General features: G+C 37.1%; 5 protein-coding genes across 5 annotated transcripts in view; 1 reads left to right on the plus strand and 4 right to left on the minus strand.

Annotated features, from left to right (window-relative positions):
* LOC582547 (deoxyhypusine synthase) overlaps positions 1 to 10,047 on the plus strand; it is a 13,359-nt gene extending 3,312 nt beyond the window's left edge. The window contains exons 3-9 of the mRNA XM_030986509.1: positions 1 to 14; positions 594 to 812; positions 2,289 to 2,375; positions 6,000 to 6,111; positions 6,940 to 7,043; positions 7,369 to 7,500; positions 9,940 to 10,047. The exon at positions 1 to 14 is cut by the window's left edge and continues 154 nt beyond it. Coding sequence (XP_030842369.1) covers positions 1 to 14; positions 594 to 812; positions 2,289 to 2,375; positions 6,000 to 6,111; positions 6,940 to 7,043; positions 7,369 to 7,500; positions 9,940 to 10,011 — 740 coding nt within the window. The 3' untranslated portion in view covers positions 10,012 to 10,047. The remainder of the gene's footprint in view (positions 15 to 593; positions 813 to 2,288; positions 2,376 to 5,999; positions 6,112 to 6,939; positions 7,044 to 7,368; positions 7,501 to 9,939) is intronic.
* A 3,777-nt stretch (positions 10,048 to 13,824) lies between these two features.
* On the minus strand, positions 13,825 to 20,758 carry LOC591689 (deoxyhypusine synthase). The gene is made up of 9 exons (XM_791240.5): positions 20,690 to 20,758; positions 19,018 to 19,378; positions 18,499 to 18,666; positions 17,529 to 17,747; positions 16,004 to 16,090; positions 15,481 to 15,592; positions 15,235 to 15,338; positions 14,665 to 14,796; positions 13,825 to 14,086 (listed from the first exon to the last, which is right to left on the minus strand). The coding sequence occupies exons 2-9, from the start codon at positions 19,354 to 19,356 to the stop codon at positions 14,006 to 14,008; spliced, it is 1,242 nt and encodes a 413-aa protein (XP_796333.4). The 5' UTR covers positions 19,357 to 19,378; positions 20,690 to 20,758; the 3' UTR covers positions 13,825 to 14,005.
* Positions 20,759 to 26,904: 6,146 nt separating this feature from the next.
* LOC577384 (phospholipid scramblase 1) lies at positions 26,905 to 45,413 on the minus strand. The gene is made up of 10 exons (XM_030986510.1): positions 45,203 to 45,413; positions 37,952 to 38,052; positions 37,242 to 37,392; positions 36,403 to 36,480; positions 35,025 to 35,101; positions 32,583 to 32,713; positions 31,740 to 31,860; positions 30,744 to 30,846; positions 29,168 to 29,226; positions 26,905 to 28,319 (listed from the first exon to the last, which is right to left on the minus strand). The coding sequence occupies exons 2-10, from the start codon at positions 37,976 to 37,978 to the stop codon at positions 28,278 to 28,280; spliced, it is 789 nt and encodes a 262-aa protein (XP_030842370.1). The 5' UTR covers positions 37,979 to 38,052; positions 45,203 to 45,413; the 3' UTR covers positions 26,905 to 28,277.
* A 2,700-nt stretch (positions 45,414 to 48,113) lies between these two features.
* On the minus strand, positions 48,114 to 59,271 carry LOC575497 (serine--pyruvate aminotransferase, mitochondrial). The gene is made up of 12 exons (XM_030986512.1): positions 58,975 to 59,271; positions 58,211 to 58,403; positions 55,043 to 55,107; positions 54,492 to 54,592; positions 53,305 to 53,375; positions 52,687 to 52,771; positions 52,036 to 52,131; positions 51,330 to 51,399; positions 50,628 to 50,723; positions 49,905 to 49,987; positions 49,244 to 49,289; positions 48,114 to 48,451 (listed from the first exon to the last, which is right to left on the minus strand). The coding sequence occupies exons 1-12, from the start codon at positions 59,140 to 59,142 to the stop codon at positions 48,341 to 48,343; spliced, it is 1,185 nt and encodes a 394-aa protein (XP_030842372.1). The 5' UTR covers positions 59,143 to 59,271; the 3' UTR covers positions 48,114 to 48,340.
* Positions 59,272 to 67,893: 8,622 nt separating this feature from the next.
* LOC115918110 (D-glucuronyl C5-epimerase B-like) overlaps positions 67,894 to 72,089 on the minus strand; it is a 15,039-nt gene continuing 10,843 nt past the window's right edge. Inside the window, exons 2-3 of the mRNA XM_030987631.1 lie at positions 70,024 to 70,302; positions 67,894 to 68,951 (exon numbers count right to left, since the gene is read on the minus strand). Coding sequence (XP_030843491.1) covers positions 67,912 to 68,951; positions 70,024 to 70,302 — 1,319 coding nt within the window. The 3' untranslated portion in view covers positions 67,894 to 67,911. The remainder of the gene's footprint in view (positions 68,952 to 70,023; positions 70,303 to 72,089) is intronic.

Genomic DNA, 72,089 nt, shown 5'->3' on the forward strand with positions numbered 1-72,089 from the left:
CCAAGAACAACCTGGTAGGTGAACGACTCGACGTCCCACAGCGATCTCCAGCTTTGGGACGGTAGCTGGTAAACTGTATCATGAATGCACCATCTTATCAACATTTGGCACGATTGGATTCAACACGAGTATCGCCAAGGAATCACCAGATTCACTTGCTATAACAGAGTCTGCTGGTGGTTCACTAACTAATCCGAAGACTGTTCATTGGTCAGGTTTCAATGAAGGATTAAACCCTGGGGGTAATGTTCTATCTGGAAGACCAATGTTTTTGCAAGTTAGACCTGTAGTTGGGAAGTAAGGACAAGTCATGAATTTTAAAAATGAAGAACAGTAATATTGATCTGCCACCGAAATAATCAATTTTAGAAATCCTGATTGACCTACAGCTTTACGGTCTCATGGACTGTTGTTTAACTGGAGCCGCTTTCGTGGGCTGTAGCCGATCGATTAACCCTTCAAATATAATCAAAGTACCATTTGAACTCTGTGAATCTTGTGAATTCTTTGGAACTCTTTGTATCTTTTGTGTTTGATGAAATATTGGTGAACTAGAATAAAAGAAAAAAATAATGTCTTATATACCCCCTCAGGTTGACTGTATCGTGACGACTGCAGGAGGCATTGAAGAGGATTTCATGAAGTGTTACGGTGATTTCTACGTGGGTGATTTCCGTGCGGATGGAGCGGATATGTTTAAGATGAGGGTGAACCGTGCAGGGAATATCTTCGTACCAGAGAGTCATTATTACCACTTCACCGATTTCATGCAACCTATTCTAGAGGACATGATGGACGAACAAAACAAGCATGTAAGTTACACACAACAGTGTGTTTATATAAATATAAATATATATATATATAACTGTTTTGATTAGTATTCATATATATATACTGTATATACATGATATGTATATACAGTATATACATTGTTCATGATAGCTGTACTACCCACGTTCATTCCATATACTGATTTTTAATTAGTACTCGTGATGATATCATTTTTGTTTCTAAATCCATATCTACTCGATTCATATTAAGTATATTACACAAAACTTGCTTCTCCATAACTGCAAACTATCGTACTTGTCTATATTTTTCAAACGAGAGGGGCCATTTTATTTGAATGCCTCTACAAATATTGGAAAGCTATGAATGAAGATACGATGGAATAAAAAAAGGGTAACAATTTGGAGTGCAGAGAAGATAAAACGTGGGGGAATTCGATATCACAGAACGCATAAAAATCACTGATAGCAATCAATAAGAAATATTATCAAATAAATCAAATTCATTATGAGTCAATAAGCCTGTCGAGTAAAATAATTCAATCTTGCATTCTAATGGGCAATTATTTGTTAATGCTGTAATCATACTTAATTTATGAATACAAACGCACTTATTTTAGCATGTCATCTGTTGAAATACATACTAATGAGAACAATTTGGTTTTATGTTCGATACTTTGACATGTAATCCAATACTTTCCGAAACAGCGATTTTGAACAGCTGTCGTTACAGAATGATATGGGTTGTATTTGAATAAAGTTTTTTTTGTTTCCAATAATAAATAACAGCAAACAATTGTTCCCATACCACTCTTACTATTTGTTTTCCAATTTGAATTGTCATGCATAGCTTTTGTTGCAATTAATCGTTCCAGTTCTTATGAGCAATTTTCCTGGTCTGTGATTATGCTGTACTTAGCCTGTCTGCACTAGTTTGGCCAGGAGGGATTAGACCTCCCTACATGGTAACTGACAGGATGTTATCTCATCAAATCAGCTCTCACTTAACATAACAAAAAGGGGATCGTGGGGAAACGGGTACCGCTTATGCATTGTTTGATATATATAGAGGTCGCAAGTAGCTTCAAGTAGTGCAGTCCTGCTTAAGTCATATCAAATCAAAGATTATACACTATGTATCAAGCAGGATCGCAAAGACTTTAGTCAACAAATAAACTGAAGGCAATTTCAACTGACTAGTCCATCACATATTGAGATGTGCAAACATTTTTATGAACTATTACGTAATCCAAACACGACTTCTGAGGTACAGTCAAACCTGTCTAAGGGCGACCGCCGAAGGAAAACACAGAAAGTTGTCTTTTTAGACAGGTGGTCAAGAAAGCAGGTTTGACTGTATACAAAACATGGTATTTGAGATTCTCTTGAGTCGATTTCTCGGAAATCTTCAAGATTATGTTTGGATATCTTTTGAGAGTATGTATCTTGATTTCTGCCTGGTAGAAATAATGATTTCAAACGTTCGTGTTCAATACACAGGGTATGAACTGGACGCCATCGAAGATGATAGCGAGAATGGGGCGAGAGATCAACGACGAATCGTCAGTCTATTATTGGGCATATAAGGTATATATTGTTAGCTTGTACCATATAGGCCCATCCTTTACATGCTCCGGCTCCAATTGCCCCTTGGTCAATTTCACGCAATAACGTTATTCCAAATTTCAACCTTGGATCAAACAATGTACCGATCCTATTCATAAACCCCAAAACCAAATTATAATTGCAATCTTAACTCACTATCTTTGACGAAAAAAAGCTTGGAGCAATATTATTGTTACCAGAGCAAATGTCTTATTACCACATTATTCAGGCCATAAAGTAAGGAAATAATTATGTTCGTCATAATTATTCTGATGTATATCTAGTGGTATCTCTGAACGGGGTGCTCGGGATCCCCGCCCCCCCCCCCCCCCACTCAATGTTATTAAGGGTACGCATATGCTAGTTCCCTCTTTTTGAAAGCACCCCCTATCTGAGGACTGCCAATATTTCCGAATCCCCCTTTCGCGGGCTTTTCCTGCCTTGGAGACCCCCCTAAATCAGAAAAAATGCTCAATGTACCCCCCTAAATTCGGAATAATTTCTCAGGAGTCCAAAAAGATGAGAGAAAAAAAGAAAAAACACCCCCTTTTTAAAGAAATCTCCGGGTGAAAAGTCAAATACACCCCTTTTTTTACAATTCTAGGGGCCGGACTTTGTCGCACGAAAAGTTCCCCTTTACCGGACATTTTGGCAACACGCATGCGGTCATTCCGACCTCTGAGTGGGGGGGGGGGGGGGGTCGTGATCGCACGTCCCACCAATGAACACCCTACTGCACCCTAGATGCAGTTCTCCTGGCCATCGGTGAAATCTATGTGACGTGCAGTGAAGCCCCAATCAAGGGTTCTGTACTTCTCTATGATCCATCGCAGCAAGACCCCAGCGGAGGCTATGGTTGGAATCAAGGTGGCTTTGGCGATTCTATGGGAGGAGGAAGAGGAGGAATGGGTATGCGAGGAGGAAGAGGAATGGGGATGCGAGGCGGTAGAGGAATGGGGATGCGAGGAGGTAGAGGAGGTAGAGTTGGGGGAGGGGGACAGCAAGGCGGCAACCCAATCTTCGGCTCTGGAGGTCAAGCGTACGGCGGTGGCGGTGCCTATGGGTCAGGAGGAAACGATGGTGGTTTCGCCGGTGAAGCCACAACGACACAAGTCACCATCCCCAATGACCTTGTGGGTGCAGTCATCGGCAGAGGCGGTGAGCGCATTAGGAACATCCGGTCGCGAAGCCAAGCCGAGATCGAGATCGCCAATCCCCTCCCAGACGCAGAAGACAGAATCATCACCATCAGAGGCACCCAAGAGCAAGTCAACCATGGCCAGTTCCTGCTGCAGAATTGTATCCAGCAGTTTAGCGGACACTCGTCCTAATTTTTTTTCTCGCATGGAACGGACAATCGCAAAAGACTTTCTCTACCTCTACGAAATAACAGGTCTGATGTAAGATCGAAAATTGCGATGTGAAGGTCAAGCTAGTCAAAGGAAGTAATTGAAATTATACATGCGTTTTTGTACTGAGATGGTGTATTAGCTATTATTTTTATTCCGCTAAATATGTAACCAGGCACCAAAAAACCACTAAATAGTTGCATGGTGCGCTTTTCAATTAGAGCTCAATATACATGTAAAAGGTGTATTGATTTGGTCGGGTTGATCAATTTTAGGTTTTAGCATTCCTGAAACATTTATTCTGATTTCAAAATTTTGAAGAACCGAACAATCTAGAAAAAGTTTTTTTGCAGTGTTTTGTAGGCCTTTCTTTTTTTACTGTTTTTTTTTTTTTTTTTTTTTTTTTTTTTTTTTTTTGGGGGGGGGGGGGACCCTTGTAAACTGGTCATAACTTTGAGCAGAGTGATCTTTTGCTTTGATACCTAGACCAAATAAAGATCAGGATGCTGATAATTGATCGCCAACTTTTAGGACAATCTGATAAGCCCTTCCAAGTAAATTGCTCTAGAGGTCTAATCCCCCTTTTAACACCTTGGTGTGTGCTTTTTAGAAAATAACATTCTCTGGGACAGGTCCTTATTTCAATGGGTTAGGAACACGATACATCCTATTGTGATGAAAAGTTGAAGTTAAAAATCTACCCCTTCAGAATTAGGACTAAACTAAAAAGTCATTTCTAGTGACTTTTGGGTGGTTTTGTGTTGCTTGGTCACTTGTTGTACAACTGGAATCAATCCAGCAATTGTAATAAGCCACTTTTGAGATAGCACTTTAATATAAAAATGACCCCAAAATATCCACAGATCCTATAAACATGGAACAGTCCCACTTTGCGCATTTTTAGAATTATCACTGCCAAAGTGATGGGAGATGCTTCATGAAAACCTTTTGTTGTTTGCCCTCTTGAAAAGAATACTATCACCTGTGTCAGAAAATGAGCTGCTGGTGCATACATGTAAGTGAATGCATACATGCCAACTGTTCAGATTAATGAGGAACATTCCTCTTTTTGGGAGAAGATAATTATCATTTTAATGCAGGTGTTCCTCTTCCTGTACAAATTTGTCTGTAGTATTGAATAGGAGAGTTAGGATTGTTCCTCTTTTTTTGAAAATAGCATAATTTGTACAGATTTCTGATTTTCAAATGTTGGCATGTATGTGAATGATGATGACATAACTTTCATAAACACGTGTCCGGCAGTCGTCTCGATGGGTTTTACAGTTTTGTACAAATGACCTTTATCTGTCCATGTTCAGATAGTTCATGTATCTTCGAAGTGGCTTATTGTTGCTGAATAGACCGGTTTACTAACGTTTACATTTATGGATGTTTCTTTCCTGGGGACCTAGTGACAAGTTATTCCATTAACTGAATGAACGGTGGCGTAATGAGCAAAAGCTTTTTGGAAGACGGAGAGAAAGAAAGAAAAAAAATAACAAAAAATGAGGGGGAAAAAATGAGGGGGAAAAACCGACAATCATGTCATTTCGGCAACATTTGTAAATAATCGAATTAGAGATAAACCATGTTTGAATTTTATAAGCCCCCCCCCCCCCTCCCCTCCCAATCAGTATGTCAGTGTATTATGGGAGTGTCGTGGTCGAGTGGTTTAAGGCGCTTGACTTGGAGATGCGAAGGTCGAGGGTTCGAATCCCGACACGGCACTAATATCCTTTGGCAAGATATTAACCTGCACTTGCTTCTCTCCACCCAGGTGTTAAATGGGTACCCGGTAGGATGCGACCGTCATTGTTGGTCAAACAGTTTTTGAGCGTCATGTAACGCCTGGCTGGAATGCTCCCCAGGGAGTGGAGATTGTGCACACATTGTGTGCGGGTAAGCACTGAATCCAATGACCGGGGTAATAATATATTTGTAAAGCGCTTAGAGACATTTGTATTTAGCGCTATATAAATTAAATTTATTATTATTATTATTATTATTTAAATACTTTCAAGAGCGATCTAATGACTCGTTTCGCTCAAATAATTAGTACCGAAAGGTCGGATGTTGAAGGGGAGGGGGACCATGTGACCCAGTGTAAGCCTTAAATCATTCAATGTCTGCATACATGCACATAATTCTTTAGTAGCTTTCAATGACTAGTTTTAATAACCAAAGTGCGAAAAAATTCTAAGACAACTTGATATCAAATTAATTGGGATTTAATTATCCTTTTTTCCCCTTCTTTCAGAACAATATTCCTGTATTCAGCCCCGCCATCACAGACGGAGGAATAGGCGATGAGATTTTATATTTACATCAAAGAAATAAGAACAATAATCTACGAATCGACATAGCAGAAGGTACGGTGTATTTGTAATCAATTCCTGAAATTATAACAATATTTTGTTCAAATAACATAATCAGATAAAATACAAATAAATAACCAAACGAAGAATATTGAATACAGTCAACGAAACATTTAAACGTAACTATGTGCATCTTGTGTAGAGGGTATAAACATTTCGCATATTTTACATTTCAAAGTACCCAAACATTCAATCTAGTCTGTGATTTGAACAGAGTGTCCTGCAATCATTCTGATTCTTCATCAGCTTTTTTTGTGCCAGAAAGTATCTGTGAGAAAGAGAGAGTTGGAGCAGAGAAAGGTGAGGACATCGAGAGTGAAGAAAATAATTTCAATGGTCAATTAGCAATCCCAATTCCAATGTTAGCAATTGTTATGATCCTTTTCTTCATTTTCTTCTCTGTTTCCTCTATTTACCATTAACATAAATGTTCTCCTTTTGTCTATTTTTAAACTTTAAAAATCTATTCATTAATACTTCACCAGGGCAGTTCATTCAACAAAGGCTGTTCTTCCTCGGGGCACTGAAATAACATCACAACAACATATATATATTACAGTAAAAATATAAAATACAATCGAAGTAGAATAGATATAGTAAATAAATATTATACATAATGAACGAATTCATTGAAGATTGAAAGAAAAAAAAACTATGTTGCTTGTTGAGAGACGAAAAGAAAAGAAAGAAGAGGGAATAAGCCGGGAGAGGAAGAGACGTACTGCTGCAGAGTACGGATGAAGGCACCGGTAACAAGGGAGGAAAGAGAGAAAAGGGGAGCAGGAAAAAAATGAGTTCTATTTTTATTTTCTCTCATTGCAGATAGTAATCGTATAATCGAGCTAGCTCAGTCATCCATTAACACTGGTATGATCACTGTCGGGGCTGGTATTGGGAAGCATCACATCTGCCAGGCCAACGCACATGTAAGACACTCTTTAAGTTCACTAGATATAAGACAGGAGACCGACCACAGACCGAACACTACATTACATAACCCAGGACAAGCTATTGTCTGTCGGCTTGGAGGTGTGACTGTGGCAAAGACTTTCGTTAACTCATCTCAAGAGCAATTTCAAAACTGAATTGTGTCTTGTTATCCTAGAGAAGGGAGTTCGGTTCCGTAATACATCTTTGTGATGTTCACAGAATTCCTGAGGTGATGGAAAGGGCCGTTGAAATTGCCTTGATGTGGTTTTTTAAGCCTTTGAGATTGTATTAAGAAAAGTTGTCTTTAATTCCTCGATACAGCGCTCGCCTGAGGGAGCCGACTATGCGGTGTATTTGAATACAGCTCAAGAATTCGATGGTTCCGACTCGGGTGCCATGCCTGAGGAAGCAGTATCGTGGGGAAAGATCAAGGGTACAGCGAAACCCGTTAAGGTAAGAATAAAGATGGTTTCCTTCCTCAAGCTCAGTTCACAAATGAATCAGTCAACCATGCACATAAAAGGAGCTTACGTTAAAATAACAAAGAGAATAAATAACTAGAAATTTAATTCGTCATGGGGACGAATTAGGTGGTCTGTCTTCAAGTCTTATGAGAGATTATTATATTTACTATATTGAGAAAGGGAGAAGTTATGTAGACATGTAAACAATGATGATCATCATGATGATCATGATGATGATCTTGATAGTAATGGTGATGACGATGATGATGATCATGATCATGATCATAATGATGTTGATGATTATCATCAACAGACCACGATGACATCAGACTGAACAAAATTAGAGAATATTTAGATAGGGTATAGTCTCAGCTACAACATACTCAAAAATCAACTAAAACCAAGCCGAAATAACGGCGATATTGCTCGCAAAAGACAAGAATGTAGAATCCAGATTTGAGAAAAAGTCATCTCCCATTAGGATTACACGCCAAAAGTAATGTATCTAGTGATAATAGGGTAATAATAAAGTAAATATGGTTGTTTATTACATTATTTGCGATTGTACGTGTTTAAATATTCAAAGGAGATGATACAGTGAAAGGTCAAAAAGAAAAAAAAGTGAAGAAAAAAAATTGTTGGAGACGCCCGGACTCGAACCAGGGACCTCGAGGTCGGAAGTCAAGTGCGTTACCGATATACCAAAACATTTCCCATAGAGATTACACGTAAACGGAAAATGGAATTATCAAATCCCACTTTGTAAGTGAAATATGAGCATGATCCTGGCATCTGATCGAAAAATAAAGGGCACACTTGTGATAGCTTATTTTCTCAGCTACAACATACTCAAAGCTCAGCGTAAACAGAGATCAAACGACGGAGATATTGCTCGCGAAAGACAAGAATATAGAATCCAGTTTGAGAAAAAGTCATGTCCCATAGAGAATACACGCAAAATGTGAAAAATTGACATGCCTCCTTTAATCGCAAAAATACGCCATGATACCATTGTCAAAATGAAATATCGTTGTGACTGCATTTGTAGTGAATATTCTCAGGTTGAACATATCAAAATTTGAAAGAAAATTGATCAATATTTACAGAGATACAATCAATTTTTCAAAAATCTGCTGACGTCATAATATGCAAATTGAAATTTTGAGTTCGGAGGCCATTATGATGACGTCATGAGTTAATTGAGGATCAAATGAGACATGAATTCATATCTCCAACTCATGCTTTTTCCAACCATGATATAAAAATTGGGGGTCAATGGACTATCTGAAGAGCTATTTTGATTTTTAAAATGGCATGTTTTTGATCAAATTTGCATTATATTGCCCATAGCAGCACGCGCGGATTTTGAACTTTGACGCGCGCTCACGGCCTTATGAAAGGTCAAGAGTGACTGAAATTAATGTAAATTGTCATTTACGGTAAGAGGAATCTAAATCATGTAAAAAAAATTAAATTTGACTTTTTACGCGCGCTGTGAGCGCGCGCAACGCGCGCGGGGACACTTACGGACGGAAAATTTTGAAATGCTTAAAATGACCTGAAACGTGTGCAAACAAAATTTGGGACGAATTGGAGCATTTTAAAAATTTTAAGCGGGCGTACGTTAAGCGGGCGATTTTGTTGACATTTTTAGTTGACCTTTGACCGGAAGTTGATGTATACTAAATATGGTTTATTTTTGATTACTCGTTATTGAGATATGATAATGACCTGATTTTTACAAAATGGCGCCTGGATGACGTCACGATGACCCCATGAACTTGAAAAAGGTTTCGGGAACTTCATATCATAGGGCCTGATGACTAGCAGAAATTTGAAGGAAATTGACCAGGTCGAGTTCGAGTAAACGTATACACAAAAAAAGTGTACGGAATAAATAAAAATAAATAAAGAATAAAGAATAAAGAATAAAGAATAAAGAAAGAAAATTCTAACGAAATCAATAGGTGATCTGTCATCGACAGACCACCTAACAAGTGAGATATGTTGGAAAATAAATTTGCAAATTAAGGCTATTAGAACAATTAGTGCACACGCTGATAATTGAAAGCTATGCTTATATTGCTGAGAGCGCACCAGTCACTGACGCAGCATTGCATCAGCAAGATCAGCTCATTTACTAATGCCAGATGCATGCAATGCGTCATTATGCTGACGCAGGAATGCGTTACTGACTGCCACAGACTTTGAAGCACGATATGAGAGTAATGTCATAAGGAAAGAGAATTAACAGGGCAAACGTTTTTATTTAAATTAATAGCGTATGAAATAGTCCTTTACATGTTTGATTGGTGCAGGTAGTAACGCAACTGAATTGAGGCGTCCTGTGCAATAAGCCTGTTGAAATCTACTGTTATCATTATCATTATCATTAATACCATTATAATTATTGTTCTTGAACATACAGGTTTTCGGAGAAGCGTCCATCATATTCCCGCTCCTCGTAGCAGAGACCTTCGCAAAGATGGTATACCCATGATGCAACTGATCTTCAACAATCCATGATTGGGAGGGGGGTCGAAACGTTCTCCTCCTCCCCCGTTAAAAAAAAATAGAAGGAAATGGTGAAAGCCTTTCTATCTCACTTTTTTTTTTGGGGGGGGGGGGGGGAACAATCCCCATTCCACACCGGTGGATGGCGAGATCATCGAAATCATATTTATAGACAAAAATTATCCGCGAGAACTAGGCTTACATGTATGGACATGTATATTACTTTTCGAAAACAAAAAAACGGGAAAGATATATTGCTACTCCTAATAATGAGATATTCTAGAAAGGGCGGTTTTGATTCTGGAAATCATGTGCCTTGGTAAGTTCTGCCCAGTATCCACTCGTGTAATGGGTTGTAAATGCTTTTAATGAATATTCAGGTTTAATTTGTAAAATGGGGAAGCGGTTTGCCATATTGTGTGTAAGAGGGGAATACAGAGCTATAGGTTTGATTATCTATTCTTTTTATTATTACAGAGTTTGAGTTTATTGAGTTTGAGTTTATTGATTTCACATTTCACATGCAGAAATAATACAGATAACAAAATATACATAAAAGACATATTGTTTCATAATTTAAAAAAAATGATTATATTAATTGACAAGGTAATCATCACATTTATTTGACAACTAATATAATTTAAAGGAAACCCAGATAAAAGTACAAACTATGAAATGTGCAGGAACTTATAGAAAAGCAGAGCTTGTAAAGAATAGGTTCCTGGGCGACTTGAAAGATAACAGAGACAGAAAAAAATTTACTGTAGAGAGAGAGGTACACAATTAACATTAAGACGGCAGTAATTTGACAAATAGTTGTTTGCGAGTTCAATACAATACAATACAGAAAAAAGAAAGAAAAAGAAATACATTAAAACGAAGAGTAGTAACGAGCCAATAAATAGCAGAGTATGCACCTAGTGTGGGGTATTGTTATCTACTAACTGTAATGAATATGTGAAATATAATTCATAGAGTACTATATTCATTAGATAAAAATATTTAATGTTGCATATTGGACATTTAATATTATGTGATATGTTTTAATTGATAGTAGCTGAAAGCTCATTATAAATTCAAATTAAGATTTCTATCATTTAATTGATATTTTTAAACCAAAATATTATTTCTTCATAAATGGTTGGATTTTTTCGGGTTGTATTTGTGTTTTTTAAAGAAAGGAAGTAAAGAATATTGAACAATTATGCTTTTGTAAACGTTACATGCATCTAGTTTGATATAATCAAACTGTTATTATATAGCATAATTCGAAATTGAATAATCGAATAGCCAACTACATGTGTAATTAGATCATACGTAATTGGATGAGACATAAACAAAATATCAGACTGTTTTAAATTTTGGTTTTGGGGGATTTCATCGACTATGTCTTTCATCACTTCGTCTTTCACGGTTTTTGTGTTGAATGTGAGTGAGTGTTTGAACAGACGTTATACAGTGTCAAACCATTCTAACAAGCTGCAGTTTATGCAATGTTGCTATTCTAAAACAGTAGCAATGGGTTGTCACGTGACTTGTCATGTGATCTCAAGAAACTCGTGTTTCATTTTGTTGCGGGAAACAGCAAGTTTAAATACTTGTAGAACGACAGATTGGGACACAAACGTCAACAATAATAAAACACTTAGGCAGACTGTCATAAGTTTTAAAGGCTCTCAAAGCATTCATAGGCAAAGATTAAAGAAACGGAAGTTGATAGAAGGAAAATCCCTTTGAAATACATAGGAACAGGTACACATACACAAAGATGGTAAGAGAGAAACATAGAAGAAAGAAAATGAGGATGAATTAAAGAAGAAGACAAAAACCCAGATAAAAGGAAATGTAGCCCTTGTGGGCTGTGCTCTAGGAAACCTCAAAAAGGTCGGGTGAATGCACACGAGTGTTGTGGACTATTGTCAATTAATACTTTCCTCTCTCTGTATTTATTTTGTTATGTGACCAACCTGTATTTAAGCAATCGACATTTATTAACCCACATGTTTCATTTTTCTGTTTACTGCCATTGAACAATTATTCTTGTCACCTATTATGTTTTAAGTTTATATACGCAAGTTTTATTGGGGTTTTCTCGAATGTGGGAATAAATGGTCTGAATTGAATGAACATTAATGAATGTGGATAATTTCGTTTCGAGTATTCTTTTGTAAGTTTTACAGAAACATTAACATAAATGTATGGTACATGCAAAAATGAAAGGGTAATTATCCACGTACAATAGAATTTTTCTACGTGAAACGTATCATATTCTATTTGAGTCATAAGTGTATATCTTCATACCGGGCCCCGTTCATAAACCTTGTTATCGATCACAACTGCCACAGATCTATGACAAATCTGTTCATAGTGAATCAAATGTAAGGATTTTAGTGGTTATAACAATTAAGGAAAGGGAATAGTGAGACTAAGAAAAGATTAGCGATCGCATGCTAGTTCTCATGAGGAGATATGGAGAGAGAGAGAGAGAGAGGGGGAGGGAGCAAGAGAGAGAGAGAGAGAGAGCAAGAGAGAGAGAGAGAGAGAGAGGGGGAGGGAGAAAGAGAGAGAGGGGAGGGAGAGAGAGAGAGAAAGAGAGAGTAAGAGAGAGAGAGGGGAACTCGAAATATCGCAATCTGTATTGCCGCGCAATACGAATGTATCCCCCGGCAGTGGCAACGATTTTGTGTCATCCTTATGTTCGAAGGAGGAACAAAAATCCCCTTCCCCTCCTTGAAACAAAAGGATGACGTAGAGATCGCCACTAATGGCTCAGACTATTGTCAAGACTAGGAGCAACATCACCAAAAGTGTAGATTAGAGTATAATGCATCTCTGTAGAAAATTTGAAAGAAGTTTGTCAAGAAATGTGGCAGAGAGAGGGGATATATGGAAAAAGAAAGAAAGAGAGAGAGAGAGAGAGAGAGAGAGAGAGAGAGAGAGGGAGGGGAAAAGAAAGAATTTTTTAAGAAAGAGAATTAAAAAGGAGACTTTTACAAACCTCAACAGACCGAAAACAACCCTCCGTCTCCCTTTCCTATCCCTAATTGATTCTTCTTCTTCCTTTTCTTCCTCTTCTTCTTTCTCCTCCTCTTCTAATTTTTTCCTCTTCTTCTATTTCTTCCTTTTCTTCTTTCTCCTCTTCTACTTTTTCCTCTTCTTCTTTCTCTTCATTTTCTTCTTAATCTTACCATCTTATCATCCTCTTTTCTTTTCTTTCTTTACTCTACACCATAATAATGTTCTTCTCTTCTTTTCCTTATCTTCTACATATATAAAATGATTTAGGGAGATCAAATAAGAATTTTAAAGTTAAATATAATTTCATACAATTTACTAATTAATGTTCCGTTCACTAATTTTAATGTTATTTGCTATGAATGTTTTTATGTATTGTATTTTACATTTGTAAAACGTTGCCCAATTCGGCCGTTTAGGCTACGGTGCATTGTTATTATTTCAACAAAACCATTATCAATCCAATTCAATATAATAGAAGGCTTTCTCAAGATATCTAATCATTATCTGAGTAAGCAACATCATTACAATAAAAATCAGATTTATTGATACAGTTCGTACTTGTATGTATTAATTTATCTGACAATGGTTGTTGAATCGCAACATATACGTGGGCAGTCATGCCCCTCTGTCCTCGGCTGAATCAGCTTGTAACTTCCATTGTTAGCTGGATTACAGGCGCACGCCACAACTGAATAATTACCCTTTCGTTTTCTAAATATAAATGAAAGGTACATACAATTATATTTACATTCCTGTAACATTTACAATTAATTATGAAAATGTTATTCTAGATTCAAGATTCAAGATTTTATTGTCCATTCTAACTTTGCTTTAATACACATATCCATAATCTCACCCTCCAAAGGTATGGATTGGGGAATATTCCCCGGAATAAAACACTTTGTTAAAAAGCGTTTCACCATTTAACAATCCTTCCCCTCCCAATCCTGGATTGTAGAAGATCAGTTGCATGATGGATATACCATCTTTGCGAAGGTCTCTGCTACGAGGAGCGGGAATATGATGGATGCTTCTCCGAAAACCTGTATGTTCAAGAACAATAATAATAATATTATTAATAATAATAATAATAACAATAATAATAATTATAATAGTAAATTTAAACTGGCCCTTCGCACAGGACGAGTCAATTCAGTTGTGTTACTACCTACACCAATCAAGCATGTGAAGGACTATTTCATACGCCGTCAATTGAAATAAAAGGTTTGCCGTCTTAATTCTCTTTCTGTATGACATTACACTTATATCGTGCTTCAAAGTGTGTGGTAGTCAGTGACGCAATCCTGCGTCAGGATAATGACGCATAGTATGCATCTGGTATTAGTAAATGAGGTGATCTTGCTGATGCAATGCTGCGTCAGTGACTGGTGCGCTCTTAGCAATATAGGCATAGCTTTCAATTATCGGCGTGTGCACTAATTGCTCTAATAGCCTTAATTTGCAATCTTATTTTCCAACATATCTCACTTGTAGTTTATTTTCTTTGTTATTTTACAGCTAAAACTGATTTGTTTCATGTAAATGTTAACGCAAGCTTCTTTTAGGTGTATGGTTTACTGATTCATTTGTGAACTGAGCTTGAGGAAGGAAACCATCTTACCTTAACGGGTTTCGCTGTACTCTTGATCTTTCCCCACGATACTGCTTCCTCAGGCATGGCACCCGAGTCGGAGCCATCGAATTCTTGAGCTGTATTCAAATACACCGCATAGTCGGCTCCCTCAGGCTTTCGCTGTATTGAGGAAAGACAGCTTTTTAATGACATGTTTGTCGGTATTTCAGGTTGTGCAGGGGGCTTGTGAATAACTTATAAATCAAGGCAATATTGTTATACCTTGTTCAGATAACAATATATTGTACGAAATGTAATTAATACAATCTCATAGGCTTTAACAAAAATCATATTAAGGCCATTTCAATGGCCCTGTCCATCACCTTAGGAATTCTGTGAACATCACGATGATGTATTATGGAACCGAACTCACTTCTTTAGGATAACAAGACACAATTCAGTTTTGAAATTGCTCTTGAGATGAGTTTTCGAAAGTCTTTGCCACAGTCACACCTTCAAACCGACAGACATTTGCCTGTCCTATAGGTTATGTAATGTAGTGTTCGGTCTGTCGTCGGTCTTTTGTCTAATATCTAGTGAACAGAAAGAGTGTCTTACATGTGCGTTGGCCTGGCAGATGTGATGCTTCCCAATGCCAGCCCCGACAGTGACCATACCAGTGTTAATGGATGACTGAGCCAGCTCGATTATACGATTACTATCTACAATGGGAGAAATAAAGATAGAACTGTTATTTCTCCTACTCCCTTTTCCTCTCTATTCTCCCTTGTTATTGGTGCCTTCATCCGTACTCTCCCGCAATATTCATACAAATTTCAGTGATTAAATAGAAATACACTATACCTTCTGCTATGTCGATTCGTAGATTATTGTTCTTATTTCTTTGATGTAAATATAGAATCTCATCGCCTATTCCTCCGTCTGTGATAGCGGGACTGAATACAGGAATATTGTTCTGAAAACAAATAAGAAGAATCAAATCCCAATTAATTTTATATCTAGGCGTCATAGAATGTTTTCGTATTGTGGTGAAGCTAATCATTGACATCCACTTTAGTGATACAACTGAATATACATCATAATATGACGATCATCATTAATTTCTTATTTTATGGCCTGAAAAATGTGGTAATACGACATATGCCCTGGCAACAATTGCTCCGAGCTTTCTTTCGTCAAAGATAATTATACAGGATTGTAATTATAATTTGGTTTTAGGTTTAGGAATGGGTCGGATATAGTGTTTGGTCCTAGGTTATAATTAAGAATTACGTTAGTGCGTTGAATTGACCGAGGACCAATTGTGACCGGAGTATGTAGCCCTATATGGTACAAGCAGGGAGGTGGATCAGCGAACAATATATACCTTATATGCCCAATAATAGACTGACGATTCGTCGTTGATCTCCCGCCCCATTCTCGCTATCATCTTCGATGGCGTCCAGTTCATACCCTGTTTATTGAAGAGGAAAAAAATGTTTTCATTTCATTGTATAATAATAATAATAATAGCTCAAATTTATAATGCGCCTAATACTTTGTTTCTAGGCGCGGAACATAGAAATTAAGATACATTACTGTCAAAAGATAAAGAAACATAATTTTGAAGATTTTCGAGAAATGATGATCCACAGCATTTGTATGGCGCCATTTTTCTATTTCAAACATTCAAAAGCGCCTGCGCCACTAATAGTCATGGACTACACCTTTTACCTGAAAAATGGGTATCGAGGCCTGACTTAAAGCTTTCTAGCTGGTCGGTGTTGCGAGAATAGGAGGGAGTCCAGAGGCGTGGACAACTGGATAAATCAGCACAAAAGCAACTTAAATATCATGTTGTTTATACCTCAGAAATCATGTTTGGATTACGTAATAGGTCATACAAATGTTCGCACATCTCGATATGTGATGGACTAGGCAGTTAAAATTGCCTTTAGTTAATATTTTGACGAAAGTCATAGCGATCCTGCTATATACGTAGTGAATGATCTTTGATTTCATATGACCTACGTTTATATGCATAGTCACACTCACAGACCAGAAAGACTGCTCGTAAGAACTGGAACGAGAATTGCTACAAAAGCTATGCATGACAATTCAAATCGGGAAACAATTGCCACATTTTTATTCCATTGTATCTTCATTCATATCTTTCTAATGTTTGGAGAGTCATTCTAATAATAGAACCCTCGTGTTTAAAGAATATAGACAAGTACAAATAGTTTGCAGTTATGGAGAACCAAGTTTTGTGTAAAATATTATGAATCGAGTGGAATCGATTTAGAGTTTAAAAAAAGGATACCGTCAGGAGTACTAAGTAAAATCATTATATGGAATGAATATGGGTAGTACAACTAACATTATACATATGTATAGTTGACCACTAAATTTGTTATACCCTTACCAAGTTTTGTAAGTTTTTAAGCATTTGAAAAATTGAATTGTGCACATTTATGTTTCTTGATAATGTGACATATTAAAGCTTTACATACAAAAAGTATCCAACAAAGACCCTAATTCAACAGTCCACCTTTCATTCTTAAGTTAGGAAAACACACCAACAAAAATCGAATTGACCCGGTGTATAAATAGTTTAGTTGTTAACTATATATAGATATGAATATACACACACTGGTGACTGTCACTATGAATATTACGGACAAAGAAAGAGGCAAAATATACAGCTCCTCAGGTAGACAAAGGAACATCCCTTCACTGCTATTACGGACAAATGTGTAGAACAGGTGAAAATGCATGTAACACCTGTTCTACAAATTTGTCCATAATAGCAATGAAGGGATGCTGGGATGTTCCTTTATCTACCTGAGGAACTGTATATTTTGTCCTCTTTCTTTGTCCGTCATATTCATAGTGTGTAGTGTGTAACTTACATGTTTGTTTTGTTCGTCCATCATGTCCTCTAGAATAGGTTGCATGAAATCGGTGAAATAGTGATAATGACTCTCTGGTACGAAGATATTCCCTTGACGGTTCACGCTTATCTCAAACATATCCGTTTCATTTGCACGGAAATTACCCACGTAGAAATCTCCGAAACACTTGATGAAATCTTCTTCAATGCCTCCTGCTGTTGTAACGATACAGTCAACCTGAGGAATATAATATTTAAGTTGTCAACACATTCTATTTCTCCTTATTCACCAACATTTAATCAAACACAAAAGATTTACAGAGTTCAAATAAGTTTACAAGATTCACAGAGTTCAAACGATACATTGATTAGATTTAAAGAGTAAATCAATCGGCTAAATCCTATGAGAGCAGCACAAACTAGACCTACAGCCTATGAGACCAAAAAGTCGGAATGGTTAGTCCTTTCGGTGGTGGTTATTTTACCTGACTGCTAAGAAAGCATAAATGCTTGTTAGTACGCAACAAGACGGCCGACGGCTTTAGGTCCTCTCCGAGGGACCTGGTTATGGGGATTTAATAATGTCTTACCAAACAGCACTAGCGCATCGTCTTGATTTCGAACCAGGGTCACTGGATTACGAGACCACTGCTCTACCGACGAAGCTGCCTCCTTTGTGCTGTCGGTCAACCAGGTTGTCTTGAATGATAATTTCGTTGGCAATAATACTGTTTTTCATTTATAAAATTCATGACTTGTCCTTACTTCCAATTACAGGTCTCACTTGATAGAACATTACCCCCGGGGTTAATTCTTCATTAAATCGGAATAGTGAGTGAACTCTGTTATAGCGAGGGGAGTTGGTGATACTGACTTCATGTTGAATCTAATCGTGTCGAATGTAAATAACCGAGTGCATTCATGATACAGTTAACCAGCTACTGTCCCAAAGCTGGAGATCGCTTTGGGACTCCGAGTCGTTCACCCACCAGGTTGTTCTTGGCAAGGAAACACATGGTTTCTCTAAGGCCACTTGTGATGATACTGGACGCATAACCTAGAAAGATGGTGCATTTAGAGGGCGCTCTATCCGTCCAGCTCTTCTCCATTATCGCCCGTCTCTCCTCTTCTGTAAGAGGCTCAAGTTTCTTCGCCAGCTGAAAGACAGATGGATACAAAACGCCTTTACTTATCCGTGAACAACTATGCAGTATTCAGAAGAGTGGCCCATCACCTTACAATTTATTCAAAATTCCTTCAGTGGGGTATATATCCAGAACTGGAGGCCAACAAAATAAAATCGTTACATCTAACGGAAAACCTGGGTATACATCCTGCTTACTGTCTAAATGAAATCCTGCCTCCTCCGTTATCAATTTCTGAACATACAGTTACTTCTTACATGGTCTAACTATGTGTAAAACAAACGAAATAAAACAATGCAAATAATTTGAGTTTGGTCTACAAGTAGGATTATGGTTACCATGGTTATAAAAATCATTGCTTACCATTCTCTTCACCTCGTCGACAGCGGCGCCAAAGTGTGACGCTTGAAACCCGACAGTCCTCATCGACTCCATCATCTTGTTGTAATCGATGGCGTTGCTAAAGTCATAACCTTTGACCGGGATAGGATCATACGATGTCAATGCCGTTATCTTATCTTCGACGCTCTCTGATGACACCTCCACCGGAACATCACGGTAGGTCCACCGGAGTTCATTGGGCTCGGTGGCTGACGAGGGCGGGGAACGGGCCGATTGAGATGTTAGTGGGAAAGTAGCAATACATCGGCAGCAGAGGCGAACAGAAGGTATGCGTATCGCCTGGAACATTGGCCAAGACATTGCAGTTCAAGCGTATCATCAACTATGTATTAAAACAAAAGTACACATTATTTAATTTAGCAATCCATATAAATTTCCCTGTTAGTTCAAATAAAAAGTGAAATACTAACGATATTTATTTGTGAAAAAACATCACTACTCAAACTTTCCAATGATATTGGCGGCTTCGAACCTCGGACATCAAAGATGAAAGCACACCTGTAGATTTTATTGTGCAACCTTAGACAACGGCAGCTGCTTGGAATAATTTTGTTGCCAGTTTGGACTCGAGCTCTTAAAGCTCCTTACCCGCATCCAGAAAAAGCGTCTAATGTTTTTGTGTTTTTTTAAAGCTGTACGACCTCGTCGACGTTTTCCTTAAAAAGGAGTGTTTTTAATTAGCTATATACGCCGTCGTCTTTTTTTGAAAAATTCACTCATTTGCATATTTATGGTAATTTATGCAAATAAGGTCATAAAATTCACCCTTTTACCCATAAATCATAATATGCTTTATATTCAAGCATTCTTTTTCACTAAATGTATTTGCCAGACCATTTGAAACAATAATACGACAACAAACTTGGAAGAGCTAGGTTATTCCTTATGTTATCTCTTGTTTTTGATAATTTCTCATGTATTTCATTGTTTTTTCTTTTACTTTGACTCCCAAAACAAACACCTAATATTTAAACAAGACCCAATAACCAATGTTTTATCTCTTTTTAGGAAGAATGACATTTCCATATGTTTTGTACACAAATTACGAAAATGAGCGATTTCGGGCTTGGTTTTAAAAAGATTGTAAAGTTAATTTTCCCTTTAAAAAAAAAGGAGTTAGTCAACTTAGTAGCGAGCAATGTTATTTAGGAGATCGCAAGCATGTCACTATAGGGCCTACGCCCACCTAGCCTATAATCTAGGCGGAGTGCCGAGCTTTTTTCTTTGCTGCTAGACTAACCCTAAGCAGAACGTCTGATACGGCGAGACTACGAACCGTGAGTCGCGAAGCGGCTCACCGCCTATAATCACTGGTCTAGCTTTTGTCGTTGTTTTTTTTATTATCGACGATGAATCCGTGGCAGTTTTTCGTACGAAAAAACCTCTCAGCTAGACCAGTGATTATGGGCGGTGCGCGGCTCACGGTTCGTAGTCTCGCCGTATCAGACGTTCTGCTTAAGGTTAGTCTAGCAGCAAAGAAAAAAGCTCGGCACTCCGCCTAGATTATAGGCTAACGCCCACCTAGAGTGTGGTATTCCAAGGGGTCTAGTAGGAGAATCTCTAGTTTAAGCGATGATTGGGCGTTGGAGTCTTTACATACAATTATCAAACTTCGTATTTGATATGAACTTACCTCACATCCAACCAGTACAGACGGAATGATGCAAAGATCACGAATGATGCTGTATATTCTTATATGAATTTTTTATTTTTTTATTTTTTTTTATTTATTTATTTCCACATGTGGGGTGGATTGCTTTCTTAGCCTATACCATTTATACGCATCTAACTACGAAGTCTATATAAGGTCATCCTTCTGCAAAGATTAGCTGGATATAATATGCGACGATGTCTGTGTCTCGAAAACCCCTCTATAAGCCATGGAGCTCATGACATAATGTATTGGTATGACTGTAGTCCGGCGAAGTCTCTGCCTTTCTTTTACTCGTATTATTTTGCTGCGCTGATATAGTTTGCTCGTGGAATAAAGTAGTGCATTCAGACGTGGAGGAATCAAGGATAAATTGGGCATTTAAATAATAAAATGAATAATCACAGATGGCGCGTATAAAGCGGGTGGCATACCTGGGAGTCTATTCTCTCTGTGTATAGGGTCATGCATGGGGCGATCATGCGTGAGCTTTGACTGTCATGGCATGCAGAATACACCAAAAAAATACCTCCAACTTAAACTTGGCCATGATCCTCCTTTCTTAGCCTATATAAAAACGTTAGTGAATTAACACGCGTTTCAATGGGATAGTCAAGAAGTTAGACTTATGACGATCTCGTTTTAAATGACATCCTCTTTCACATTACGATACAATTTAAGAGAAATTTTGCGATCAAATTTGTTGGGGCTCCCAACTCTTTAGATGGGCTCTTGACTTACTTATGGGAGATCCTGGTTCGATCCTTGTACAAGCTACTTTGCCCAACATGATTCCCTCTCGACCTAGGTGTATTAAATGTGTACCTGGTACCTGACAATGATGGGGTTCCCATCACTGCATGGCCCGTATGAACAGCAGTATTGATACTGATTGATTGAATCAAATTTATTAAACCATATGCTGCATGTAAAAGCAACAGACAAATACATAAAACATATAAAATACAACGCAAATATATTCATGGCCAGGAACACAAAGAAGCGAATTGCTCATAAATTGGACCCGCACAAACAAAATAAAAAAATAAATTAAATATAATTCAATCACCATACCCACACACCCACTCACACAAACATATACACATTTATACAGACTACTGCATACACACACATACCTACACAAAATATTGTATTGTTACTTAATTATGTTCAAATAGATATTTGCGACAAAGCTTTTTAAAACAGGATAAAGTTGAACCTAATTTTGTATAGAAGTGGGTAATTGGTTCTATTTCTTTACGCCAACAACATCTAATGAATTAAATGCAATACCAGGCAATACCAGGGAGATGTCGGTTAGTTGATGAAAATGGTAGTTTTGACGAGTTGCTTATGAATGGATAATGAATTTTGAATAAATATATTACTATGCTTCACATGAAAAATGTTATGTTTTACAGATTACATACACATTAGAGTATTAAATATAATCAAATCATATAAAGACAAGATTTGCATCTGTTTAAAGAGTGGTATACTTGGACTTTGGATTGGTGACTTTGTTATATTTCTTAAAGACCCTTAAAGACCTACCCCGGGTAAATAATTTAAATTACATGTATCATCCTAATGATCATCCTCATGATAATAAAAATAATATTCAGTTCTTGTATAGCGCATAATACGTAATGAAATAATATCTCTATGCGCTCCCAAAGAGCTTTAGAAATTATCACCCTAGCTTTAGCTACGGCAGCCGTTATTAGCGCACAGTGCATTACAAGGAATAATCTTACCAGGTACCTATTCACCTCACCTGGGTGGAGTGTAGATTAAAATATCTTGCCAAAGGACATTAGTGCCGCAGCGGGACTCGAACCGCTAGATAGCTTCGTAAATGTGTTTTCAGCGCTTGCAGCCCAGTATCTCGGCTTGAGGACCAGTCATTGTAATGTTGATCAACAGAGAGGGGGAGAGAGAGAGAGAGAGAGAGAAAGAGAGAGGGGATGAGAGAGAGAGAGAGAGAGGAGAGAAAGAGAAAGAGAGAGGGGAAGAGAGTGAGAGGGGGAGATAGAGACAGAGACAGAGACAGATAGAGGAGGATAGATGGAGAAAGAGAGGAGAGAGAGAAAGAGAAAGAGAGAGAGAGGGAGACAGACAGACAGAAAGGGAAAAAGAGAGAATTGAAAAAGAAAAAAAAGGAGACTTTTACAAACCTCACTTGACCGAAAACAACCCTCCATCTCCTCTTTCTATCCCCACTTGATTCTTCATCATCTTCTTCTTCTTCTTCTTTCTCCTCCTTTTCCACTTTTCCTCTTCTTCTATTTCTATTTCTATTTCTTCTTCTTCTTCTTCCTCCTCTTTTACTTTTTCCTCTTCTTCTTCCTCTTCATTTTCTTCCTAATCTTATCATCTTACCATCCTCTTTTCTTTTCTTTCTTTACGCCATAATCATGTTCTTCTTCACTTTTAGGGAGATCAAATAAGAATTTTAAAGTTAAATAATTTCATACAATTTATTAATTAATGTTCCGTTCACTAATTTTGATGTCATTTGCTATGAATGATTTTATGTATTGTATTTTACATTTGTAAACCGTTGCCCAATTTGGCCGTTTAGGCTGCGGTGCACTGGCGTACCTATGGGGGGGGGGGGGCAGGGGGCACAGTGCCCCCCCCCCCCCCCTGACGGGATAAAAAGAAAAAGGGGAAAGAAAAGAAAAGAAAGGAACGGAAAGAAAAAGAAAAAAGGAAAAGGGAAGAAGAAAAGGAAAGAAAAAGAAAAAAAGAAAAAAAGGAAAAGGAAAGAAAAAAGGAAGAAGAGAAAAGGAAGAAAAAGGGAAAAGAAAAGGAGAGGAAAAAATGGGGAAAATGAAGAAAAAAAAAGACCATGGCCGTACGCAACAGGGGGGGGGGGGAGGCAGTTGACCCCAGATATTTTGAAAACGTACAGTTTTTTCCTGAAAATGTAGTGTAGGCCTATACCAAATCCTTCAATTCTACTTTTGAAAATGCAAAAGTACCCTCATGACCAGTTCGGTCGCTTGAACTCCCTTCGCTCCTTTTGCTTTTGAGATTCTTCGAAAACTTTTAACTCATCTTTCCCCCTCCCCCACCAGAAAATATTCCGCATACGGCCCTGAAAAAATAAGACAAATGAAAATAGGAAAATATAAGTGATATAACAAATTCGAAACTCTTCGCTGGCGCGATCTGCTTGCTAGCCTATTTTTGAAAAAAGAAAAGGATTAGCATTGCCTAGAATACAATTGTGCCTGCCCCGACGGGACCCGACCTGCAACCATGGCAACAATAACACACAATGTATGTACCAAATGTTACTTAAAGAGACTAATTCATTTTTTTCGCTCGCTACACTCGCTCGCGAATAAAATGAATAACATTGCTTTGGAAACAATTGTGCCCACCCTTGACCTGCAACAATATCATTAAAAATGGAAGAGTTTTTTCGCCCTCTCGCCAAAAAGGAATTGAATCGCGTTAAACGCGATTGCGTCCATCCTGACCTGCACCAATGAAAACAAGTTTATTTATTAATTTCTATTAAAAGAATTTTTTTTTTTTTGCTTGCTCGCTATGCTCGCTAGCCAAAATGGAATTGCCACCGCTAACGTGCCCGCCCCAACCTGCAACAACCAGTTAATAATTATGTACCAAACGTTATTCAAAGAAGATTTGGTGTGCTCGTGCTCCCCCAAACGGAATTAACATCACCTTAGACATGATTGTGTAAGCCCTGCCCTGCAACAAAAATATCTGAAATTTATGAACCAATTATCATTACAAAAATTTTGCTCGCTCGCTACGCTCGCTCGCCAAAATAGAAAAAACACCGCTTTTAATAATCACGTCCCTGACATGGAACAATGAACCCAAGTTTATGTACCATATTTTCCCTATAAAAGAGAAGGGATTTTTTTTTTTACTCGCTCGCTCGCCAAAATAGAAATAACACCGCTTTTAATAATCACGTCCCTGACATGGAACAATGAACCCAAGTTTATGTACCATATTTTCCCTATAAAAGAGAAGTGATTTTTTTTACTCGCTCGCTCGCCAAAATAGAAATAACACCGCTTTTAAAGCTTATCTGCCATAGTTTACAGGAGGGATTAGAGCGCCCTGCAAGGTCACTGGACAGGTGGTTATCTCATCAACTCAGCTCTCAGTTAACATAAGAAAAAGAGGACCATGGGGGACCAATGGTCACCGATTAGGCATTGTTTGTTGTAAGAGGGCGCAAGTAGCTACAAGTAGTGCAGGGGGCCTTTAATAATCACGTCCCTGACATGGAACAATGAACCCAAGTTTATGTACCATATTTTCCCTATAAAAGAGAAGTGAATTTTTTTTACTCGCTCGCTCGCCAAAATAGAAATAACACCGCTTTCAATAATCACGTCCCTGACATGGAGCAATGAACCCAAGTTTATGTACCATATTTTCCCTATAAAAGAGAAGTGATTTTTTTTTTACTCGCTCGCTCGCCAAAATAGAAATAACACCGCTTTTAATAATCACGTCCCTGACATGGAACAATGAACCCAAGTTTTATGTACCATATTTTCCCTATAAAAGAGAAGTTAATTTTTTCGCTCGCTCGCTACGCTCGCAAGCTCGTGGAATTATGTGCCTACCACTAACCTGCTACAATATCATTAAAAAGAGAAATGTAGGGGGTTGCCTGCCCGCCAAAATGGGATTGACATTGTCTTAAACACGATTGTGCCCGCCCCCGACCTGCAACAATGAAACAAATTTTATATAGCAATTCATTGAGAGAAAGATGTATTTTCGCTCGCTAGCTAAAATGGGTATAAAATCACTCTAAACACCCGGGCCCCGGGCCCTGCATGAGACATTTGAAACAAGTTTAAGTGGCAATTATTAAAAAAGAAGTGATTTTTTTCTTGCTCGCTACGCTCGTTTGCAAAAAAATGAAATTAACGTCGCTAACAAGTGAATGTTCCCACCCCCAACTTGCAACAATACCAGTTTATATACCAAACGTTACTTAAAAGATTTTTTTTGCTCGCTCGCTCGCCAGAAGTGAAAATTAGCGTCGCCTTTTTTGTTTGTTTCGGTCGCTTGCCCCCCCCCCCCCCCCTGACGGAGTACCCCAGGTACGCCACTGCTGCGGTGCATTGTTATTCTTTCAATAAAACCATTATCAATCCAATTCAATGTAATAGAAGACTTTCTCAAGATATATAATCATTATCTGAGTAACTAACATCATTACAATAACAATCAGATTTATTGGTACAGTTCGTACTTGTATGTATAGATTTATCTGACAATGGTTGTTAAATCGCAACATATACGTGAGCAATCATACACACTGTGCGGAAGGAGATGAAACAATAATCAAATATGGTATTGTAATCATAAAACCAGTGAATAGATTGTCAAGAATAAATCTCATTAATGACTTCAATATTTACATGATAAACAAACAAATTAAGTAATTTCTATTTTTACCTGTGTATGCAGTTTTAACAAATGAGACATCCGACATCTGGACTTTATCTTTTAAGATTGCACTTTAAAGTAATCATTATGATTTGAATATGAGGGAAATTTCACATATTAACCAAAAACACATGTATCGTTAATTACTCATTTATGTTTGTTGATTTTATTTCCGTATATTAAAATCAGATAAAATACATACAAAGTAATCATACAGTGAAAAGGGACCGTATACGGAAGGTAGCCCATTTTCAACTGCAACTATATTGTTGCTGCTGGTCTTCCATGGGGCCAGTTTATGCAATGTACAAAATATACATAATATTAGAAATGACCAGAAAAAAATAATTACAAATTATCAGTCAAAAACATAATATAAATACAAAAAGAAAAAAGGAAATAATAACTATAATACATAATATATATACATACATAAAAAGGTGTTTAAAGGGCTATCAAGGAAACCGTAGGGAAATTTGAGACAACATCAACCGGTGGTATGTGGCTGATCCCAAATTCTTTAAGGGGGGGGGGTTATATTAAACTTAGTATTAAAAATCTATGACAAGCACGAAAATGGCTACCATTTAGAGCGATACACGCGTGTATAATCAAGTATAGGCAGATTTTTGCATGGATGTCGCATGCCCCCTGTTGCTCCCTATCCTCCCCCCCCCCCCCCCGAGATGCTACCTGTTGTATTTCCGAGAGAGGTTGTACGCACACGTACGCTCGAGACATAATAGAATTGATCGCTTTATAATTGGATGGCTGTACTTTAGCATTTCAATCAAACTATGGCAACATCACTATCACATATTTCCTAACATTTGTTTGTCAAATAAAAACTTTCAAGGAGATATTTATCACACACAGTCCATGATAAAGTACTTTCAAATAAACGAGCTTATACTTTCGTGTAAATCAGAACTACTCATTCAACTAATCTTATATTTTTATAAATATCACAGTTAAATATAAATATAGAATTCAATTATACATTCCTTAATTCACTTCTGAAAAATATATGTCATTTGTGGTGTACAAGAAAAACTGAAAAATAACAAGATTTTGCAGACATTTTTTATCATTAATTAAGATTTTTATATCAAATTGTCGTCAACTGGCATGGGTTCTATTAATCAATGTGTCTTTGATAAGAAAACAATCACTTAATGAGAAAAGGGGCTTTAAAAAAATAAAATTTCCACTTCCATTTCCTGGGGGCACAATGCAGATCGTAAATCATGATGCAATAACATTCACATCTTATGGAGTAACCATTTATAAACCCGGGTAAAGAGAAACAGCGTATATGTCAATGCGTGTTCCAATTCAAAAATAACAGTGTTACATCAGTGCTCCAACTTATGACCTTGTACATTTCGTCACATGCTCAAAATCACTCGAGTACGGTCCTTCTATTATCATATAATATAATAGGGACTTTTAGATTTGCGTGGACTGATACGTGTGACGTCCATTCAAGGCAGTGCATTAAAGGGACGTCGATCGTAGCAATCCACATTGTCTTCGTGCGAATCTATAAGTCCCTCATAACATCATAAGCAAACGATATCTCCTTAACACATCAAACTTATAAACTGTTCTTTACCAATTTCTTTGATTAATAAATATACAATTGAATACATTGTTTGAATTTTAATACAGTTAAACCTGCTTTAGTGACCACATGTATAGAAAGGCCACCTGTCTACAAAGACCACATTTTGTGTTCCCCTTGAAAATGGTTTCTCATTGAAACATGTACTAAAGGAACCCGTACATAAAGACTCTCTGCCTATAAAGACCACTTTCTTGTCTCCCTTGGGTGGTCTTTATAGACAGGTTGCACTGTACTAATTCGGAACTATTTAAAACCTACGCTCATTTGATTATTCTTTCTTTTGAAAGCATAAGAAGACGATTACCCAAAGAGTTTTTTCTTGCCGTTGAGTTCTGACACATCTTAGTCCATTAATATTGGAATGATTGTTATATCATAACAGGTTACAATATTTGCTATTCCCGGGCTGAAAAGTTCTAGAGCCCATGTTTGTTAGGTGATGCTGATATGACGTCAACAACTTTAGCTGAACGCTCTTTATATGATTTAGCTGGTGTTGTTGTCGTTTTCTTCAAAGTACATGAAATCCTGTTTAAATGAAAAACAGAGAATAATAAATACATAAATGGGTTATTACATTATTCATCTTTTTATTCGATTTTCCTTTTAGTTCGTTAATGGCAGAGTCGTCGAATTGAGGTACAATTAGTTTGTTGAACCCTATAATCATGGGATCATCTGGCGAATTATGTCAATGTACCAGTTCGATCGTGTTATTAATTACGCAAATCAAGCATTTGAAGACAATCAAGACAGTCATATATAATCGGGAGCGCCAGGAGTGTCAAGTCTGACAGACAAGTCATGTGCGCTATACAAGAACCCACTATTATTATTATTATTATATCAGTAATTCAACGCAATTTTAACATTGTTCATTTTACATCCATACTTCTGACAATGTCACCTTCACAGTGGTTCACCAAAGACCGCGCCAGTCGATGGCGCTGGCTTACGTCGGGCAAATCACGTCTCCTAGGCAACAAGTATTATTAACACTATATCCCGCTCGTTTTCTGTATTATAATAAATAATTTTGTGCTGAAGTAATATATATGCATTGCACAGAGTTTCGACGACCTGAGCAATATACTGATTTACTACAATATTCAAAATGTTGCAAACTTTTTAAGCTAGGTTGTTCTTGACAACTAGAAAGCTTGCCCGAGACTTGCCTGTCATAGCAACAAACAATATATATATGCAGACTGGATTCCGAGTATTGTAGTTCATTCATTAACAATAGGTGAATGGAATAACTCGTCACTAGGTTCCCAGGAAAGAAACATCCATCAATTTGAATATGTTAGTAAACCGGTCTATTGGTAATAGCTTAGACAATAGATCAAAATGAAATACATAATAGATCGACTTACAATAAGGAACACTACTCCAAGCATGACTGCTTTCATCTTCACGTCAAGGTCCATCGGAACTGAATGGGTTAGATAAGAAAGAACATGTACCTTAAAGGGATCGTTTAACAATGTTAAATGTGAGATACACGGCCCTACGTGTTTTCAGTGTTTGTGATATGGTGTAATATTGAAGCCCTAAAAAATTGCGCTTCAAAATGATCAAGAAGTGCCTGAAAAAGTAAAATTCTTTGAGTGACCGGTTTTTACCATACTCGTTTTCCCCAATAGATTGTAGTGTTATGAAAACCGTTTGGCAAACGGTTTTCAAAATGTGTAATTTCAATCATAAACATCTTGATAATCAGACATGCAATCGGCTTGTAAAAGTCATGGGGTTCCTGACTGACCCAAAGGTTTATAATTTTCATTGCAGCATGAGCTAAATCCAGAATTTTGTTTCAGATTCTGAGACAAAGTGACCGGATCCCTTTAAAGGTACTATGTCCCATTTGCAGGCCTAAAAAAAAAAATGAAAAAGTTAAATTCCAACTGCATTTGAAAGATATGCTAATTTAGAACTTCCCTAAAAAAGGTGGGGCTTTAAAATGTCTTCAAGTGGGAAAATAACGACCATTAGTTGTCAAATCGACTTTAGGGCTATAGAGCCCAAAAGTAATAGTCTTGATTTTCAGACAATTGTACTGAATGGTCATACGTTTTATGCTGCGTAAAGATTCAATCAGTTTAATCTTGGCCATCACAAGAAGTGGGTTATTGATGTAGACAAATGCACATGCACCCTTTACAACTCTTTTCATGTATGTTATTACCAAAGAAGAAAAAAGCCAGTCAGTCACTCAATAGTGTCTGACAGTGAAGTCTAGCAATTAAACGGGTTTCCTTGCATAATTTGAATATGAGGACACTGCTAACGTTTAAATTTCACAGATAGGATATACATGACATATTCATAATTCCTGCAAAGTGCTACAGCATTTGAGGTTGGCTGCAAAAGGGACATAGTACCTTTAAGCGCACATTGGCTTATAAACAGTTTATCAACAGAGGGCGGAATTCTCTCCATGTCCCTGTAGATCGTAGTCTGTCATGATTGTCCTAGCGTGATTGTGGGGGCTTTGATACCTTTCCCCTTCCCCCTTCTTTTTCTATGTTTTCTTTACCTTCAAATATGACTTGAACGTCAGTTTTATCGTAGGCTAGATACGCCATTGATTTTCTTTAATCATTCTAAAATCTGAGTTTTTGGATGCTAAACAATTCTCCATGAATGTATTCTGATCAATATAGGATACATGGTGCAATTTATATCTACATCACCATGCAAGCCGATACTTATAAGCAGCATCTAAAATGTAGGATACTTAAAATTGATTTTTTTTCTTTTTCTTATCTGTCTGTAAATACATGTATTACTATTTTAATTTATTAATTTTGTACATGTCTGTCGGGGACCCCACTGGAAATAAGCTCTCGAGCTTTCGTGGATTATCCTGTTTAAGTTGACTTTAGTTTTTGATCTGTTATTGTTGAATGATGGAAGCTTGGCGAATAAAAACCAATCAATCAAACTTACATGACACTCCAAAGTTATCAGCCTTAGTGTAGAGCTCCTTGACAAAGCCGCTCCACTGCTTACTGATCTTACCAACCTCACTCGTCATACTAGCATCCCAAACCTAGAGGAGAGAAAAAAATAAAATGAATAATTAGTCCAATCTAATCCAATCCAATCCAAAAGAGATTTGATATAGCGCCTTTTCCTTGCGGTTTCAAAGCGCTGCACCCACCGCTCCACAATGTTTGGGCCGCTTATTAAAAAAAAAGTTAATCACTTCTCAGAGATCAGTTAATTAATTGGACTAATAATTTAATAATAAAGTAATTTTTAGCAGTGGTTAACAGATGAGGCCGTCTGCAATGCAGTAGGTAGTAGGCTTCCACAGTTTTGCAGCAAGCTCGAATGTAAATGAACATGATAGAAATTTAATCAAAGATATCTGACATTATAAGAGAATATATAACTCATCTGTTACCTGAAAAAAGAGAGAAAATAAATCACGATTAGAAAGCAATAATTTAGTCAGGAATATGTAGTCCGACATTTGAATTACTGTTTGAACTGGCGCCCTCAGTTCTTTATGAGATATTGATGATTTGTTTTTGTAGAGTCCGTTATATTGTATTTCTTTCCCAATATTCGCTATAAAATGCTAGAAGCATGTCGAAAAGGTCTAAGTTTATAATAATTAAACAATGAATTTTCAAGGGGAACGATATCTCTAAGAATCAAATATGATTGAAACAAACATGTTTCTTTGTGAAGTTTCTGTTTAATCGTTGCTACGTATCTTCCATTGGCAGTCTATCGAGTAAAGCATAGAAATTACACGTCAAAAGATAATACAATCATTATGAAGGTTTACTCTCTGTTTCAAAAGATTTGTTTCTAACCACATCCTCCCGGGCCAGGCCAGATAAGATGACATCTTGATATACAATAATACGTGGGATAGTTTATGAGTAAATCGGATCGGAATTTGTTACCCTTTACAATTGTTTAGAGGATTACCTTAAATTCTTGATCACAGGTACAACACGCTCCCTGACAGATACAGCATGGGCCTCGAACCTTGAGTACACAACTCCGTGATGCATCCAATATATTGTAGTTGGGATACCAACCACTCTGCCTGTAAAGTAGAATATGGTATAAAATTCTTTTTAAGACCAGTTGATGTGTCGTAGTCGATTGGTTTGAAGAAAAAAAACCTAGTTCAATGGTCAATTGTTATTTCACCGTCAAATACACAGGGTAAGATTTAAAAATATATATTTCGGTTCTTCTGCCGGTGTCCGACTATAAGTATGTTCCAACCACTCACTGCTAAAATAAAAGCAAATTTGGGAAACTCGCTGTCCCAATAAAAAGTTATTCAGGTACCGTGGTACCGAACATTAAAAATGTTGGTATTTTGAAGGAAAACAATTTGGGAGTGAAGCCTTTTGTAATTACTGTAGTTTCCTTTTGATACCAATGCGTTTTTGTTTATATATCTACTCGGTTAAACACAATCATCTCTTGCAGGCGCGTACGCAGGAGGGGGGGGGGGGGGTTGGGGGTTAACCCCCCTTTGGTAATTTCATGTATGTAAACCCCCCTTAAAAAAATCTAACCCCCCCCCCCCCCCCCGCTTATTCAGCGGCCGGCTGAGTCGTTGCGAAATTTTCGGACCGATTTATAAATGTTAAACCCCCCCCCCCCCCCCCTTTAAAAAATCCTGCGTACGCGCCTGATCTCTTGTAATGTGTAACGTTTATTTTTCGTTAGCGTTTTGTACCTGCTCTATAAAAAGGCGCTATAAGTATTATATTATCAGGTCCATGAAGTACAGAAGAACCTTAGATCACTTACGCTTGCCTGACATATCCCATGACTTGACCCACGGGCGCTTCAACAGTGATCTCCATACCACAGCAATCAATATTAGCACACCAGCAGCACCCTGCGCAACACTTAAACTCTCGAGTTACTCTCATCACTTCCTGAAAGAACAAAACAAAGATTTATATAAATAATTAATAATAATGATAATAATATTGGATTCTTATAAAGCGCACGTATCGACCTTGCAAAGGTCCTCAAGGCGCTCAAACATTACCCGGCTATGCTAGGCTACCGATTTCGACTCTCACAGCATTTAAGGAATAATTATATTATTGTGTCTCCCCGACATCAATGCGAGCTCTTCACAATAATAATAACAATATTATGGGTTAATATAGCACGTAATGCACCAATGATGTCTCCAAGCGCTTTACATAATATTTACCCCGGTCATCCGATTAAGGCTTGCCCGCAAACAATCTATGCACGTTCTCCACTCCCTGGGGAGCATTCTAACCATGCGCCATTTCACAACATACAATGACTTTCGCATCCTACCCGGGTACCCATTAAATACCTGGGTGGAGAGTGGCAAAAGTGGATGAATGTCTTGCCAAAGGATGTTACTGTAGGGCTGGGATTCGAACCCTCAACCCTCAGATTGAGAGTTGAGTGAATGAATCACCAAAGGTTCCACTCGTATAATGGTGCATGTTATTATGAACATAGCGCATCCCCAAACAAAATTTATGATGTTGAAAATCATTATTATTAGTCATCACTGGCCCCATATTTTGAGATTCAGTTCTATCGGCGGCGGCCCGGAATAGAGGATGGACAGTGGGAACTCCTCGGTAGGTTCCGCATTAAATTAAAACACGTATTCCCCCGTCACATTTGATTATCTGTCGCCGTTGTTTTTGTAGCGCAAGTAGCTATTCGCAAAACTGTCGTTCAATGGGGAGGGCCCCCTCCCTCTTTCCCTTTCCCCCCAACTTAAGGAGGTCCAGACCTCTATATTCCCGAGAAACGCAATTATGAAACAGGCGTTCCATATACATGTACAAACGCGTAGGCAGATCAAAGGGGTAGAAATAGCCACCCCTATTCAGAAACAAAAAAACACATGAAAAACAACCCTTTCACCTTTCATAATTGCGTTTCTCGGGAATATAGGATGATTGGTTGGCAAGCAGTGTCCGGGCGACACTGCTTGGGCGACACTGCTTGCCAACCAATCATCTTATTATAATTACAAATCAACCGTTTGCATTGTTTAATGTCAATGAAGCTAACATGATTGATCACGGATGCATTAGATCGAACTATAATTACCTGTCTACCATTCTCTATCAACATTACCATTGAACAAACACCGAAATGAGTTGCATGTCTGGCCCTTTCTGACGTCACATAGCAATCAACATTTTGTCTTCATATCGATCTGATATCGATTCGTATGATTCAAGACTTCCTTGTTATCGGGATGACCATCATAATCGGTAGCAGACGCTTGTCGTGTCAATATCTACCCTTTTTTGTTCTCGAAATTATCATGCCGATATAAAAGGGAGGCCTTGAGAAAGTATTGATGAAAATCACTATCTTCATGAAATTAGAAGGATACAACCCTAAACCATAACCCTTCATTCCTGATTTATGCTCCATAGAATTCGATTAATAATATTCAATAAACAACAATCAATCGTAGATCTATATCTACTTCGTCTAATATCGTACATCATTCATCATAGACACATTCGTTCGTTCGTGTCTCCTTAGATCAAGATTTATGTATCTTGATTTTTGGAGTAGTTGCTACAACCAGCCGTGTCAGACACGTTGCCCCGGGGTGCGAGATAGGACTCTTGAAGCGTGCCCCCACTTAACACAATTATACAATAACAATTAACATTACATTTAATTAAAAGAATGAAGCGATTAATATTACTCTCATGTTACGGGGAAAAATATATTATGAATCTATTGATTTGGTCGATCCAGGTTGATAGCACAAACACGGCACTACTGGACAGAGATCCTAGTAATTACAGAGCTTGACACATTAGTGAAGGGGATTCCCTACCTCATTAGTTCTGCGATTTTTCTCAAACGCTCACACCTGTCCACCGTACGGTACACCTTCAAGCATGTCGAGCTCATAAAATCAACTTTAATAATATATATATTAATTACAGCATAGGGTATCGGTGTAGGAACGGGGCGGGGAGAGGTTTTGGGGCAGGTGCCCCCATCAAATGGCGAAAAAAGAAAATAGAGAGAAAAGTGGTAGAGGGGGGGGGGGGGATCGTAAAGGGACGACAATAAATCCGCTTTTTCATCCGTATCGAAGTAATAGCTTTGTTAATTTGCGATGAATCCACAGATTAAAGGTGGTGCGCCCGCCTACCCAATCATACCCTAACCAATATCTGCACACTGATTTATTACTTGTGAGTTATTACTTACCTGATTAGCATTATCAAGAACATGCATCACAAAACCTCTCGTATTCCCGCAGCACTGTCTCTGACACGTCTCCGATTCTGAGAGTGAAGTGAAATGATTGAAATTAATAATGATGAAATTAACAAGAAGAATGTCCGTGGTGTGACGTTTTTACTTCTATGTGACATTTCTATTTTTCATTAAATACGGAACTACATGCTGATGTGAATGTATTTGAGAGAAAGCGAGGAAAAATATGTTTAAAGAAACATAAAATTGTCTATAGGTCATTGATAGATTAGGTTGGTTACTTCAAATAATGGGGTAGATCTATAGGGTTATTTCCCCGGGAGAGGGGGCTCAAGAATGCTGGATGTAAGACAGTCATCCACCCCCCCCCCCTCCGCCCCGCCCTCCCCCGTAACTGGTACCCCTTCTGTGACACAGGTTTCATTTGCATGCACTTTCTGCATGCGTTGTGCACAGTTCTGCGGTCATTTTTTTTTTTTATAAACAGACATTTCTTTTGATAATGTGGATAAGCGTTGGAGCTACTATTTCATCACTTGTCAGTGATACACATTAATTCTCATCATGATTATACCCCATAATCTCTGGAAACAAGCAATGAGAACCTCCCTTCAAACATCAAAAAAGTGATTCGTCATTTCACTCCTGCATTTCTTTTTAACATGCCTAGACATAATTCAAATGCTTCCCTTTCAAACGAGGCACTCGACAACTATCACGTGTCCATATCTGTGATGGATTGGAGTTAATTAGGCGTTGCGTCAACAAAATTTCTTTTTAATTTTAAGTACTGGATAGATCGACGGTAAAGCACTTACGATCAGATGAACACAAATATCAAACAGTAACCATAGTTACCGATCTAAGCCCTTCGCGTTGATGTTCTGCTAAGTAATCAGTGCATGGCCAGATTTATATTTGAACGGGGTAGTTAAACTATAATTATGCTAATGCATTTTATGTATCAAGGAACCAACAATTAATGACAGAGTAGTTCAGTGCAATATCAGACTACACTGTACAATTGCCTGAGGAACCATCAGCTATAATTATAAATCATTATTTTAACTGCACACTACACTATGTTGATCTTGTATATAATTCATATGTTTAATTTTACTTGTTTTGTAAATAATATATATGTATTTTGAAATGGAACAATAAAGTCCCTCTGAAGAGGTAAAGAGAAACGGAAAGCACATGCACAGATAATCAATTTGATAAGGTACAATTTGGAATAAAAAATACACGGGTATAGAACGATATTCTCTCATTAACCAGTTAATTGTCTATTTGTCTTTTCTCAGAGTTCAGCAATAAATATTTGATTATAACAAGAATAAAGTTTGTTGTATAAGGGAACTCTTACCTTCCATTGCGAAGTAGATTTGTTGACCAAGACTATTTTTAACCTGATACCGGTTACACGTCTCCCAACTTGTAAAAACTGAAATAAAAGAAAAGTTATAAACATGTAAGATGTACGATATACCCCCATGCAAGAGTCTTGCCTTTCAATTATACCAAGAGTGTGGCTCAAAATGTTTTGTGGTTCGAGTCTCAGTCACGGCACCAATGTCGTTTGGCAAGGATCTAACAAGTAGGTCCATGGTTCTAACCTACAATGTATTGCTATTCTCAACATAGGAGATTGGCACTTGCATGCTTGGTGGGAAGTACATTCCTTAAGTTTTCAGCACATCAAGGTATTCTAGCTAAGGCTGGGGTAATACTAGTGATAAGTGGGTGCCTAGATCATCCCATGGGATGGATACACAGATGTATGTGCTAGATATTGATCTACATTTGCCACTCTCCACCCTGGTGTAGTAAATGTTTACCCTGATCATGAGAGCAACCTGACCAAAAGATGTCTTTGTTCGAGAAACGCATGCGCACTATCCCTCAACTATAGAGGTGTTGTGGTCTAGTGGATAAGTCGTTAGACTGTGGATCACAGGGTTCGCGGTTCGTCACCCGACACGGCAATAATGTCCTTTAGCAAGATATTAATCTAAATTTGCCACTCTCCACCCAGGTAGGATACCGGTAGGAAAGAATTCATTAAATGCTGTGAGCGCCGAAATCGGCTGCCTAGCAGATCCGGGTAATAGTTGAGCACCATGCATGGTGAATATTATGTGCACTATATAAAATTATATCCAATATAATTATCATTATTAACTACAAAGTGCTAAGATTACAAACCTTCGAAGAATTCCACCTGTTGGTGAACGAGTATCTGGTCTACGTTAGTGAGGTATTCGAGACCAGGAGGGCATTCTGGCCCCACCCTATCCGGAGCAGGCATCCACTGGACCTGGGGTGCTTGCAGATGACTGCCAGGCTGCATCGTCATCTGCAGAAATTAAGAAAATATAAAGTTGGGTTTTATAAAGTACTTTAAAAATATTGTTTTATGTGGAAAAATACCATAGTATCAATGTCGCATTGAAGAGAGTGTACTTCGTTCCAAAAAATTACTACGCTAAAATAGTTTAGATATTTGTATCAAATGTTAGATGTCACGTGTAAATGTAATGATATCAATGTGTAGGTAGTGTACTCTGTTCTAGACTGGTAACATTTGAAAAAAAGGCGCTGGTAGTCGTTTTTCTTTCTTCTTATTCTTTTTCTGCATACGAGAAATATATTTTCTACAAAAGCAACTTATTATAAACATAGATTATTAACATTCATGAAAACATGTCACTGAGTAGAATGAAGAAAAGTATTTCAGTTCCTATCTATATCAAACATCAAACTAAAACTTTCGAAAACAGCGTCCGATTGCATCATACTGCGAGATCGGAAAAAAGAAAGACATTTCCATTCCAAGTCCGAATTGGTGATGCATAAATGCTTATATCAGTAAAGATATTAAAGAAATTTAAATAAGAAATAATTATATCACTTACCGGCATTGAATTCGGCTGAACCGACATCTTGAACTGCTGTAGAGCTTGGCGGTGTTAAGAAGAATCTCTACTTTCAATGAGACGAGTAAAGAGCAATAAATCTGGAATAAATAATAAATACAATCATGTAAATCATTCTGACGTCTATTTTTGTACTGAAATGTATTGCTTCTTATATCTCGCATACTGTATTCAAGCGTTAGATAATACTTAGCATAATGTTTCTCGACAGAGAAAGAGAGAGAGAGAGAGAGAGAGAGAGAGAGAGAGAGAGAGAGAGAGGTGCAGACAGAAATAGAAATAGGGAGGGGAGTGGGGTACAGTGAAAGACGGAGGCAGAGAGAAAGTGAGAGGAAGAGAGAGAGAGAAAAGAGAGAGAGAGAGAGAGAGAGGAAGAGAGAGAGAGAGAGAGAGAGAGAGAGAAAGAGAGAGAGAGAGAGAGAGGGAGAGAGGGGGGGGGGGGAAGGGGCTCATTTTAGGCCAATAACATGTGTGTTGTACTCCCTGCACACAGCTTACGTAAAGAAGATAAAACGTAGTGTAATGAGAATGAAATCTGCGTAATCATCTCCCATTTTATCTTATGACGAAAGCATTTTTCCGCGAACAGAATTAGTGTCATATTAACAGCACCATGTAAATTACATCGTCCGAACAATGTATATTAATCTAAGCACTTATCTAATCAAAGCTGCCATAGTCATTGAGTACTTGGGACATGAAGGAACAAAAGGATTTTTAGTCCATGCTTGTATAATAAGCAATTTGCAAATTCTTTGTATATAGTCAAGGTACAAGAAAAGCCATCAGATCTCCTTCCATTATCTGTCTCCTTTATCCCTCCATCTCTCTATCTCTCTCTTTCTCTCTCCCCTCTCTCTCTCTCTCTCTCTCTCTCCCTCTTTCTCTCTCCCTCTCTCTCTTAATCTTGATCTCTCCTTCTCTTTATTCAAAGTCAACCAGAAACACATTGGTTGTATAGGGCCCTCCTCGCAAACGGAAAAATATTTTTAAAATTAAAATTCATTATCCCTTTATAATGTAAGACGTCTCTCCTAGACATCTTTATGTATGATAATTCCTAATCCTACGTTTTACAATTTTCGATCAATTGCTAAAATGTTAAGATCAATAATTTTACAACAATTGAGCCTTAAATTACATACGAAGAGAACTAAAATCTGGTAATGACATGCAATGATTGGAGGAGGTTCATTAGATGCTTCATTAACACTCCACCTATACCATAATCAAGTATCTGTGATAATTGCTCCGCTGCCCAATTTGTGAACTTCTCATGTTCAACTCGGCTGGCTGCAAATGATGTTTGTTCGGTACAGCTTTCCATCGAAGCATCCCGTTGATTCGGGCAACCATGGTAACGGTGTCAATGCTATTTTATTCTTCCGCCAAATTCTCGTCAGCAAATAAAGAGTGAGAGTAAAGTGGGTTTAATTAGTGGGTGCCCGGCGCTGGGTTGGACTAGAATACAAAGGTGAACGTAACCCCGAACTGGTCTTTTTAACATAATACATATCATGGATATAAGCTATGTTGTGTTCTAAAATTCAACAACTTTGTTGGTTTTGTGTTACTGGTACAGGCCAATAATGTGAAATTGGGGCCTTGTCACTTGTCATGGGCTGACCCAAAGACTGATTTGTTTTGATTTGTTTTATTTTTTTTTGGTCTACGATATCATGTCAAAAGCCCAGCTTGTTATCATGTAATATGATGACTATGATCTCTCTTTCACGACAGCAATACGATATTCCCCCTTGCATTTCCTCATGATCTAAGGCATCCCTTTGCTGGTGTGTTTATGCATATATTTATTCACTTGCTTGCTAGGCCAGGGGTAGGCATACATGTATCTCCATAAAATTTTCTGAACATGCTGGCTCTAAATAATGCATGTAATTATTTAGAGCCAGCATGTTCAGAAAAATATAATTTTGGTTCAAATACATTTTAAAGCGCATTTCATTCGAGGGCCATTTGGATAATTAGGTAGGTGGATTGTCGGATTTGACGTGCAATGCGATACCAGGCGATCCATTACTTTGTATCTGCCATGGTTGCTAACAGCATGGAAAGTGCTAATTTGGCCTTACTTTTGAGGATTGACCATTATGAATTAAACATGACGTTAGATTTTTTATTTGAGTTTGATATTGAAATCTATATTTCATGATGGCGATAAGCGACTTGCCAATATCGTAATGGGCCTGACTCATGTAAGCCCTCTCTTCTGGGCATGACAAAGCAACCTTTCCTCCCTTTTCCGAGGCATCATTCTCCTATAAAATTCCATTATTCCACGGATCTATCTTTTCATGTTTGTCCATGTATTCAGTTTGGTCTACTGAGTATTGGTGTAACCTAGGGGCAACAAGAATTGACCCCCCCCCCCCTAGTTATAGGGTAATTGGGGGGGGGGGGTCTGGGAAAATCTAACTTTCTATCATGCGGTGCATTCGCTTGCATGGATGCCTGGATAGGCTATGTTTATCCTGCTTAAATGTATTCTACGCGTGCCACTAATGGACCCTACCGAATTTACAATGACATTTATACCACATCATAATCATCAAAAGCTTACATTTCAACCAAAACAGAGTACATAGGTTGGAGTGAACATAAAGTGAGGAGGGAAAACGGGAGAACGCTAGTATTTAAAATTATAAAACTGTCTCCCCTACATCGCTGCCAAGCAATTAATCGGGCATTGAGAACTGATTAATCATTACGCTGAAAGTCCGATACACTCAAACTCGAACGGGTAAAAATTGATCAGATTGCTTTTTAAAGAGTAGCTTTTACTCAAATTGACCATGATGATAATTATAGTGTCCTGTTTTGTAATATCATAATTGCGTCCAATCTTCAACATTGACTTTCATTTTATTTGATTTCAAAATATATGCATTAATTTGGCTTGAGTGCTAGGATGGGGTAATAATATTATGCTTGTTTGTTTTTATACGGACATTTATTCTGAAGAATCAAATCACCCCCATTATGTATGAATTCATTAACGAAAAGAAATAAACCTTGCATTAATTATGTGCTGCATGAACATCAAGCTGCTATAAATGTCCTCATGGTGAATACTTTATTTGTTTGTTTATGACGTCAATATACAGAGTAAGTTTAGACTCCAAGAAACAAACCCTATACATTGTCAAAACAAACAAGACCATAATGAATTGAGAGAATGTCTGGTATTATATTGCTCACGACGAATTATCGACGGCCATTGTTGATTGTAGACCACTTTCTCTTTGACGTCATGATTCGACAAGAAGTATAAAGGGGATCGAGTGTTACCTTGTTCATAAACAGAGTAGCCTACCTATATTATAAGTGTCTAGGGGTCTTTCACAAGATTGTAAGTCGAACTTTAAAAAAAACTCTAAGTTGGACTTAAACATTATGGAGAGCCATTAATGTGTAACCTTAAAATGAAATATATTCAAAAGCAAAAATTGAAGTAGACTTTTCATAAATTCCACATGAAGAACATGAAATCTCCTTGATAATAGAAAATATAAATGGTTTGAATCAAAATGTTATATCTTTTAAAAAACATTTTATTGTCTGGTATTATATTGCTCACGAAGAATTATCGACGGCCATTATTGATTGTAGACCGCTTGCTCTTTGACATAATAATGCGAACAGAAATATAAAGGGGATCAGAGTGGTCGTTCACACCTGTAAGTTTGTAGTTCAGACAGGCATTATGGTAGGTTCCCACTGCCGATCAAACCAACCCGACCGAGCCCAATCAAGCCCGATCACCCATATTTCCCCGACCAATCCCGACCCCATGCCTAAACACAAGCTCTTCCCGACCGCTATCACGACTCCCGCACGACGTATAGACGACCACAACTTCGATCTCTTCTCGATCATTCCGATCTACATACAATCCCAACGCGATCCTTACTAGACCAACTAGACGTACACACGATCTCTACACAATCTCGGCCCGAGCAGATCGACCTGTTCGAACAGGGATCCAAGCTGACTCGTGAATTGAGTGGTTGCACAAAATATTATCGTCAGCTGATAGTACAGTACTCATTTTTGATCAGCGTTCAGTTCATCTTAGACACTCAAGAGATGTAAATCGAACAGTTACATTTGTGGGCAGTGGCGGATCCAGGGAAGGGGTATGGGCCCGGGGGCCCGGCCCCCTGGCAACAAAAACAAAGAATGTGTGCTAAAGAAAGCAACAACAAAAAAGTGTTACTTCCCCCCTCCCCCCAAGCCACTGAATGAAATATCTGACAACGTAATTTTCCAATTTCCGGCCCCCCCCCCCAAAAAAAGCCTCATATGACCGTGATTAAATGCCTTAAAACTCATAAGCTTTCGGGGACTCTGCCCCCTGGATTTCACCTAGGGCCGAAGTCAGGCACCTGGATGCTCACCTGACGGTAATTTAATGCTTAAAATCCGTGACGCCAATTAGTGGCCTGCCAGTTTCACAAATAAGGTATAAAAATAAGCTCATCTGACGATAATTTAAGGTATAAAACCCCTGAGCTTCTGGGGGCTCCGCCCTCTGGACCCAACACCAATTTATGTCCTGCCAGTGTCACAAATAAGGTATAAAATAAGCTCATCTGACCGTAATTTATGGCAACAAACCCCTGAGCTTCAGGGGGCTCCTCCCCCTGGACTCCACCCTAATTCGTGACATGCCAGCGTCACAAATAATGTATGAAAATATGATCATCTGACGATAATTAAATGCCTATTCCCCCTGAGGTTCTGGGGGCTTGACCCCCGCCGAGAAACGTTCAGCGGGGACTGCATGTAAGAGTAGGGTGATTGGGATTTTTTTTTGTCTACCCCCCCCCCCCCAAAAAAAAAAAAAAAAAAAAAAAAAATGTTTTTGCCACTGCCGATGTTATTACGTACTAATATTTGGCTCGCATAATTTCAAATTTGCCCCCCCCCCTAAGAAATCCTGGATCCGCGCCTGCGTGTCGCTGTCACATGTTACTACCAATTCTATAAGCGATTAACTTAACTAGTATCAATATACCGGTACGTATTGTGTCCTTGGTTGAGTTGCGATCAGAAACATCGAGAGCGGTCGAGAAGTGCTCGGGATGTAATCGAGAATCAGTCGAGAAGTGAGCGAGTTCGGTCGAGTAACTGTTTAGGGCAGACATGCTCCGATTGCGAAGCGGTTGAGTTGTTAATCGAGTTGATCGGGAACCAATCGTGTAGAAGTTGTGTATACATCGAGATGATCGGGTAGTGATCGGCGGAAAAAATCCACCCCGATCAAACTAGACCTCTATACGATCGACTCCCGATCAGCTCGACCTCTACTCGACCAATACACGATCGCTGTACGATCGCTTGCCTTCTCGACCCCTACACGATATTTTTTGACATGCCAAAGATTGTCGTGTAGGAAGCCAGATCGATACCGATCAAGGTAGACCGACCCCGATCAAGGTAGACCGACCCTGATTGCCCTTGCCGAACGAGCCCGACCAGGCCAAAATAGCTTGATCGGGCTTGGTCGGGTTGGTTTGATCGGCAGTGGGAACCTACCATTACCACATATAAAGTGGATATACCTGCACAAACATTGTATTATTAACCTTCTGAAGTAGCGTGTCATGAGTCCACCAACTGGGGTGGGGTGGGGGCGGGGGAGGGGAACTGGAACGATTGGGAGGCGGCACCAGTCTTACTCGAAAAATGAAATGCGAATTTATGAAGCTACTGATTAGGGTAGGGTGCGTGACGTGGTCCAGTCGTATATTCCCTTTCTCTCTTTTCTCGCTTTGTCTTTCTTCAAATCGTTATCCATCTCCCCGTTCCCTATATAGCTTTGCCACGGATTTTCTATAATAATTATATAGTCCAAAACACATCTCAAGTAAAAAGAAAAATATATTCGGAAGTAAATTGTCGATAAAAGTCTTATTTTTTATAACGCAGTAAATTATTTTGGTTTCTCTTCCTGCTTTCATACATTTCAAAGTCAGAATGGATATTTCAACAATCATATATTTACTTTCATTCTTTTATGATTATTTTGATGATTCTTTGATGATTTTATAAATAATTTTATCCAAATATTTATTTTACCAATCTTCTAATTTTCAAATTTTGATAAAAGTCATATAGCCTACTGGTGTTTGTTTTTTCTTTCTAAAACAAATGTGTTATCAAACTTTTAATGAATTATGCATTTCATTATCACATCTTAAAGCCTGGCTTAGATTACATTAACACTTTACCAGAAACCCTTTGACTACATCTTAGTACTCTTCAGCCAATGACGCTCAACAAAAAAAGAAGAAAAAAATGTTACATAACTTCTAACCTGTAAGGTCATTGAGATATCGACCCGACCCGACTTTTGCAAAGAACTACACTGTTGCCCATGAAGTTGGAATAGGCCTAATAATTTCTTACCTCGTTTTGTATGATATGATAATGATTGTAACAACATGATTTTTCTTGATAGATGAAGTTTATATATATCAGAACTTTAGCTATCACGAATAAACTATTTTATTACAATCATTTCAAGAAGAGAGTACGAACAAATTATTCCAACTTTATTGGCAACAGTGTATATTACTTCAAATAACCAGCATAATAATGACGTAACTTGTACATTGAAAGTGATTATCTTACAGTAAAACTGACACCTTCGTAACCTTTGTTAAGTAAGTATTTGCGGGTGGAGTTGATTCTTAGAGATGGAAACGGGATATCTTGATCTAGTTTACTTTCATATATACATTAAAAGTAATAGAGGGTATTTTATCTCATTTTTGGCCTCATTTTCCGAAGGAGCATTGCGTGAAGTTTGGAAATAAAGTTCGTCAAAGTCTCAATTCAGGTTACCGGGTAGAATATATTCAAATTTGTAAGTTGCATGATCAACAATTAAAAAATTTGTTCCAAAAAATGTTATATTCCCCAAAAGAGATTAGTACTAATATTTTGATGCAAATACTTTCACTCGTGACATTTTGGTGAATGAAAAACAAAACCTTACCAAAAATGTTTTTAAAAAATAGACAAAGAATACCGCGTATGTAATTCAAAGTGTCGGACAGTGTCCATTTATCATGTCAAAACTCTTTCAATTAAAGAAGGAAGATCGTACATAAGAGATTTATTCGCCTCTGTTTAATGGAAAGAAAATAAAATACCGAAAAAGTAGCGATACTTCATGCAAAAAACAGACAAGTAGTCACTCACCAATCTCTTTGTTGAGCTTGTATAAAATCGTAATTTCTGCGGCGGGCGCCAAATCAGTGATAATTATACAGGACGATACAATTCTTCAGACGCCACTGACAATCATAAATGTGGGTGGTAGTTGAATCATTATCGTCACGTATATCAGTTATATCCGATGTAAAACCACTATATTTTGGGTGGTACCGTGTGTGCGTGCGTGCGGGAACCCTGAATACTAATAGAAAGCTGCAATGTTTGTCGCCTGTTACCGAAACAATGCTGAGGAGAAAGGGGAAACATTGATTACCCTCTCTCTCTCACTACTGCCTGGGGCGTGGTCAGACTGGTATCGATGGGAGCTTGAGAGGGGTGTATCTACAGGTGTCCGTGTTGATGCAAATAGGTGGGGAACACTATATGGGGAAGTCATCTCGACTAATGGGGGGGGGGGGGTGAGGACGGTGGACTAGATTTTGCAATATCGATTAATAGAGCGGAAATGCAGTCGTGCTTGTCTCCGATTTATCGCATTTTAATTCGTTTGCGTTCTTAATTTATTTAAGTTATTTATTAATTTATTTCTTCACGTATTATCATTTGAGGATGGCGCAGTTAACACTAACAGCCAATTGATTAATTCTAGGCATCTGAACAAAAAAGAAAACTATTCCAATCTGCTCATGAAAATAAGGACATTAAATTTCGGTAATTACATTGGGGGGAGGGGGGAGGAATAAACCCTCTCACACCCCCTCACCGATTTCCTTCTCCTGCCAACCTGGCCAATGGCAGACAGAGGATAATCACTAGCACATGTGACTATCTGACAAGCAACAAAAAAAGTCCTCAATTTTTTGCCCAGGAGAATGTTCGTTACATGTTCGAAAGGGGCAAGTACCCCTGTGCCCCACCCCTCCCTGACTGTGAGATGACAGTACATCTATTTATTACGCCCTGTCGTTTCTATGATCAGTAGACCGTCATAAAAACTCTCCAATGTAACGCGTCCCATCGCAGGCTAGACGCACTGAACCGAGCTAGCTGGGATAATGGACCGTTTATGACGTCATGACAAACTAGCCTTTTATGTTTGCTATTTGCTTTTTAGATTGTATACGTGCTTGACAAATAGTGACTAGGAGAAAAGAGCGAGAGTGAATGGATAGCAACAATAGAGAGATGGGAGTGAGGGAGAGAGAGAGAGAGGGGTGTTGTACTACAGTAGATCAGAGGGGAAGAGGGGAGAAAGAAGAGAACTAACAACTAAAGTCTCGTCAATTTTCATTTATTTTGGTATATCATAAGACTTTTGCCAGCTCCAACCTCTCCCCCCCCCCTATTTCTCATCTCTTCTCCTGTGTGTGTGTGTGTGTGTGTCTGTCTGTCTCTCCCTCTCCCCCTCTCTCTATCTCATGCTCTCTCTCTCTTGAACCCAACCTCTCTCTTCTTCCCTATGTAACTCTTATTTTGGAAGATTGTGGTCAGGATTAAAATACAAGTGGCATTTTTACATGTCTATGTTGCAATTAATTGTCTACAATTTTCAAGTGAATACATATATTGAATTTCTTTCTTTATAGCCATAATGACATATTCCACACACACATAGCTTTGCAAATATGCAACAACAAAAAACAAAAAAAAATCATCATTGCATTTACTTTTGATTTATCATTGTTTTTATTCACCATATAACAGCAACATAATGTCTGACTGAATAAAAACAGTTGGAAATAGTAAGTGAGGTAACCTTTATATCTACGAGTTTAAATCACGGATTTGATTCTGATAAAAAAAAAAAGAATACAAAGAGAACAATCAACATGCATCAAATGCAATAAAAATAGATCTTCTGTGTACATTAAAATTTTGAATAAAATAAACATGCCCTTTCTGCTTTCTCGTAATAATACTATGTAGAAATATTGAATGCTGATACATGTACATGTACATTGTACTATGTTTTTTTTTTATACTGCAAAGTACAAGATGAAATGACCACCTGTATTCTGTTTTTAAAAAGCACCAAATAAAAATCACTGAATAATTCTAGCTATCTATAAAGCTATAAACTAAAATTGGCTACAGAGAAAGAGAACAGAGTCAGTCAGGAATACAATTTGTTTAGATAAAAAGTGCAGGCTGACAAGCCAGAGAACTTCCAGGGACTACTCCTGAAGCAATTAATATCCTTATACCACTAACATATAATTTGTCTTCCTCACACAACTTGTAATCTTTAGATAGGCTACATAGCCCTTTGAAGATTACCAAAATAAGAACAACAGAGGTTGAAAGCTTATACATGTATATCTATATTATAATTAGTATCATAATAGTACCATTTCGGTGAAAAAAAATCACCCAAAACAATTGATGAAAATGAATTTCTACTGAAGAACACACTAAATATTTGTGCTTGTGTATAATAATGAAAAAGTGATTTATACAAAATTCACCATAATACAATAATTATCAAATATATTTATAAACTCTCATCTGACAAATGTTTCTTTTGAATAAAACTACATAAATCAGTTGATTTGTATTTTTGTCCTACAAATATAGGAATACCTCTGGTCCGGTTGGGCACAGGATCATAATTCATTATGGGACATTAAAAGTTGCAATCAAATGCAATCTAGCTCTGTAAAAAAATACAATTTAATGTTTTACCTCATGATTCAATATAATTACTTCATTGCTATCTAAACATAGTTTGCGGATGGTATAAAACTTCACATTATATGTTCAGGGGGTGTTTCACAAAGATCCTAAGTCGAACTTAACTCCAAGTTGGACTTAAAAATTATGGAGAGCCATTTGTAGCCTTAAAATAAAATATATTCAAAAGCAAAAAATAAAGTATTCTAGACTTTTTATAAATTCCACATCAAGAACATGAAATTTTCCTTGATAATATGATTTGAATCAACATTTTATGCCTTTTAAAATAACTTTTACAAAGTATTTTCATAGATGTTAACGGCTTTCCATAATTGTTAAGTCAAACTTAGAGATAAGTTCAACTCAGGATCTGTGTTAAACACCCCTGTGGATTCAATGGGATGGGGGTGGGTGGGGGATGAAGGTACATGTCTTTGGTGGGTGGAATCCACTAACATCCTCTATCCAGGTGGGTTTAGGGAAGCTAGCCTAGAGACGAGATGTGGTCCTGGAATGGTTGAGTCCATCCTCCAGCACTCTTAGGACTCTCTTCACATTGTCCTGGTTTGCGTTGTACCCCATCAGCCCTATGCGCCATACCTGAGACAATAGCAAAGATAATTATAGAAGGAGGTGAAAGAAAAAGAGGAACAGAGAAATGGGTAGAGGGAGGGCGACAGATAGAGAGCCAGAGACAGGGAGAGTGAGAAACAGAGAGACAGAGTGAAAGAGAGAGAAAGAGAAATTAATACAAAATATATATATTTGTAGTGAGCAACAAAACAAATGAGATACTCATTCCTTTTATGCCTTTGTCATTTTTGTTAGGAAGTAACTAATGAATATACACTGGATGTTGCCCTTCGTAGTAGGGGCCAGCACCCTCCCCCCCCCCCCCCCCCCCCAATTCATGTATGCAATGTATCTTGAGATAGAAGACATCCTAAGATAATAACTGAAAATTGTAAGTGGTGTCTAAGTGTAGACTCCATCTTATCTGCAGCTATCATGACAAGTGAGTTTAAAAGGTGCACAAAAGCATGTTACCCTAGTGTTATATTTAGCACACTACCTTTCAAGAATTTGTTTAAAGCCCCACTGCACTACCTATAGCTACTTGCGCCCAATGCCTAATCAGTGACCATTGGTCCCCCAATCCCCCCTTTCTTATAGTTATGTTAAATGAGAGCTGACTTGATGAGATAACCACCTGTCAGTGACCATGCTGGAAGGTCTAATCCCTCCTGGCCAAACTAGTGCGGTGGGTATGAATATATCTTAACTTGATACTGAAACTTTGATTGTCAAACCAGGTTCCAATGTGCTGCTCCATCAATATTTAGATGAATTTTTGTCATCAGTTCAAACAGATTTCAAACACCATGAACGTACCTTTCCTGCACTCGGCCCAAGACCACCAGATATCTCTATCCTGTACCTACAATGGGGTGAAATAAAAACACTTGAATGTTTAGCTATGACAATAGTCAGTAGTAGTGGGAGAAGAAGTGAAAGCAACAGTTGTTGTGGTAATTTTAAGTGGTGCTAGTGGTAAAAATAGTAGTAGTGGTAGTTGTAGTTGTAGTTGTATTAGTGGTAGTGGTAGTAGTAGTGGTAGTAGTGGTAGTGGTAGTAGTAGTACTAGTATTGTAGTAGTAGTGGTAGTAGGAGTAGTAGTAGTAGTAGAAGAAGTAGGGTTAGTAACAGTAGTTGTTCTAGTAGTAGTAGCAGCAGCAGTAGTAGTAATCGTTGTTGTGGTATTGGTAGTAGTAGTAGTAGTAGTAGTAGTAGGAGCAGTTATAGTAGTAGCAGCATCAGTGGTAGTAGTAGAAGTAGTGCCACCAGCAGTCGTAGTGGTAGTAGAATTACATGAAGTAGCAACTAAATATAACCACTTTATCTATGTTTAATGACACACAGTCATATGTGCACTATCTATGCTGGCATCATCTTATTTTATCATGGCAGTTTTCTGACACAGTGTTGGGTGCCATGTGAATACAAGGCTATAAGCTGTATTCATGAAAGACTTGGGAGCTGTTCAATGACTTACTTCTGCATCACATACACGACAACCTTCTTCCAGTCCGTACCAGGGGGTACCAAGATGGCGCTTACTGTGGGGAGACGGGTCGCCTGGAGGGATGAGAGTTACAGAGAAAGAGAGAGAGAGAGAGAGAGAGAGAGAGAGAAGGGGGTAGAGAGAGAGAGAGAGAAAGAAAAAAAAAGATAGTGAGATGGAGGAAATAGAAAAACAGAGTCAGAGAAAGAAAGATTTAGAGATGAAGATATTGAGGGAAAGAGAAATTGGGAGGGAACATTATATCTGGTGAGAGTATGATATCATACTTTGGGTTCAAAATTACATATATCTTTACAACAAATCAAACATTTTAAGATGTAGATTTTCATTTGGATACAAGTAAGAGTAATGTTCCTTCCTTAATTGTAAATTCTTTGTACACAGGCCTTCTACATGTAGGGCACTCAAAGGGGAACATATTATTGTTATTATTACTTATACCACGCTTTTCCCATAAGGCCCAAAGTGCTCACAGTAATGGCAGTTCCATAAATACATGTAATACGAAAAACAATCTTACAGCTACAAACTGCAAAAAAGATGTGTGTTCAAGGCTTTTCTGAAGGTAATAACTGAATAGTAGTATTCTACATTCATGTAGCAGAAGCATAACACAATAGTGGCAGTTCTCCTTGATAACAGGATAGAAAATACTTGTTTTATTTCATCATACATCAGCTGCACCGATCTTACCTCATCTTCAACAAACAATTTAAGTCCCAGTTTCTCCAGTCCAGCGTAGAGGGAACGGGCTGCAGCCCTATGGCGCTCCCAGCATCCTTCTAGCCCCTGGAAGGTACAGATAAAACATGTGGTATATGAAGAGCAATAGATACAATTGTGACTCTTGAAGGATGTTAATTCCTTCTCACGATACATAATGTCCATATTTAGAAGAACATTATATCTGTTCAATGTTGGCTCATGACAAAAGGAAAAAAAAAATCAAGTTATACCAGAAAATGTACAGAGAGAATTATAATACAGAGTGTGAGAAGGGGAGAGAGAGAAAGAAAGAGAGAGAGAGAGAGAGAGAGAGAGAGAGAGGGGGGGGGGAGATGAACATATCATTTGATAGGTCTAGACAGAGGCTATGAGAAATAAGAAATAAAAGCTTAAGATAGAATGAAAGAGATAGAGAGGAAAGTGGAAAGGGAGAAAAAGCAATGGAAGACAGACAGAGAGAAAGAGGAGAGAAAAGGAAAGAGAGGAGAGAAGGAAAAAAGTGGCAGAAAAGAGAGAACTCACTAGCAGGAGGAAAGGAGAGAATTTAGAATGGAGACAAACAGATGACACACACATTGGCATGTGGGAATATAGAATAAGAGATAATGAGATAATGGAGAAAGAGATAGAGGAGAGACAGAAACTGAGAAGGATTGATTTCTGGCCTACCTCTTCTGCTACCATAGCCAATCCTTCTCTCAGTTGATACAGGTTTGTCACTGGACATGTATGGTGGTATCTGGGAAAAATAAACACAAAAGCAATTTCAATCAAATAAATTCTTTAACTTACTCAAAATACAGCACAAGTAACAGAAAAAATGAACACAAACCACAAAACATCATCATCTTTGATTAAAGTTAGCATTTCCCTCATACGATGGGATACTGACTTTTGTGCCATAACACTTCCTCTCTCCACTTCTTCTTGTCTCGAGCATTCACTTCATTTATACCAACCTTTATGCTCTCTTTCATCACCATCTCATGCCATCCACTTCCAGATCTCAAGCTCTTTTCACAGGTTCATCATCTTCCCTTCTCAACACATGACCCATCCATCTAAATCCACTTCTCTTTACTACTTCCACCAGTTAATAATAGGTAATATAATAAACAGGTTATTATATATATACAGAATGGCCGTAATACTAATGGCAGCCGTGCTAAAGCCAGGGTAATAATCTCCCTCTGCGCCTTGGAATAGTTTACTGGATCGATGGAGCAATTACAAATGCTGCAGTATTATTTACAGAAGACAATTCCAAGTTTGTTTGTTTTTTGGTAAAAATATGAATGTGAATGAAGTTATGTATTCATTTCCTTCAATTTCATTAGAATAAAAATAATAATAACCAACAAATAATTTAAGATACCTCCTAGGCCCTGCATCACATCCCCAGTAGTTGGCTAGATGATTCAGATCCAGATAGAAAGAAGGCACTCTGATCTTCTTGCTCTTAAACTTGGATCTGGGTAAAAGAAGATGAAAATGAGCAAAGCATATATCGTTCATTCCGAGCTAGAAGGGCAATGATTTTATACAAAATTAATTCTCTTCCGGCTTCAAAACAGACGACATATAATGTTCCATTATTCTGATGTGTAGAATACATACAAAGATATTACATATAACAAATTAAAATAATTGTTAGTCTTCTAAACGTGATACTCAAAGTCCATCTAAAGTACATACCAGTCCATGGGAGTGGACATGAAGACTACTCAGGAGATTTAAGAAATGTGATCTATTTAGGAAGGTGGCCTTTATATACAGGTTCCTTTATGACAGGTTCCAGTGAGAAATACTGGTCAAGGGATACAAAAATGTAGCGTTATATACAGATGGGCTTTCTATACAGGTGGACACTTGAATATATTTGATTGTAATAACAGTACATACTTGGAGATTGCATAACAAAGTGAGTTAGTTCTCTATGCACTTTGCAGCATAAATCAATATATTCAATATATCCTGATCAGGTTCAAATCTATGTACATGAGGTGCTTTATATAATAGTGCTTACATTGCTCTTTGACTGAATGATATAGGAGCAGTACCAGGGGGTGCACCAAGGACCTTCTGGCTACCACTGTAGATGGCATCAATACCTGGAAGAAATTGGTAGAAATTTGAACATATGTTAAAGCATATTCATTCATCTTTCAGAAAAATATCAAAAAATGCCTAATTCCACTATGAATTGTTGATATAAAAGTATTTTTAATGCACAGAGTATTTACTTTATAGAAGCAGCTGTTTTGCCGAAAAATAGCACATTTGTGACTGTGATGCTCCTTATGGTTCAATTCCATTAGTACCTCGGTCGTATCAAATCATACAATAAGCCAGAATGTCTTCTTTTGCTTTAAATGCAGCTTTCTGACGAAGTGTTGCAGAGGCGCACGAAACGTTGTGATCTTTTAGATCTCTTGTTGACCATACATTGCGAGACAAACGAATATCACTAGCGATATTATTCTCGATACTACATCCGCAATGCGTAATATAGTTAGCATTAGGGTAAAATCATTGGCCACAAAAATCAAATGCATACCAAAAAAATAAGTAAAATACTTATGATTTTATTTTCTAACTGAATAATGTCCATGACCTTTCATTGTAAATGATCATGTACTCTTACCCCATTCATCCACAAACATAGGCACCCCTCCCAGAGATGCAACAGAGTCTACCAAGAAGAGACAATCATTCCTAGACAGACAGCAGGAGAAATAGAAACAAATCATCAATATGACAAGCAAGAACTATATACAACTAAATCATTCATACCCCTTGTAAATTTTATGTTTGTGTGTTTTTCGTAACACAAGAATGAAAGGTCGACTGGTTGAATCATGGCTTTTGTTGAATACCTTTTAATGTGAGCTTCATATGTCACATTATCAAGAAACATACATTGGAACAAATAAACTTTTCTCAGACTTTAAAATTATAAACCTTGGTAGGGTACAAATAATTCAGTTGTTAACTGTATATACATTTTATTTATTTATTTATTGTGGTATAAAACAACATTGTACATGGCAGCCTTTCGGCTGAATCGAGTGCAATTTATACATCAGTATTAACACAAGGATACTGCACAAAATACAATAGTATTACAAAGTCATTAAAAATAGTACATTCATAACAAACAATTATAGGTACACCTTAGATTAAAGAATATTGATGGTGGGATAACGGAAGTGGGTAATGGATGTGGAAAAATAAGTGTTTTATGATATGACTTACGCAAATTCATAGGAGGAATATAACAGTTGAATAAATTATGATCAGTGCTAAGAAAATGTATCTGTTTTGCATGCTTCAAAGTAGGCCTATTGTCATGTGGGTGCACGGTACATGTATATGGAGAACAAAATGGACGTATAATTCACCTAAGACAAATGGAGAGTGAAATTATAGTTTCACTTCCTATTATTGGCTAATAGAGAATATGTTTGGTAATGCAATATTGAAATTAATATAATCTGTATAAACAAAACAGTAAATCTTCAGTAAACAATATAATTTTACATTCAAGCACATCTACATGTATAAGATAACAATTTGATTTACGTATATGCTCAACATATAATCCAAAAAGAGCTTGTGTGAACAAAGAAATATATTTTGAAAGCTGAAGCTATGACAAATAAGAATACAAATTTCATTTTAGCCCTATCAATGCCATACAGGATTTTTTTTTTTAAAAGCTAAATTTCCACATTGGATTGAAAATTGAATAGTTGCCTACAGTGTAGGTGGAAGTGCCACCACCCCAACCCCCGGGATAAAAAAATAAGGGTGATATTCCTTGTTTGTTACCTGTGGCACACGTTTCCAATTCCTTGCAATGGCTGTAACACACCAGACGATGACTCTCCATGTGTGATGGCAAATAAGGCTGGTTTGTAAACGTGAATACTCTGATGAAAGAAAAAAAGAAGAAAAGACTCTTTCAAAGTTTTGTGAGTGGGGCGTATCCTAGGTTAGTGCACACTTTTTCATCTGGGGGTGGAGGAGGGGGGAGGGGCAGAGAAGGGATGTTTGTTTCTGGTAAAATCACTGTTACTCAGATGCAGATCCAACGTATGAAAACTGTACCCATCAAAGGTGCATGTCCATGTACTTGTTTAAATTGATACATTACAAATGTTACAGTTACTAGTCATGTTTACATGTAAGTGCAGGCATGGTCATGACAGTAGTTCTAAGGGGTTCTAGATTTGTCTCAATATGAAAGAAAAAATATTTTGGAAAAAACACAACAAAACAATTGTCAACCTGACCCCTAATTTTACATCATCAAAGGTAGAATGGAAATCTCAAAAGAAATTCTCCATCCTATTGTTCTTCAACTTTATCTCATCACTGACCTGTTCAATCTGCTTGAGGGAGAATGCTACACCAGTTGGGTTCTGCAATACTTTCACATTGGCTCCTGATAAAATAAAAACAATGACAGGGAGAAAAATAGAATGCCATTATGATTGATGATTGTTTTACCCGACTGCTAAGAAAACATGTAAATGCTTGTAAGTAAACAACCAGTGGACGGGAGACTTTAAGTCCTCTCTGGGGCAGGTCCAAGCTATTTGGATTGTGACGTACGGGACATTCAGAGACTTTAAACAAGAAATAACAATGGATGAAATTATTTATATGGCTATCTTTTGGTATGAGTCTGTGGCTATTATGGGCTAGTTCATTTGTGGAAAGTTTTAGTTCTGAACAATTCATAAATTAATTTTTAATGTAATTAATGTGCTGCGTGACGTACGGGACCAGAGAATTTCTGACTTTTTCAAAAATAAGTTTGTCGTAAAAATTCTCTGAATTTATGAAGTTATGAGATTTATGGTAATGATATCTTAATTCATTATGGAATCAAGCATTAATCACAACTATAACTATATTTTTCTGACCTTCCGTTGTTATGTAATATACCAAAACATAAATGTGTGTATGTGACGTACGGGACACGTGACGTACGGGACAACTTTTCCCTATGGGAAAATGCATTGAAATGAAGAATTTTCGTCAAAATTTGTTAAATATGAACAATTTTAACTTAAATCAGTGACAATTAGAGTGTTTTAGAACCCAATTAGATCCTCTGACCATCACTCAATATCCTCTGTGTTAATTTATGAGGTAAATCAATACAAATATTACTTTAATAAAGAAAACAAATTAAATTACATACATACACACACACTATATTACCATTTTTATTCCATTTACCCATCTATCATGTGCAGTCATGCTTCTTTTCTCATTTCTTTCATCCATTCCATTCAACAGTGCTACATGTACATGTAAATGTTTTAAAATAATAATTAATGAAGAAGATGAACTTGAACTTGAAAACTTTCATTAAAACTTGTTTGAAACACGGGGGCACACTCGGCACATCATATTTTGTGAACAAAGATACGGTACATTACAAATATGAAATCTTTTCTTCATAGCTTGTTTGAATTACTTGATAGTAATATCATAGAATTTCGAAGGAATTCAAAGATAACGCTGAACATATTGTCTTATTCTAATCTTTTTATCACAGATTAGAACATGTACATATATATGTTGCTGTCATATATTCAAGAAGTTTAATGTACCGGTACATTAATGTACATGTTTGTGAAAGATGGATACAAAAATATAAATCTTGAATGTATTTTGTATTGATTAAAGACATCTTATTAACACCACCAGATATAATAAATTAAAACCCTAGGTTTGTGTGACCTTTTCCACAATTCAAAAGATTAAAGCGTAATTCAACAAAAATGCATGGATGTAAAAGTGATGAAAATCCTAAGTGGCTGAGAGTGAGAGAGGCTATCCTTCCTTAAAAGTTATGATTTAGTTTTTAGGAGATCAAAATTCCTGAGCTGGCTCCATAACATGTACATGTACTATTATGATTTACATATTTAGCATCCTGCCAATGTTGGGGACATCAACTGGCAAAATACCAAAGTTGATAATACCAGGGGTCTGGCTTGAAGACTAATTACATCAATAAAAATTCATAATTGAATGACACATGCCTTTAAGACTTAAACAATAACAACAACAGTATGAGTAAATTCCTAGAAGGGACCCAGTTGGAATGTTCATATATCCCTGTATACAACAAGTTTCCTAACACATATATATTCTCCTTTTGGTCATTTCCCTTTTTCACATCTTGCATTGGTTTTATATGGGGTTGTCCCGTACGTCACACACTTGTCCCGTACGTCACATTTCTTAATTTGATTATGTAATCAACACAGAATTTTCGTAATTTTTGTTAAACCTATTTTTTGCTAGGTATTCATGTAAATTAGAACTTCCTAGAATATCTTTAAAAAAAAAAATTATTTTCATAATTAAAATTAAACAAATTAATGTCAAATTGTGACGTACGGGACATCACATTTTGGAACCTACCTCATTTGCATAATTAATTAATTTTGAAAGTTTTTATATTTTTTTCCTATTTTCTAGTATGATGGTCTACATGTCCTAAAATATTTAATTTTGAAAAAATAATTCAAATGAGATACAAAAATAAAAATGTAATGTCCCGTACGTCACGCTAATTAACACAAATCAAAGTTCGTGACCTTGGCATTCTTCGTATTTTGATGATTTTTTATTTTTTTTATCAGATTCATAAAATTCATAGTTTCAGCTTTAAAATGATGTATAGTTTGTTAAATATATATAAAGATGAAATTTGACCCCCAGAGGGGACAATAGCTTGGACCTGCCCTCTGAAGGACTTGGTAATGAGGATTAATGCCTTACCAAAGGGCACAAGCCCTTGGTTTTTAACCTAGGACCTCCTGGCTACAAGACCACGGCTCTGCCACTAAGCCGGCCATCATGCTTCATAAATAGGATTATGATCTCCTTGAACAGTGAAACCTTAGATGCCTACTGATCAAGGGATACTGATCGAGGGATGTTAATGAAGGTTTCCTGACGAGATCAAAAATGCATACCTTGAAATAAGCAGCTCTTAAAACTAAAAGAAACCGACTACTTTCATTATATGTAAAGACAGAAAATTTAAAATCCAAATACATGTAGGCATATACTTTACCCGGCATGAAAAATGATTTTATAAGATTGCCAAATTGCAGAACAAAATACAATGCATCTCAACCCATTTACTTTAAATGCAGCTAATGGTGTTTTCCTAAAACGATGTGTGTATTTCTTTGTTATCTTTTTAAAGTATCTGCAAATAACTTCAATAAGTGTCATCAGAACTACCTAGATCATCAAGGACAGAAGAAGCCTTCCATATTCAAAGACTATCGGCCAGGTGATTTTCAAAGAAGGCCACCCTATTTTTAGATTTTCAAATGGCTGCCATTTGGGATATGTCTGGGCTGTGTGGAAGAAAATAATGCCAATATGATGTTACCCTGTGAAAATATTTCTGATTTGTTATTATTAAAAAAGAAGAAGATAAGAGCAGGTAACCCAATAGAGGAAGCAGATGGGAATGCTTAACAGTTCTGCTTTGGGTTTATTTCTCTTACCAAGTCTCTTGCCTAGATCTGCTATTCTCTCTCCCCAGATCCCATTGGAAGCAACCAGAATCACATCACCGGGTTCAATCAGGTTCATCATGGCTGCCTCCATCCCACAATGTCCTGAACCACTCACAGCGAACGTTAGTTCATTCTTCGTCTGGAATACATACTGTAATCCCTTCTTTATGTCGTCCATGATCTAGAGGAGTGCAATATGAAAATACATCATGATACATCATACATACACGGTAGAGGGTTCTAAAGTTATGCGGGTCCTTACTTTACATGTACATGTACACACCCTGCAAATACGTGCAATGTTATGCTTTCAATGCTAGCCAAACTTCTGATGTAACTGAGCAACAAGAATCTCATTAATTTCTTTCCATTTTGTGAAATTATGAGTAGGTCTAGATAGAAATCAGGGTGAGATTCTCATCTGACAGCTTTAATTTATTACATGCATGTGCATTACTTAAGTTAAGGACCCTTTAGTTTCAATTTCATCTTGTCCACCACAATTTGACCATGCACTAGATCTAGCTGCTGCAGGCAGGCATCAATATCAAGTGAAAAATGTGTTAATTATCTTGATCATGGTCTATATATTTTGCACCTGGATTGAGGCCTACACACATTTCGGACATGGCACACACCACACTGCAGTGCATAATATTCGTTGTATGAAGTAGCATTTACCGAGGAAGAAGAAGAAGAAGAAGAAATAGAAATAAGAAAGCATGAAGGATCTGTAAAATACAACGACTGACCTTTAAAGTCTCCGGATGCATGTGTCCAAGTATCGGCAGAGCTCCGGCTGCGAGGATCCTCGGTGGTACGTTGGAAGGCCCTGGTCCCATCAACAGCTTTTGGGGGACGATCATTGGCAAAAGGAGCTCCTTTGGAGAACTCACCGCCATGGATTTATTTCCGACCATCTTGTCAGAGTCTAAATGATTAAGTTAAGCCTACTTCTGTGGTTAGGAAAAGTTCGATTATCCCCTAAAAACTTATATTTTGTCAAGTAATCCTGCGCCAGATAAAATGAGGTACGTAACAACACGGTCACGTGACACCTGCGCTTGATTGCCTTTTAGTAGTCTTGTAGTACACACGTAAATTTAAATCGTTCGCAAAAATTATATTACCTTGTGTCACATTAGAATAACTCTAAACAAATAAGTTAATTAACAAAATTTAGTAATTTTAAGTACTGATTTTTTGTGGAACTGTGTTATTTTTTTACTCGCAAAATAAAATAATATCTCTACTTACTAAATACAGTCTGCTTCTATAGTCTATTCCTTAACACACCCCTCCCACTCCCCCATGGCATAACACCTGGAGAAAGTGTGCAAAATTAATGATGTGAAAGCAATACACTCCTCCTCCTCCTCCTCCTCCTCCTCCTCCTCCTCCTCCTCCTCCTCCTCCTCCTCCTCCTCCTCCTCCTCCTCCTCCTCCTCCTCCTCCTCCTCCTCTTCCTCCCCTTTATCATTTTTTTTTTTTTTTTTTTTTTAATCTTTGCTCACTTCTTCTTCTTCATTCTATCTTTCTTTCTTTTCTTTCTCTTTTTTATACCTCGTCTTCTTCTCCTCTATTTAATGTTTTGTTTTGTTTTATGATTTTTTTTCTTCTTCTCCAAACAGAAGTAATAAAAATAAAAACATGGTAAATACAAATAACATCATTCAGAAGGTAAAACAATTCAAATTTGAAACTTGATTTGTACATTAATCCAAAACATTATACAGAAGAACATTATTAACAATATTCCTTTATCTCTGCTTCTTCAGTCAAAGTATAAAGCTACATAAATGTATTAGACGCGGAAGATAAATATGTTTTACCATGTACTAAAGTTGTGTATAATAATTAAGTAGTTACATCATGAAATTCATTAAAAAGTTCCAAAAGAGAATTGTATTTTAACCCTGTATCTTCAACATCAAAGTCAATTTCTCCATGTTAATGATAATTTCAACCAGAGGCGGCACTCCCGGTGTGGAGGCAGGGGGCACAGTGCCCCCCCCCCCCATTTTTAAGCACCCCAAAGTGCCTCTTTTTATATAGGAAAAGTGCCCCTTTAACTTTGACAAGTGCCCCCTTCCCCTTTTCACCTCTGATAAGTGCCCCTTTTATTATGAGACGTGCCCTTTTTAGTTCGACAAGTTCTCATTTCCCTTTGCAATAAGTATCCATTTCCCATTCTCATAAGTGCCCATTTTGATCGCTAGTGAGTGTCCCTTTCAGGTACGAGAAGTGCCCCTTTTCACATTTGATAAGTGCCCACTTCATCTCTGATAATTGCCCTAATCAAATGTGAGAGGTGCCCCTTTTTACTAGCTGAGTGCCCTTTACCTTTGTAAGAAGTGCCCCTTCCCCTTTTAATAACTACCCCCTTTTTAACTTGGATAATTAGTGCTAACACTTACTTTCTGTTTGGTATTTTGCACAGTAGCCTTATGTACATATCAATGTTTTGCGTTTAAAAGTGATTTTTTTTTTTGTTTTTGGTATTACTTAATCAGTTATTATTATTGTTGTTGTTTTTTTTCTCATAAAATAATAATTCATAATAATTAATTTTACAGGGGGGCTTACACCGACTTTTTTAGTCGGCCCTCCTTCCCTTTCAATTTCATGTTTATTTTATTAATATATCGTATTGTGCAAATTGATATATATGAATATAAATATGTGAATATGTTAAAATGTACCATCATTATAAATATGAACGATTGAAAGAGGAAAATAAATAAATTGAATTGAATTGAATTGAAAAATTGAATTGAATATGCCTTTCTTATTACTGTCGTTATTTTAAGCATTTAAACTCTCGCATTGATTTATTTTCATCTCTCAATCATCTGCAGTTTGGTCTATTTGTGTATCAAAAGTGCATTTAAATAAAAGACCAAGAAATGCATGGTTCACCGAGGAAGGGAGTATCGTTTCCTTTTCAATTCCTTTATTTGATGCTATCTCAGAAAGATATGTGTAGTTTGTTACGTAACTATGATGCCACCTATTGATAACAGAATTGAATAGCCAAGCTTTCCTATTTACTGATTCCATGGTAGGGAATGCCACGCATACTTGATCAAATCATGGACCAGGTTTATATGTCGGCAGTTTATAAGATAAATGATACTAACATCAAATCTCACTATCTCATTAGATACTAATATATATTTTGTTACGGGCAATCTTGACATCATCGGTGTCTAAACTTATTAATCATCATGTATCCCTATAGTGTAAAATCAGCAAATCTGCATTAAAAAAAAAAGTCATTGACATCAGAAAGCGTTAACAAATAAAAGCGAACTAGGTAATACCAGTGAGGCAGACTGGACTTGTGACAATGCAAAGGTAATGGCTTCGATTCTCAGCTAATCCTTATTTCCTATTTTTTTTAATTATTGTTTTCCCCTTAATATTGAGTTACCAAAACAATTCTTTACAGGGGACCCCTTAAAAACAGAAAATAGAAAGAACAGAAAACATAAAGAAATTTTTATCTTCTCTCTCTTTAACAAGTGGCACTCTGAATTAGGAAGAATATAAAAACACCTGAGTTTTGTCATTACCAATTCTACATGTTTAAAACCGGTTCGACAATAAACAGTCTTGATACTACATTTTGTATTTTGTCATAAGCATGATGATATGTCTCTTGAATACCAATTGTGAAATCATATTAAATCAAATGGTATTCTCATAAATTATTCAGTATAATTATAGAAATTATGAAAATGCCTTTTGAAAGCCAAAAGGTTAATTTGAGCCAGATGAACGTTTCAGTTTGGTGTTCCTACAGATCTGAACGCAAAGAGCGCCACCTAGAGGGCGATATCAATAAACAACCAGGGTTCTCTCATTTTCCAGGTACCTTCCATGGTTGATCTTTTTTCTTCTTCATAAGGCCTTATTTACTGCTCGTAAAACAATTAACGAAACAGCGAGACCAATCTCACTCTAAGGGTTCTATACATTATTACCTCCCTCTTTAGATAATAGAGTACCTTTTTTAAAAAACAATTTTCGAAGTAAAAATAGATTTAAATTGATCTGAAAGTATTCGCACGAGAGATGTAAATTTTGTTTGATAATCGCAATAATAAAACTACATAATTTTCTTATCCTTTATCAGATTGTCCTCAAACCTTTTCTCTCATTCAAATCTTTGATTAGGCTAAGTCCATGCTTTGGGCCTAATCTCATATCCTTTCCCCTAAAAAATGAGGGGAAGAAGAAGAAGAAGGAGGATAAGAAGAAGAAGAAGAAGAAGAAGAAGAAGAAGAAGAAGAAGAAGAAGAAGAAGAAGAAGAAGACGAAGAAGAAGAAGACGAAGAAGAAGAAGAAGAAGAAGAAGAAGAAGAAGAAGAAGAAGAAGAAGAAGAAGAAGAAGATGAAGAAGAAGAAGAAGAAGAAGAATAAGAAGAAGAAGAAGATGATGAAGAAGAAGAAGAAGAAGAAGAAGAAGAAGAAGAAGAAGAAGAAGAAGAAGAGGAAGAAAAGAAGAAGATGAAGAGAAAGAAGAAGGGAAAAAAGAAGAAGTAAAGAAGAAGTAAAGAAGAATAAAAAGAATAAAAAAATTGGCAGAAGAATAGACATGCTCCTTTCTCTTTGGCGTTCTCTCTTCCATTCCATTAACAATAATATTAATCATCTCTCATAGTTACATGCATTCACCTTCCATTGATTTCTTCTTCCTCATCTTTCATTCATTATCTCTTCACAGTCTCATATACAATGTGATACACAGAAACAACTATTTACAAATATATAGTATAAAATATCACCGAACGTTTTTTTATTTTAATAATCTTCAACATTTCAGATTAGTCAACAAAGCAAGGTATATTTTCCACGGTAAAAATTCAATTTAGTACAACAACAAAATACCAGTATTATTTTGTCTCGAGTCTCGACCCATTTTTTACACCAAACCAAATATAATATATACTTTCCAAGTGATGTGGTCCTTGCAAAATGAGGTGCACATACAATAAACATAAATAAACATAATAACTTGCAGTCCTTATTAAGAAAATAAGCAATCATAATATACATACACATGCCACAATGTTCTATACAAAAATATCAGTATGTCCAAGCTTTTTTGGCATTAAAATAAACAAAAAATACAGCCTCTCATCTTTTGACAGTATTTGAGATACAAAGTACTTTCTTTACACAGACATGAAACACAAACAGTTATGGAAGAATACAACACATTAGGATAGGCAAGACAGATGAAAACTGAAGAGATGACTGATCTAATACATAAAGAGAAGGGAGATTGAGAATAAGAGAGAGAAGGAGAAAGAGGGAGAGAGGGAGAGAGAAAGAGAGAGAAAGAGAGAGAGAGAGAGAGAGAGAGAGAGAAATACAGAGGGGAGAGCGAGAAAGAGAGAGAGAGAAAGAAAGAGAAAACTGAGGGAACCTAAGATAAAGAGATTTCTTGTTGAGCAGTGAATGAGTCTTTCATAAATACAATGTTTTTTAAATATATTACAAAAATCCTCTGCTGAGAGCCAGGACGTTATACTTTAAGAAAGAAATATGGCTCTCAGCATTCTAAACAATGTCAAACAGCACTTTGCCCAGATGACATGATTTTCTGATCGGCTTAAGCATCATGTAAATTATTGACAGTTTGAGTACAATGTGTATACAAATATCTTTCCTCCATTCTATGAAGATAAAAAAAAGAAGAAAAAAGAAGATCATTGTTTTATGCATCCTTTCATTTTGATTGATGCAGTCAAAAACCATATCGACAAAGTGAAAAAATAGGATTAACAATGAAACATAATCAGACCAATTTAAGATACAAATAGAAAATAGATATGATCTACAGATAGGGGAAGACAGACTATAGTTACCCAGACAAAGTACACGTCTAATGAAAGCAGTTTAACTAGAAGACTCAGATTCTTTTCTTTCATTCTTTTTTCTCTTTTTTAAATATCTTTAAAAACAATAATAATCCATTGTCATTCAACCTCTTTCTGACATGTCTGTTCGGAGCCAGAAGGGCATTGACTCATATCTAATAGCTAATGCCCTTCTGGCCCGAAACAGATGCTAATACACTTTGTATTAAAGAATGCCTCACATTAACAAGCATATCTCACCAAATTTAGCAGTGAAAATATTCCAATCATTCTAATACCAACCATTACGAAGACTGTTCTTTTTCATTTCCTTTCAAAAATCATTTCATCATATTACCTTTATAAAGACTTCTGTCTATAAAGACCACACTTTATTTCTTTCAATTGAACCTTTATACAGATCTAACTGAGCAAACACAATCGTTCACAATGGATTATCATCCAACGTAGAATGCGAAGCAATACATTTTCTACACATCATTTAGAAGAAGAGGGAAAGAGACAGAGACAGAGACAAGAGAAAGAGAGAGAGAGAGAGAGAGAGAGAGAGAGAGAGAGAGAGAGGAGAGAGAGAGAAAGAAAGAGAGAAAGATAAAAGCAATGGCGACCTTCTTGCGTCAAAGTGACAATCCTATTCTCACTACCTCCTCGACGACCCCCCATAAGCTATAAAGAGCTAGCTCTGCAATATGCAAATAAAAACAATAGTTCATTCCAATTCAAAATATTCAAATTATCTCCAAATACATACATGTCAGACCAAACATATACAGACATAAGCAATACAAATCTAGATACATTACTATGTATGGACACTAAAATGAAAGGACAATATCATGAGCTGAGATACAGAAGGACGTTAACTCTACATAAATCAACACCCTTCTGGCCCTAAGCAGATGATATGGTCTCTTGAGAAACATTAGAGTTTTAACTGGCACAATGCCCTTATGAGTCTAGAGACATAATACTGAGAAGTCTGTAACAGTATAGTACATGCATGCATGGGGTGAAAGCATTAAATTTAACAGGAGTTATCAATCACACATAGATTTATTTCCTGTTTTTATCTTGCTCAATTATCCTCAGCCACTCATAATCATCCTTTCTAACACTTCTTTGACTGCTAATACACTGTTATAAAACTGAAAACAATTTAGCAGCTTAGCCTAGCACCATTTAACGCCCATTTCATTCTGTTTTGAAAATAGGGTATGATTACAAAAAAGGTCTGCATTTTTATCTGAAAAGACAAATAAATGAAACTTATTCCAAATTCTCCTTCATCAGTATTTCACCTTAGTGTAAGTCATTTATAATTGTTAGAGTTAAAAAAAAAGATCTACAAATTCCTGTGGTACTGTAAAACTCTTTTGATGAATGTCCTCTCTAATATTATTAACAACGAAAAAGAAAAATCTTTACATCTTTATGCATAAAATCTTTTTCTTCTGAAAATAATATTGTCCTGAATGAGGCAGGCAAACAATCTATCCTGGTCTAACTTAGCCCAGAACTATCACATCAACATAGAAGATGACTTTTAGAATACAACTCATCACTATCAAGTGTTAAAGGTACTATGTCCCTTTTGCAGCCAACCTCAAATTCTGTAGAACTTGGCAGGAATGATGAATATGTCATGTATGTCCTATCTGTGAAATTGAAATGTTAGCAGTGTCCTCATATTCAAATTATGCAAGGAAACCCGTCTACTTGCTGACTTCACTGTCAGACACTATTGAGTCACTGACTGGCTTTTTCTTCTTTGGTAATAACATACATGAAAAGAGTTGTAAAGGGTACATGAGCATTTGTCTACATCAATAACCCACTTCTTATGATGGCCAAGATTAAACTGATTGAATCTTTGTGCAGCATAAAACGTATGACCATTCGGTACAATATTGTCTGAAAATCAAGACTATTACTTTTGGGCTCTATAGCCCTAAAGTCGATTTGACAACTAATAGTCGTTATTTTCCCACTTGAAGACATTTTCGAGCCCCACCTTTTTTAGGGAAGTTCTAAATTAGTATTATCTTTCAAATGCACTTGGAAATTAACTTTTTCATTTTTTTGGCCTGCAAATGGGACATAGTACCTTTAACAAACACATAATAAAATCAACATCTTGAGGTATTGCAAGCTTCAATGAGTGAGGAAATCACCTCTATATCATCCTGACAACAGACCTGTTTCACGACTGTCCAAACTTTGAAGCCGATTTGGGCTTTACTCTGAAGAAAAAAAGACTTACAGAGTTACAGGCACCAAAACTACAATTTGTAGTATTTGAATCGTTATCCAAAACCTCCAATCAGGAAAATCAAAATACAGTCAAACCTGTCTATAGCGACCGCCCAAGGCAAACACAAAAAGTGGTCTTTGTATACAGATTCCTTTAGTACATGATTCAATGGGAAACCAATTCCAAGGGAAACACAAAATGTGGTCTTTGTAGACAGGTGGTCACTAAAGCAGGTTGGACTGTACATGCACTTGTCTAAATATCTGTATCTACTGTAAATCTAGATGACAAATAGCATTGGGCAGTACTGATTTATATATAAGCAGTACAAGTTGTCATGGCGATCTAATACCAAGGTGAATGAAATGGTTTACTTACTTAAATAGTACAAGCACCAAATAATAATTTATTCTTAACCATACCGCTTATCATGGGATATATACAGAATATGAAAAGGCAGGACATATTGGCCCATATTAATTAATATGTTATAATAATTATATTAATTAATTCATATTAATGTATTACTTAACATTTTACTAATTTATATTTATTTATTAGCCTATATGACTGTAATATTTCACACAATATCTGTATGTAGGGGGAATCACTTTCATCCCCAAAAATGTTTAGTCTCTGACTTTTTACAAACAGGATAAAAGCTCAAATGAAACCAAATACAAAAATAGGGGATTCCCCATCCAACAAGAAATAGAAAAGTACTTTGTTTGTTCATCATCAAAGTTTGCATAGTACTTCATGGGCAAATTATTAATATCAATGCAAAGAATTTATAATAAAATGACAAACACATTATGAATAAATCTTATCAAACAAAAAAATAGTCCAATAGAAATGTAAGAGGGACTTTTATCCACCTGATCAAAATTCATTTACAATGCTTTTGATCAACTCTGTACTTAATAAAAACAAATTCTTTACATGAAACGATCTTCATAATGGTGCAGTGTTTCCCCGTATTAGTAATTTTGTGCATGATTTTTGACAAAATATTCATAAAATGCATAAAATATATACAAAACCTCATCATTATTTACCAAAATAACCACATACATAAACAACTGAAATTCAAAATCAAATTCTTACAACGTAAGAGAACCCTACATGTACCATGAATAACTACATTATAATGCTGAATTGTTTGGCAACAAATGGAGTTTCAAAGCAATAATTATCTAAATATACTTTAGAATAATAACCAAAGTAGTCTGTCATTCAAATGAAACTGACAATCAAATTCTCTTAAAGTTGTTTGAAAATAAATTAACAAACTCTGTATCCTCAAATTTTGTTCGCATCATTGACAACATAACATAGTACATGAGTTCAATATTAATACTGTTTTAGTTTCCTCCTCTATCTCAAATCTGGACATCTATACCAGTACCGCGAAAATAAGATATTTCATTCCATTGTAATATACCCTTTTGGGAACAACCCAAAGTTATAATACTCATTAGATGTGCTCTTTGTATGAGTTGAGACCACAACACACTACACAATTTTTATTATTTTTTGCAATGGTGGAATTAATTATGTCTTGCTCTTTTTCCTTTTGTGTATCCTATCCACCTTGCAACAGTTTCCTTAAAGATAGGATCTGGATCTATGGAAGCCAGCAGCTGAAGCTGACTGATGTGTGTCGCATGGTAATCCCATCTCGCGACATTAGGGGCTTTCCCCAGCGCCAAGTGTCGCAGGTCATATAACGTCCCTGTGCCCATGTCGAACAGCAACAGCATTGCTTTTAGCGAGACCATTCCCTCGTCATACAATCGCCGGCTCTCCCTGCTCTCCTCCACATCGGCAACACTCAGCACATCGTACAAACCGATCATACTGTAAATAAAACCGTTCAAGACAAACGAGCCTGGCGATGTCGGGTACTCCTCGTACCAGGTATACTTGTCCATGAATCTGGCAAGGACACCACCTTGCGCGGACGGTATCTGAAAGAGGCGCGCCGCATGAAGCGCTGCTTTGATATACTTTTTCCTCCTGGATTTGATGTAGGCCCTCGTCAGGACGGACATGGCTTGTCCTTGTGCCATAGATGAATACCAACCTGGTGATAATGACATCTTATCATCTAGTATCCTTTCCACCATTATCGGCCATCCACCTCGCTCGTCTTGATGATGAACTAACCAGTCAGCTGCATCGTAAAAATGGTACATATGAAGCGAGGTCCCAATCTCGATATTATCGATGAACCCGTGACCTCGCAGCTCAATCCTAAGCAATCTTTGCAGAATGAATTTACGAGTTAATTTATATTTGAGAGTACTGAGCGACGCCATTGCTTTTCTGTAGTCTATTTGCAAGGCTCTTGTAATCCTCCGCCACTGGGTGACCGGTCCAAGACCGTATGTGACCTTCCTGTTCCCGATGACGAAGCCGTCGTCGTCCGTGGTGTAGACGAGGCTGATGATGCGGCCTTGCTCTTCGCTCTCGGCCACGATGGTGATGGATGCGTTGCCAAGCAACTTGAGATCAAACGCAATGACAAAGTCTGACTTGGTATCCAATGAGTGGGACCACACACTGCTGGAAGACGGACTGGTGTCACCTGAAAGACAAATAGTGAACATAGTAAGTTAAGTGAAATGGATAACATAAAGCTAATAATGATAATGTAGCATGGCTGCTGTTAAAGCCCCACCGCACTACTTATAGCTACTTACACCCTGTATATAGCAATCAATGCCTGATGGGTGGCTGTAGGTCCCCCATGATCCTCTTTTTCTAATGTTAATTGAGAGCTGATTTAATGAGATATCCATCTGTCAGTGACCTTGCAGGGAGGTCTAATCCCCCTTGCCCAACTAGTATAGATGGGCTTTAAGGCACCCTAGCATTTCATGGAATTGATTATCCAGCCAGGAACCAGTTTTGTTTTACCTGGGTACAGTGTGGCAAATGGTGGAAGACCAGTTAGAAGTCTTCTTTAATGCACCTATTTAAAAAGCAAGTATATTCATGTGCTGCCAAAGGTCACGAGTACAGTGGCAGGGATTCAAGCTTGTGATCCGTAGTCCATTGACTATAGACCACGAAAACCTCTACAACTAATTTTTAGTTCTGGTTCTGGAACTACACATTGGGAGAAACTTGATGAAAAGGTATTCTTAATCATGTATGATGCACAACATGGGTTGCATTGATCATCAAATGTAAAAACTTCCACGGGAGGGCAAGTAAAAACAAAAGTGGGACCCATAATACATATCAAGAAAACTGTCTGTTCGATTCTAACAATTGTGTAAAGAGAATCTTGGAAAGCTATAAATGTTTTGTTTACAAGGAACAATAGCCTAGACATGCAGCCACACTGGTTGGAGTCGAAATGCACTGGTGTGACAAAGATCAATGGGGACAGTCTTCCCTGTTTCCATTGGTTGACCAAAGCTAACAAGACAATACATTATCTTTCTATTTAGTACCCACCCTCCCCCCCCCCCCCCAAAAAAAAGACCCAAGAAATCTGACAAAAATCCTCCTCATCCTCATTATCATCATCCCCATCACCATCACCATCAATTACTTAATTATTATCATTATTTTTTAAATATTTTTTTTGGAAGGGGGGGGGGGGGGGGGGGCTTATGAACAAAGTATATAAAATGTGATTTAAAACGAACCTGTTGTTTTAAACTCTATGACATGAGAGTCTAATTCCTCACTAGTGACAATCTTGATTTCTCCGTTGGGGCTCGGATTTGACCAGCTGGACAGGTCATGACCTTCGACATCCTCGTACATGGTGACCCTAGGAGGGCGCTCGGTCAAGTTCTTACTGTAATGACTCAGACCAAACTGAGCTACCTGGATCGGGTAGAAATAACCCTGCTGACCCCATTGTGTAGACAGAGGGACACCTGAGAAGAGAAAACAACAAAAAAAGATGCTGGAAGTTAGTTAGACATATTTTTGAGGAAACAATTTGCAATGAAGCTTCAGTTTGAGAAACGGCTACCATGCACTAGTGATTTGTATTCAGGGGAGCTACACTTTCCAAAGCACACCAATTTGTTTAGCTTTCCCTTTACTCTGTCTCTATCAATATTTTATAAGACTTTACCTTTTAATTTTGATTTTAAATGATGATGAAATGAATTGAATCATTGAGAATTATCATCATACACTCACAATATAAAAAACATTGACAATTTGCTGACAAAACATATATACCGGTAATCAGCATTAATGTTATTAGCTTTCTATTCCGTAAAGCAAAGACCATTATTCTCTTCTTTTTTTAAAGAAATAAAATGTTTTAACAAAGTGTTTAAATTCTTAGACCGAGTATATAACTGCTTTAGAGAGTATGTCACATGTTAGTCCCTAACAAAACCTGACAAATATAATTTTTTTGTATAAAATAATAGTTTTATAATGACACAAAAACATGATTCGACTTCACAATCAACTACAAACCAGAAGATTTCTCTTCTGTTCCCTGAATCAATAATATGGGCATCACTTTACTTATGTTGCATCAAATGGAAACTTTGTTATTTCCCACTTATAAGTTTAATGGGTAGAGGAAGATAAAGGCACCACAGCGGCAATGCCCCTCTAGCCGATAGTTCTCCTACAAAATTTATATTCTCAATATATGACTAGAATATAGAAGACAATGCCAAGCCCGAGACCCACCAACAAACACAGAACAATTAACACAAACAGGGATTTAATCCCTAAAGGAGGTCTATTTTATAAAGGCCCTTTGATGAAATGCCGATAAAGAGATTTGATCTCTTAACAGTAATCTCATAGCTATTCTGTACAATCAGAATCCTACAAATCATGAATGGTATATACATTTTCATATTTTCATCCTGTTATTGTTGGGGCTCGCCACCTCGCTATCTAGAGATTCTGTATGTTTTCTCATTCTACAGTGTCTACACACACCACACTCAAGATGCATAAGATAGTGTTTTATCTTTGTAATATAATTCACTATCTTATTGAGCATATGAAGATTTCAAAGTGAAACATCTGATGGCTGGACTTGGAAAGGTTAGTATAGTTTATTCATTCACATGCAACTCTTTGTGTTCAAAATTCATTGACTTTTAAAAGATACTATCTTTTCTATCCTCAACTTATGCAGATATGATTCAGACATTTAAAATATATTGATTTCTAAACAATACTCAACCTTTTTTCATTGCTTTGATCAGGATCATGATTCAAACTGTTCAAACACTTTTTATTCTAAAAGATGCTAACTTCTTTCATTGATAATGGCTCTGTTCACAATACATTTGCAATGGTGTTTATTTAAACTTTATTGATTTCTAAAATATGCTCAAGTTTGCTTTCATCAGTTCATTGACTTTATTTACAATGTCTTTTCAATACTTTTAAAGGCTTCACAATTCTTGTTTCATATTCACATCTCCTCATAAACATCTATCAATCTCTTGACAGACATTTAGTACCCACTATCTAGCCTTATCTTAAAATAATATTTAGTCATGGCCACATTAGAAAAAGAGTGGTATCAATACTACATCTATTTAAGATTACTGACTTGAAAATAAAATTGTTACTCTTTCGGCACCTCTTCATGAAATATTTTCTTTCCCATACAACCCATTACACTATGAAGATTCTGAAATTCAAGTTAAGCAAACAGATAGTTTGCTGATAAATAATCTGTCTATTTAGACGACACAATGCTGTGCATTAACAGGAT

The sequence above is a fragment of the Strongylocentrotus purpuratus genome, unplaced genomic scaffold, assembly GCF_000002235.5.
Source record: "Strongylocentrotus purpuratus isolate Spur 01 unplaced genomic scaffold, Spur_5.0 spur5_scaffold_16, whole genome shotgun sequence".
NCBI classification, from domain to species: Eukaryota; Metazoa; Echinodermata; class Echinoidea; order Camarodonta; family Strongylocentrotidae; genus Strongylocentrotus; species Strongylocentrotus purpuratus.

What these genes read in the sequence shown, in the direction of transcription:
- LOC577384 (XM_030986510.1), bottom strand. Translation starts at nt 37,978, where the DNA reads ATGTCGGTTCAGCCGAATTCAATGCCG. An exon ending in TTCAGCCGAATTCAATGCCG is followed by an intron (nt 37,393 to 37,951) that starts GTAAGTGATATA and finishes TAATTTCTGCAG; the next exon opens with ATGACGATGCAGCCTGGCAG. An exon ending in TGATAACTTTGGAGTGTCAT is followed by an intron (nt 29,227 to 30,743) that starts GTAAGTTTGATT and finishes TAACCCATTCAG; the next exon opens with TTCCGATGGACCTTGACGTG.
- LOC575497 (XM_030986512.1), bottom strand. Translation starts at nt 59,142, where the DNA reads ATGGTCGGAAATAAATCCATGGCGGTGAGTTCTCCAAAGGAGCTCCTT. An exon ending in TGCATCCGGAGACTTTAAAG is followed by an intron (nt 58,404 to 58,974) that starts GTCAGTCGTTGT and finishes GCACTCCTCTAG; the next exon opens with ATCATGGACGACATAAAGAA. An exon ending in AATTGTTTGTTGAAGATGAG is followed by an intron (nt 49,988 to 50,627) that starts GTAAGATCGGTG and finishes TCATCCCTCCAG; the next exon opens with GCGACCCGTCTCCCCACAGT.
- LOC591689 (XM_791240.5), bottom strand. Translation starts at nt 19,356, where the DNA reads ATGTCTTGGCCAATGTTCCAGGCGATACGCATACCTTCTGTTCGCCTC. An exon ending in TCTATTATTGGGCATATAAG is followed by an intron (nt 15,593 to 16,003) that starts GTATATATTGTT and finishes ATTTGTTTTCAG; the next exon opens with AACAATATTCCTGTATTCAG. An exon ending in TCTGCCAGGCCAACGCACAT is followed by an intron (nt 14,797 to 15,234) that starts GTAAGACACTCT and finishes TCCTCAATACAG; the next exon opens with CGAAAGCCTGAGGGAGCCGA.